The sequence below is a fragment of the Varroa jacobsoni genome, unplaced genomic scaffold, assembly GCF_002532875.2.
Source record: "Varroa jacobsoni isolate VJ856 unplaced genomic scaffold, vjacob_1.0 contig01941, whole genome shotgun sequence".
In the NCBI taxonomy this organism is placed as follows: Eukaryota; Metazoa; Arthropoda; class Arachnida; order Mesostigmata; family Varroidae; genus Varroa; species Varroa jacobsoni.
In genome coordinates this window covers 4,522-67,090 of record NW_019214723.1, presented here as the reverse complement: position 1 = coordinate 67,090, position 62,569 = coordinate 4,522, and the positions used below count along the sequence as shown (strand labels likewise).

Sequence of the window (62,569 nt, the reverse complement as noted above, 5' to 3'; positions counted from 1 at the left end):
TTGTTCATATGTTTACAATTTTAACGCCAATTCAAAGCTTTCGCCGAGTCGAATCAGTATGTTATGCACACTCTTGCGATTAAAATGGCTCAATGTAATGGAAAACCCGTTGAGGGTCCATCTTCCTCATATGATGGCGCGGTAAAATAGTATTTTCAAAAAAAAAAAAAAAAAATGAGCTACTTCTGAACGCTTCTCTGAATGAATTTCTGATGCATATGAACCGAAAAAAAAATATGTAACAGCAGACACGATGAACATTTTCGTCGAGCATTTTTGTTTTTCAAATGATTCTGAGATATTTTTGGGGAAATAGCCAAAAAGTATCCAAAACATTAGATCAATTACCACCTAAATGAGTTAATTAAACCTAATTAAACTACCACCAATCCTGCACACCAATCTATTATAGATCTTTATATGCGATAGATCTTTTCTGTTACATTGCGAGACCATCGTCATAACGATCGGATATTTGGGCAAAGTGGCTCGAAAACGAACAAAAAACCGAGCGGGTTCGGAAGTGCAGTGAAAACTTAGTATATGTTTTGTGTCGATATTGGGGTTTTTCTAACGCCAATAGGTAGATTTCAACGGACCGAATAAAAATATAGTGCATAGATGGGCATATTTGAACACAAATACAGTTTTTCAGCGATTTTCTGAGCGAATTTCTAATTAATATCAATTAAAAGGTTAAATCGGTTATTATACAGCTGATTTTCGTGCAAAAAATCTCTAATTATTTTTCAAGCAACATATTAAGAGATACAAGTATATATTATCAAAAAAAAAACAAAAGCTTTGAGCGTTGATAACATCTAAGGGACAGACGCCAATGGAGACTATTAAATATTTGATTTCTCAATTAATACCGGGAAACATTTATTCACAAAAAAAAAAAACTAAAAAAGACAAAAAAAAGCTTACGTCAATGACTTCCAGACTTAGGGTCAATACATGTAGAAAAATATATAAATGCATCTTCATTTAGTTATGTTATTCATTTAGTTATTAGTTTATATCTTCATTCAGTTTAATATAACTACATTTACGAAAAAACGAAAGCACAAAAAACAAGCACAAACAGTTATAAAAAAAAAAATGTTAGACATTAGTGTTATGTAGGAAATAAAGTGAATCTTTATTCGATATAGTATGCCTGAATAATTCTAATAAATAAAATTATTTATATAAATTTAAGCCTTAGGTATGTCCCAGGCATAGAATCAATTGGTCAGTCGAATCTGTCAATCGGCCGAAGGCCACTCGATTTGCGTACGTCCTCCAAAGGTCGGTCAAGAACCGATCCTATTTATATGCGTCTCGGCCAATTGCCCAACACTAAAAAAATTTCGTGTCCTGTTGTAAGAACGAACCAAAAGCCAACAGATCATAAACAAAAAAATCTAGAGTCGGAGATCCTTTGGAGAATATATTAAAACAGGTTGAAGTAAGAATTGCAAAAGGTAGCGAACTGGGTGAGATAGAGTACCTGCAACGAGCAAGCTTAGTTTTTGCTAGGTTTGATGAACAAACCAGATTGCTTAGCCAACGGTAAAACAGGTGCAGAGGCAAAACCCCGAGGCATTCTTCTAGTAGCAACTATTAGAATCTTCTGTATATAGTTTTTTTATGAATAGCTGTTAGCTTATCCATTCCCTATTTTTCCAATAGCATGTGTATATATATATATAATTTGTTCCACTTCTGCCCTGGATTATCATGTATTATATTTATTTTTATTACCGTAAAAAAAAATGTTTTTATTATGACTCAGAGTTGTTCATGAGAGCAAATGTTTATGCTAACCCCTGTTGATTATTTTTCTTTTCATCACCACTTATTAAAGAATCTTTTATGTGACATGAGTATAATGTGCAGGCTAAAAAAGGAAAAGTCTTGCCTCTTCAAGACTTTTGTTCCACTTTTTTTTAACGAAAGCGATTTTTTAATTGCTTAGGTAACTATAATTAGCGACATGCTAGCGCCAGGCCCTATGGCACAATAACGTCTAAATAGTTTTTGCCTTCCAGAAAATGAGCATAGGTTAAAGCTGCAAGACAACGACCATTACCTTAGGGGATAAGCTGTCATTTTTTTAAAGCTACATGTGAACAAATTCAAAAGCATACGCTCCAAATTGTTGACCAGGTAGTTAGCCAGGTTTTTTTAACGAATTTAGTAATGCTTTTACGCACAGGAAACCCCTGGGTAAACGTATTACATGTGGGAAAAACATGTGGCTCGACTATCATAGGTTAGCTTATTCTTTTCAAGACTGCTCTCCTTCTTTTGTATCCCGCTTCAAACCAGATTTCGTAGCTACCATAGCATGAATGGTTGTGAGGCATTAGGTATTTCTTTATACACCCGGTTTTAATCCACAATCGCAAGCAAGCTACTGCTTAACGCTTGGGTCTATCCTAAACACAATCCCATTAATCTTATTATATTCACGTTTTGAAATATAAAACTATTAAATACAATGTTTTTTTTTATTCACGTTAGGCTGATAAGCGTTATTTGTCGTCTAGGTAAAACAGACTATATCGAGCTATAAACGGGACGGCTACTAACATCAGCTTATGAAAACAGGGATGCCTCACCATTACATGATTCTGCATCAACACTATTTTTTTTTATAAGAAATAGCAAAATAACACAGATAGTGAAATCAAGAAAAAACGCTGGTTTACGCTGTATAAGTAAATTCTTATTTATAAGAATTTACCTATACAGTTTTATAACATACGAACATATAATAGTACATATGATGCTGTAGCGTACTAATATCCTAGAGCTTTTCTTCACGGTGATATAGTTGACCTAGGTAATTATCTGCGGAATGGGCAAAGAATTGGGTTACAATGGGTCCCGTTCTCTTAAACAGCACACAAAAACGACATTTCTGCATGAGATGTTTTAGTAGAGCCTGAATCTGCATCGAAACAATTGTAATAATGCTAATCAATTTACGTAATATATTACTTTGCGGTTACTTTTCCGATAATCGCACGTTAGTAGATTAATATATTATATAAGCTTATAAATGTTGGCAGCTTTACGCAGTAAATACTATATATATATATATATATATATATACGTGAAAAAAAAACACGAGAAACTATGCGGAGCGTCTCTAAGGACATGTGCTTCCCTCTATGTGTCACAAAAGGATGGCTCTGCAAGGCTTTAAACATGTGCTTCTACCTTAATCCACGGGGGGCGCTACCAGTTTCTCCCAGAGGAAAGATATTCCGATATACTGCTCATCTATGCGGGTAAGTAACGCAGCCAATTCATTATACGAAAAAACAAGACTGACCATAGAGCCGATATGACGGCGTTCGTAATCCGTATTCAGTCAGAGCATTCATTTCTTTACACGATAGGTACGAAATATTGTAGCTCTTCGGTAAAAGCAGAACGGATTGATTTTGCCACAGGGCTAAATTATTGCACTATCGGTTCGTTGTGGTCAGCTGTAATATAACATATTATTTGCAAAATAAAAAACTACGTAGACACTTAAATAGTCGGGTATCACACAAGCCATATAACCTCGTTATGCAGACCCACATATTTTTAATGAACCTAACCATAACTGTATAATATTCAAGTTCATACGTTCGACTCCACTAAATTAACACTTCGGTTCGAGCTACGCTAACCATAGGACGCCTGTATTAAGGCTTCAAAACAAAAGTGCTAAAATAAATAATTAATATAATAAGCTTTCTTTTCTTTTAGACATTTCTTTTAGAATACAATTCTTATATATTTTATTTTATATGCTTATTTCAATTTTTGCAAACGTAAGGAATATGTAGAGGTATTGCATGCGCCTTGTTTCGTCTCGGCGATTCCTATCGAGCATAAGCCATAGTAAAACTATTATGGAATGAACACCTCAAACAATGGCTGTGACACGAAACTTCTGTTCACTGTGACAAAACATAATTAATTCATTCATATCCTCTCATAGAGAAACTACTACAGAAATAATGGATTCATGATCTCACCCCATCGAGCATGAAGTGACGAGATAAAAAGGGGTTCATAGTAAAATATTTACTTTTAACGGTCTGAAATATATGTATATATAAAAGGCTTAGCTTAGAATAGAAACATTTTAAAAGGTGTGCTGAACTACTAAAGCAGAGTGTTGGAATGTTGACATTCTTTTCCGGAATCAGGATCGAGCACAATTTATACTTGACATTCCCACCAACAACACCTGATATACTTAACAGTATATACTTTAGGCGAGGCAATAAGCTGCCCTCAGCCAATCGTGTTTGCTTCTTAGTGCTTTTGTCTGTATTATGTTGGAGCACCATTAGTAGGCACACATGATAAACTTCATCAAATATCAAAGAAATGTATCACAGAAGGCTTACTGCCATATCTGTCCGTAGTGCATAACCTGTATAGTGGGGAAGTAAGCTGGACAAATACAAAATTACAATCTTCAAAAAATTTTCAGCCAAACGGATGACTAAGGTTGATCTAGGTGGTGCTTGCCTTCATTCTTACCCATTGAATGTGTTGTTAGCAAGCTTTGCAAGAAACGAATATGCGCTATCGTTCCTCCTAGTTTAACTGTACATGGCCCTTTTAAGAACACTGAAACATGGCACAACGTAGCTCGAAATTTGTAACCAGTACCAAGTACTACGGGGCTAACGCTTGATTTTCTTACAATAAACCCATGGGGGCCGAAGTAATACACCAATAGTTTTAAGGGAGATATAGCAAGTATTACAAGAAAACATCCTAAGAAAATGTTTCATTGTGCCAGAAGTATTGGTTACAAAGTGATGAGTAGATGCTGGTTATAAATGAAGGAGACCGTCTTTTACCTCTGATTATTATGATAATTCAATTTATTTAAGACAGTAAGTCTTTCATTGAAAAGCATTGCTTTTTTTGCTTATTGCGTCGCTTCTTTAATTTTCCATTTGCTCACAATCTCGTGTTGTACCGTTGGCAAGCTCTGCGCTTGCTCTATAATATCGCTACCACCGTTCCGTTTAAATCAGAATGTTATCTTGCGTTCCGGTGTCAAAGGTAAGCATATCAGGCGAAAAAAAAAACTTTTTCCAGTGTTAAAAACTGTCCAATTAACCCAGCAGGTTTGTTTCGCGTACACTAAACAATCTATAGCGAGGATCTATTGGCTTATCTAACCACTACATTCGATGAGAAGCGACTCAAGGCAATGCTTGTCGAGCTCAAAAGGCCCAGTGAAGTACGTTTTTTAGGCCGAAAAAGCTATGCTCGAACAGAGCAAGCCATTTTCAAGCGGCACTTTCTGCTACAACGTCCTTGTACTATACCTCACTAACACATCCAGCTGTTTCGGCAAATCTTTAGCCTCGGTACAAGGCGAATCACGGTTGTCGAGGGTACGATCTTGTGAACAAACATATCCACCTGTAAAGTCCAAACCCCAAACCAAATTTTGTGACAGAACGATGACGACAACTATGCACGATTCATAAACACTTGTTCCTAAACAAACGAAAAACTGTGAAGTGGAAATCACCATATTCTACGGACAACGTAATTTCTGTATAGCAGTGATAAAGCGATAAAGATACATTTTGAAGTCATCAAACATCATTTTTTAGTTTAAAAATAAAAGTATTGCAATAGCGTGCTATCTAGACGTGCCTGTGCAATTGTTTTGTATGCTATTTCACTAGGTACCTTTGAGATGCCGAACTGGCTTAACGAAGCATTGAACCATCAATATCGGTTATCTTTTTGGAAATAATGCTGTTACTCTGGAACTTGTTACGCTCCTAGCTCGACCGTCGGCCAAGATCATAATAGAGTCTCAAGATGGTCATAATTTACTAGTGACACACGCTTTGCACCGACAAAAAAGACAACGCATGTTAAATACGATCAGGAGCAAAATCCTGTCGTCAAGAACGCGATTGTCGCAGCTATTTCTGAAAAGGGTCAACGCGAAGTTCGCAAATTAGACTCTTCATATAGCTTTACCAGTTGCAATCTAGATTAACTGCATCTGGCGATCTCGGCGGTCTAAGGTCAAACAAGGGATCAGAAGTAAATGAGTCGAAATATAGACTTATTCTATCACCCCAACTCTTCTGTCTATAATCATTCCATATGCAACGTTGACCTCAGTGCACCCACTCGTTTCATGAGTGTACCCCTGTGCTTGTAGATTTAGTTACAAAATAGCCTTCTAAAAACACGCGCTGTTAATTTGATTCCGTAAATATTAGAGGTGCATTATTATGAATAGCATTTGCTTCTAGTGCTAATTTCTAGTGCTAATTTTAAGAGACAGCCAAGTCAATACGTAATCATACCCAATGGTATAAAGATACGTGCGTCGTAGTTATAACATTCAACATAAGAGTCAATGTTTTGCTAATCTGATTGGCGTTCGCAGGTTACCAAATAAGAGCAAAGTCCGAGTTTTTGCGTTAAAGCTAAGAAGTTCAAATTTTCTTTTGTTAGATTTATCGCTATTTTGGTCGCAACTAACTAAAATAGTTATATTAAATCGAAGTTCGAAGCAACTATAGTAACTTTCTGAAACGACACGATGTTTTTCACGTATCTTCAGCTTTGTCCATTCTGTCAAAGTTCAGAATTTACAAAGCCAGAATAATGAAAAAATATTGAAATAAGTTTAAAGATGCAACCGTATCGGATGGTATGCCGCTGAATTAACCTAAAAACTTTAAATGAAGCTAAACAGGCTGAACCCATGTAGTGTTCAACCTCTCTACTTGAAGTATTGAAGTAATACAATATTTACTGATGGTCGAAGAGGATGCGTCTGAAGTCTTTCACCCATTTTATAGCCCTACTGTTTTACAACAAGAAAATAGCAAGGAGAGTATTTGTTAGTTTTACTTTTCGCTTCAATGGTTCAGTCTTATTCATGATATACGCATTTAGGAGTACGTATTTCAAACGTGCTTAAAATATCGGCAATCTACTATCTTCCACCATTACCTGCCATCTTCCAACTATGAGGTCCGTTTTCTATTTTTCAAATTATTGAATAATTTACCTTTGTTCGTTTTAGCGGCGCCTGGAGACAAGTTGGAGGGGCCAAAGTGGACTATCGTGTGGTGGAAATCCTAATGAAAAATTTGGCCTCCTGAACGAATGGTATCCTTTTTTGTACATGAGGGTCCACGTACGGGGGTCTTGATATCAATCGAAACCCCTTGATAAACTGAATCTGTACACATTCTTATACCTAAATTTATATTCTCACACTAAAAGACGCTGATGGCTAACACATTTCACCTCGATTTGAGATGACATTTGTTGTCGCCGCTGCTGTAATACCGCTGAGTACCAACATAGTGAAGACAACTAGGGGATTTGTCGTTCAATTCAAATCAATCCGTGTACAACTAACCACTGTTATAGCAACAATTAATTAACTAAACCAATCTAACACATATCATTTAAATACTTTATGTCTGTTTGCTCGACTAAAGTGATCATTATTGTTAATGCAGGAGATGTGATGGTGCACTGTGCAGTTTACGCACGATTAGCACTTGACGTCTATTTTATGTCGGCTGGGCCTGAAGTTCAGCCGCGCCGGTTAGACCTAATTTCGTCGAAGTTGCTAGTCTCTGAAGATTCACTTCGAATCAACTTAGTGCTGATAGAAGAGAGCGGCTAATACCATCGGATTCCCAGGCCGAAATCATCCTAGTCAGGTTTCCCGGCTCTCCCCGGACGATCTAGCTTTCTGCGCATAACTCTTCTTATGTTTTTTGAACTTGACGAAGCATCGTGTGACATTTTGCTTAGCCGTAATTTTGTGGCCCATTCTTTTTCCTTCGAAACCTCTATTGCCAAAATTTCGCTAGCCTCTAACGTTCTTATGATTGAATGTTGAAGGTTGTGAACTTCCTTATACTATTTCCTAGAAAATGATGCACAATAGTGTACACTATTAATATGCCAAATTTGAGCAGAAGTGGACTATAATTCATGCTTCTGACCTAATAGTATAACCTTCTAACATGGAAGCCTACGTCGAGGGTGTCGTCTTTGGCACGCACCGAGAATTTAGGAATATGATGAGAACGGCCGTTGTCGTAAAGGCCGTGTCACAGCGTCGTGAGAAATCGTACAGAGGTCCTATACAAGTGTACGCAAATGTACAAATCATATAGAATTCACTAAACCAGGCAATTCTAGTTTCGTTGCTTAAAGAAAAAAAAAGAGCGAAAATTGTTAAGGTCGCATAAAACGGCAATTAAAGAACAGTGTTTGTATTTATTTTTATTATTGCAAACATCTATACTATTTAAGATTATGTGAATCTTAAACTTATTTTTGGAAATGGCATTTATGTGCATATTAAGACACTTTTTACTGACTTGCATCTTCTTGGAGTTTTTGAACACTTTCTAAACGCTTCCCAAATCGGAGCACTGCATCTGTTTCCTTTAACCTCAATGGAAGAAACACATATTTGCACGTATTTTTAGACCAGTTCTTTATCAACTTTCTCTTCTTTGTTTCCTTGCAAAGAAGAAAGAAAAGATGCCTTATTTCCTTATAAATGATGAATTGTCGACGAAGTTATGATCTTAGTACATAAAGGGGCCGATGAGCAGTTGCGAGGACGTAGGTAACAGATCACGTCACCTTTGCCCTCATTTTAGTCGCCGTATTTGCAGTTTAGTGTTAAAACGGCGTGCTCCTCTATGCATGCCTTGTAAATCCATGAATGCCCGGCTGATTCTGTTGTGGCCGGCCTCTCGAGGGTTCAGTCTAATGTGGTTTGCTCATCTGTCTTGGATGGGAGGTTCACTGTATCATGCGACACTGTGATAATTTTAAATAGCGCATACAGGACGATGAAAGGCGTGAGCACAGTAGCACAGGAAAGACGACCCACCCTGGTTTTCTCGGTAATAGCTAGAGGCTGTTTTCTGTCTGTCGTGGTGTGTTGGTTTGTGTGCCCACCGTATGTGTGTATGCATATGCTATGTGTGGGTAGACGGGTGAGCCTGTTTCAACAACGATGGTTCGCTACCTTCTCCCACCATCCACAGAATGTTATGAGGGAAAGGAAGGAACGGGCGGCAGCAGCAACCAGAGCTTTCCCTTCGACTCAAATCAGTAGCGACGAGTGAGAGAGACTACGACGTAGGGGTTGAAGCTTCCCGCAAGCACTTTTTCCCTCTCCATTCCCCCTCTCCACTTTCAGTAACGTGTTCGTTTCGTTTTTCCTCACGTCGAACGGAAGGATAGATACCACGAGGTAGCCATTTTGTCCCTTTGACGAAGTGGAAAGAGAAGTCACCGACAGGGATTTGGCCTCGCCTTGGACGAGTCCATAAGGCGACGGCGGGCGGTTAGGCTGGAACAAACTGGCAACTCAATGAAATCAGCAAATTTTAAGCGATCATCCTGTTGCTCAACAACGTTAAGGGCTGCTGTGATATTTCCACAATTACAATGCGTGACGAATAGCAACACTCGCCTGAGTAATTAGCGGCAAAAGCAGAAGGATAGGAAACATGCGGTGATAGTCTCAGCAGTTTTGATAGTTTTTGTGATACCTCAGGCTTTGACGCATGACGAAACATACTCAAAATAATTAATTGGCTCACCTTCGATTTTTAGGAGAGTGCCAACTGTGGTTTAAGGAGTGTAAAAAAAAAAAAAGGTTTTGAGTTAACGTCTCATTCATCGATATTTAGTGTTCCGTTTGGAGTGCTTCCCGTTTTTGTTTCGGCTGCTAGCTCTTAAATTGCCGATTTTGGCGCGCCGGATCCCGAACCGCCGCGCGTGGTGCCATGCTGTGGTCTGAGGCGTGCGCGGCCTGCCTTCTGCGTCAAACCTTGGCATGCAGTTTACGTTGCCGATGAACACACGCTTCTGTTATGGTCAGTTGTGATGCTGGCTCCGCCGTCGGGGTCGTCTAAGGATGTCGCCTCATGCAGACGACGGAACATTACAGTTCTGTTCTCCTGTACGCAAGCCCATTTCGTTAAGTCACATCGGCAGTCAAATTCTATCGTCAAACTTTAAGTACCTCAAAACAGTGGACGGCTTTATAAAACTCATTCATGTGGTAAGTTATCCTTTTTTTTAACCTGCAAACGTACTTGGTAGCACTTTTTTCTAGAAAATAGATTGCTTCCTTTATGCAAATAAAATTATTTTTTTTACTCATCTTTTTTGACACATTGCTATTCATCTATCAAGACCTTCTATCCTGCAATATACTTTTTGGACATCTTAACCCTACGCTTTGTGTAACCTATCTTGCCTTTAATTCAGTCCGTTACAAAATAAGTATTTAGACGCCTGCTTGGCTTTACTATTTTGAAGGAAGAGCATACAAGTTGTAATGCCATCTGGCGGAAACCATCACATCTTTTTTAGCATCTAGAGTCTATAATATGTCAGTTAGTCGTCGATTTCTCGAAGATAGAAACGTTGCTTACCCTTATTTCAGTAGAGTAAGCAATGGTTCCAATAGGCCAATAGAATACAATGTAAACGTTTTATATGGTTATTTATTTACGTACTTATCTGCATCTCGTTTTACGAGGGGTGTGTCCTCACTTCGTTGTTCCCACGTGTTTCTTTTAACAGAAACTGGGACCTGTCCTACCGTGATAAGAGTCTATGAATCATGTAAATAGTTAGTTCTGTACTACTTTATAGGAAAGGAAGTTAAGCAACCCTTATAGTTAAACAGATCTTACACCACCTCTAAATAGAGATATTCTTTCGCTATGCCCGCCTTAGTCACGACTTATTCTTGCTGCATTGCTCTGTGTATTTCTGCGATGAACATGACTCGAGCGAATGCAAAAATGGGAAACCAGGGAACATCACTGACAGCGGGTGTACGTTTCGTCTGTACTTTTTCTATATATTCGATATACAGGTGCTGTGTCTATATTGCGGGGTAAGCATGTTAAATACCTGTCATCCAACAGCGGTGAATAACCAGCAGCTGCCTGGGCATCTTTCGTGTACCTCGCGTCAAATCAACTTTATCCTAACGCACCTATCGGCGTTTGTACTGCACTCCGTCATCCTACTTTCCTACCTCCTATCGCCACTCAGTAGCGTACTTCTTCCAAGTACAATTCTGGTAAGTAAATTAAGATTGGAGTCCTGCATGTACAATGGTTTCTGATAATCATTGCAGCATGCCAAAGCCAAACACGGAGACCAAAAACACTAAACTCCCTACGAGCCTTTTTCAATGCGTTGGCAAAATACACAGTCAGCTACTGTTCGTCTCTAAACGTAGGCTAAGGTGAATCCCGATTGCAGTGGAACTACAATAGACCTCATCGCTTAATATGTACATAAGAGATGGTAAAGTATGAAGAAAAGTATTCATAAGCGTTATGTATAACCAAGACAATTCTATTGTATTTAAAGGATTGGGGCTTGGATCAGTGAGCTTTGTGAGCGTCAGTCGTTTCTTCTGTTAGGAGCAGCGGAAACAGAGAGCCATAGGCGCAACATTCACGGAACTTGACTCTTGAAAACAACCGTTACCTAGAAAAGAGCCATGCCAGCATGTTTGCCACAGAATCTTATAACCAGTAGTTCATTTTCGAAAAGTCTGTTAAACATGTCTATGTCTTTGGCCTATATGGCTCCAAAATATACGGTTACATGGATCAGAATTGGGGTTCTTTTTGCAGAAAAATTCATGGTTTTGATTAGAGGAGATGATACCACATAATCCTTAAGTACCAAACTAGCTAAATCAGAGATTACGTTTTTTTGTCACAGAGCCCCATCGAGTTCTGCGGGGCTATGCGAAGCAGGGTTCTAAATATCCCAAATAATTATTTGAATTTCCCTGTTAAATAAGCAATCGATGGTATCCAGTTTCATATGTACCTGAATGGCGGTATCCTGTATAGTCCAACATATCCTGTATAGGCCAATGTCGCCGCGAGGCGTGTTATATGAGTCAAGGTTCACAGACTTAATTTACAGAAGATTAACAGAGATTAATTTACAGAAGTGTGTCTCTATGCTGTACTTTTGATACCATTAATGTGGTTACTGTTACTACGATCTACATCTAGTTTCGGTCAATTTGAAGGGGCTAAACTAAGTAAGAAGTGCTACTAGATTTTTATAAGCGAATCTGGCGGACTTTGACATCGGGAAGCTCTTAAACTAGTTGAGCTAGAATGATGAGTTAATATGTATTATAGGTGCTCTTTTTTTAATTTTCATACATTTGTCTCGGCGTTTTGACGTTCAGCTTCTGGATACCTGTATATTATATTTCCAATTATAAGTAAGCCGATAATAGGATGTGCTTGCCTACTAGTTATTTTTGCAGGGTATGAAAAGATCCGTAATCACACGGATGCAAATTGGGCGAATAAGTAGGTTAAAGCCAATCTCAGATATTTCTCTGCCCACTCCAGGAAAAAATTAAGAAATGGTGATGAAGTGGAAGCAATGGTCACCAAGTGACCGGATTGCGTGTTTTTAATTGCAGTATTAACGGTTCATGAAGCTCCTAATGACCTCGAGATAGCGGGTTGCGTTCTTTGTTTCATTTTCGGCGAGTATCTTATCGTAACAATCCCTGATGTCTATTGCAAGTACCTCCATTCGTCTGAACCTAATAGTATCCAACAGTAGTTCACACTGCCATCGAACTCGATTTCTTTCAAGGACGCTACAGCTCTCTCGTTTGGTATCTCTCCGGCTAGCGGCAGAGATCGCTTGGTTTTTGGTGTCCGTATGCTCCAGGCAGATTTTTCGTTTCGTCCAAGAGATCCCTTAAAGCTCAAGCTCTGCAATCTCCTTGATTGCGGCAATGCGTTTTTCGCATTGGATCTTGACATTTAGTTGCAGACCTCGCTAACATTACGCATTCCAATCCCCGCTCTTGCCCCATTCATATGCTACATTTTCGCTTAAAACGCCCTTGTCTAATTTCACCACATTTCCGCGGGACTGTGGCCTTCGAGGAATAAAAAAAAAAAACTAAAAGATGTTTTTCCACCACTGGCTTCTCCTGAAATGAACTCAGTCGACCTTTACCCACAAGTCTACAGTAGACTGGAATATTTACCAGGTAAATTACGTCTGCTCGCAACGCTTAGTTCAAAAGTTATTCAATTATCTCAATTTGGTCACTAATAAATTTGCTACCTTTAAATTGTGTACTACAGGCGAGATACAGCAAGAAATATGACAGAGCATAGCCCTTTGAATGGACAGGGGGGTACTCGGTTACTCACTAAGTCCTCGCAAATGCTATGAAACCGAGAGCTTTATGTACGCAAAACGAGGACGTGGTTTACGGAAGTTGGGTATTTTTTGTCTCGGTTGCAATACGTGCGTAGGCTAGAATGACAAGCGAGACTCGTAGGTCATTGCGGTAACCTTCCTATTTTGGGAAGGAAAAGGTGTTCTCGTATATTTAACACTGCGAATGAAACAAGATCGTTTCTATTGCGGCGGCTATTCTCTGCTTGAATTGCATATGCTTGCCTGCGTCACTTGACGCGTTTCACGGAGTTTTCCACTTTCGTAGTACTTGCTTCTCCTCTGTGGCGTCTGGGTAAAGACGGAACCAGCGAAGCTTCAGCCGACAGCCCAAGAAATACTTCTTGATATCTCAGATCGACTTTCTATTTGCCCCTTTTCTTTTCAGTTCTAGGAATTTATTTACAACATATCAGAGACCAACAAGCTATTTGAGATCGCTGCGCTCTCGATCGGTTCCAAATCGCTATACTCGGCATATGTAGAAAGGTCACGACGCATAAGCTATAAGTAATGTCAAACAGTCAGTTGTTTATGTCGTGCTGGTTAGTCCCCATTGGCATTGGATGTTTGCTCCGTTCGACATCGTTCTCCTAGGCCGGTCGTGATCAAATATGCACTCCATGGCTATAAGCTTGCAATAAATAAAGAGTAAAAAACAGACTAGAGAGGAATGCATAATCCCCAGCGAGTTTACATGAATCGTATCGTATCGTATACAGTAGCCAATAATTCCACCCACAGCTGCGAGCCGATCAAACTGCGCCAATGTTTACACGACCTAAAAGAAGCTGAAAAACCTCGTACTAGGGTACGCAATACCAACATCAGACGTAGAAATCGACCCTTCGAAAGGAGACGGGCAGAATTCCGTAAAGTTTTTGTAAAGTAAACACGTAGTCGTATTACACAATCAGTTCAATCAAAGGGATGAAGGCGGTCAACGTAAGATTTTTCCGTTAGTTATATAGTCTTGGACTGCATTTTCGCATGAAGCAAGCACAAGAGGTGATTACCGCGTGAACAAAAAAAAACATCCAAAGATATGCACTTTTCAATTGGGATCCATCGTTTGTGGCTTAAAGTGCGACATAGTCAAAATATAGCCATCAAAGCAAGACTCTGTCCGCATTGGATACTCAACTTGAGTGACTAGTGCATTAATTTATCATTAATTTGGATTCGTTTTTAGTACGCTACAGTATTTACATTCTTACAACTTATTATAACTAACATTAACTTTGCTATGTTTCTATTTTCCATACAAGGGTCCTCTTTCCACCAGAGGTATGCTAAGTTACCTTCTCAGAATAATTTTTCTGTTTTCGATGGTTGCCTTTGCAACTCTGCGATACAAGATTGGAAGTATCGCTAAATAAGTTACAAAGCCCCAGTTACCAAACGTGGTATGATATTACTTTTCGGACACATTGGCGATGTTATGTTACCTAAAGTCAATTAGTCCAGCAGCCATATCAATGTCAGAGCCGCATTTACGATTCTGCAATTTTAGCTGGTGGTATAGAAGAAACATCAGTCAGTCATGTTTCTGAAACTAAATGCAGATAAATACCGAGATAAACGTTATAGGTTCAATCAAATAAATGCACGCATTGTGGCTATCACATAGCAAAATGTATATTTCAGTATCGAGGTACTTTAGGTTCGAGGCAGTTCCTGGTCCGACAGATTTTTCGGCGAAATGATAAGTACGCCGATTGCCCGTGCAGTGCGGTAACGAAACTAAAGTAAATTTTAATAATAGACATCTGCGTTTCGAATCTAAATGATTGCGCCGCAAGCGACTCTTATCGGTGAACCGCGAAGTTTTGAAAAGGATGTTTTAAGGATACAGCCAGATTAGTATTATATATTGTGATAATTCACAAGGAAGCTATTAATAAAGGTAATGTCTACCTTAAGATAAATATCCACTGTACTTATTATTATTATTATTATGACAGAATTGTCCGGCTTTGTACATTCTGGATTTTCTCAAACGGTTATAAACTTGTACGGCTTAGAGTCAAGAACAGTTTTAAATCTTCATATCGCGTTTTGTAAAAGGCATATTCAAGTCAGATTAAAAAAATTGTCGCAAATACTGAAAGCTTAAGCATAGGCCAGATCTCGTCTGCGTTAGGCTATTATTCAACGGAGGCTGCTAGCGTGGTCTCGATCATAACAATTAACAGCTGATTGTCGAAGTCGGCTCAGATCAGACAACAGCAAATGAAATTACCTATGTCCAGTGGACACTACTAGGATAGCCAATCGTTTCGTATTTTCGACAACTCAAAAATTTCATAGGCGGATTCGTGACGATATCTTAGAGAAGGCCGCTCAGACACTCAACGATAAAGCTTCCTTGAATCACGGTGGAAGACTAACTACCCTAGCTAGTGTTCTTCGAATCCTACTCTAAGAAATGTCACAGCTTAGATGATCTAAGAGAAATGATGCTTTAGTCTGGAAGAATAAAACGATTTAGGAAACGTTTAGATCGCCTAAACAACGATCTGTGTAGATTGATTGTAGAAATCTAGTAAAAATTTTTATCACGAATTGCTTTACACCGTAAAGACGAACACACGCCAATGCTGCAGCCACTTTTGAAACCTAACGCGTTATTCCGCGCAGGGCAAACGCTTACATGTGAGTTAACACAAGATAATTGATAAGAAATCTCGTAGAAACTATTTTAAATAAAAGAAATTCCTTGGAATCCTGGTAAATTCTATTCCCTTTTAGGACATGATGATGCTCTATGTATTCAATGGAAATAGCACAAAAACCTAACGTGGCGGTTCTTCATCAGAGATACTTCCCACGACGAGTCCCTGTCATCGTTGCTACATACCACGTCAGTATGATCGTTCCACTTGAGGTCTGTTCTTTCACAGAGATAAATACGTAACGAACATTCAGCGGCAGCTAGACCTTTTTGGGCCTCACAGCTTGTGCATAGACATCGTTTGTGTCTACTCACCGTCAGCTTGGCTTGTTTCACAGAATACGATATGTCCTTGATGCCAGAAGGGTCCGCTGAAATGAACATCTTCGTCCATTAGTACCATAGGTAATTAATAGCGACTATTTTGTAAAACATGCCACATTCGTTCGAATTTTTGTTTTCACGCCATATCAACTCTTTCACTGTGTATGCTCACTGTCCTAAGGTATGTTTTTTAACGTTTAAAACAAATTGCTTTTAAAATATGAAAGCTATAGCCTTGTTTTAGATATCAACTTATAGAGCGGCTTTTGGTTTCTGTGGAGCGGAAAATATCAATGAAAGCATTAGCCGTTCACGGCAATCTGGTGACGATTGGTGACTCAGTGACACAAATTTGTTTATAGCTACGCGAAGCATACATGTAAAATATCACACTCTCTTTTTACTTATAAAACATGTACAATACAGAATATTATTATTTGCTATTATTAATTTCTAAATGCACACTGCACTGCAAAACACGACCCGTTTTAATAAATATAGTATGGAAACAATACCATAGTGTTCTTCTTTGCCTACTGACTCGACACCTTCATATATATAGTTCAGCGGGGTCGACAATAAAAAAACGTCGCGCTTTTTGCCCTTATATAGGTTATTGAATTCGAAATTAATACAGTTAGTATAAACTTCTTCGATAGAGAGGTATATGAAGAGAGCAGGGTAACGTTCTTAAAGTCACTTAAAAATGTCATTTATAATACGCGCGCCCGTACATGGAACGGAGTGAAAATGTCGACGGGCCTGTTGCCAGAGTGGACACCTATCATTTTCCGAAATGGATTTTCTAATTCATAATTGAAGCGAGAAGAATTACTGATGAACATGTTAAGTCGTGCCCTGTCGAAGAAACAGATAGCAAGAGAAATTGCAGTGAGTAGAAAACACAATGCTCTGTAAGTTAACGAAAGGAAAACAAACGTTTTTTCTTTGTTTTATATATGTGTACCCAGAGAAACATTAAATTTTGCAATGCCCCGAACGAAAACCATAAGCAAGACACCGAGAAAAGCCAAGTCCAACCGGATATAGAGGCAGGAAAAGCTTTTCTGATTGCTCGGTTATTTTCGCGACTATCCTATTGTTACGCTTGTTGCTTTCAAAACTTGACAACTTATTACCAACACAGCAATGCGGGATATATGAAAAAGATTGCCATTGACAAGATGAAAGTCAATGGTTGTATAAAAATATATATGAAACCTAGCAAATAGATTCTGTCTAGAATCCGTCGTAAAGGTTCACAGAAGAACCGAATGAAGTTAGGACTTCTCGTACAAACTATAGTCATGTTCATAATAAAAAAAACTTTTACCATTAGTGGACATGAAAATCTTAATTGAGCTGTTGTGGTCTAGGTTCGAACCCGGGCACAGACAGACGTCGTTTCGAGTTGGGAGCCAGCCGTCTGATAGAATGCCTAACGGTGTTGCCGGACGTAAAATTCGAAGCATGGACGTATTATAACTGTAATGTGTTACTTTAGAAAAGTATGCAGCTTTTACCATGTCCAGTTTAGGACTGAAAAGGTTGGAATTCCATGATTTCTGGGGAAGCTCATTTCATTTAATTGAGTCACCTGACAAACCGTTCCCAAGTTACTTTTTGTTCTTTGTACAGCGTTGTACAGACCGGGGGTGTTAAAAGACCATGATACCGGTGCTCAATTTTCTATGTCGTTGTTGTTGAGCTAAATAACTTTCTAAGAAACGTATATGAAATACATCTTCAATTTGTCAAAAAGCAGTATCTTTTCTTTTTCTTTATAAGAAAAACCACGATCCTTCGTATGTTTGAAACAACACTTATTTTATACAAAATTCGTATATTTACACCGCATCGCGGCCTCTAAGCTGGCAATCCCTGGCCTCTTCTTAGTCCCAGGAATAGCAGCAGAAGCCATTATTTACTTCCTGGACTTTATGAAAGAGGGAATATCACACCAGCTATCCTTCCTAAAGTCTAACTAATTAGCTGCATGGACTGGGTCACAAGTTTCTCCGGCGTATGGCTTGTTGATGTCCACTGGGCTCATTGCCCCCTTCATGATAACTTAGTGGGTAACACGTTTGCCTGCTAATCCGTTTTGATCTCGGTTCGAACCCATCGTCTTGTGAAATGCCTAGTGGCGATACCGGATTCGAAACATAGAGAAACTGAACGAGCTTATATACTAACTTCATATAACTAAACTGTTTAGGTTAACAATTTAAGTTTGAATATTTAATTGACTGACTTGCCTGCAATGAACACAGGAGCTGATAGCGGGTTGCATCTCATTTACGTGTGGATTGAGCTCTTCGATCCTACTGATGTCAGCAATGGCCTTGCTCGATCTTCCCGCTGGCGTCAATACAGGGATCGGCACTGCACTGAGCCTCAGTGAACGTACAGACAACGCATCTCTACAACAATTACTCAGCACTCAAAGTATTGAGAACACACTCTCCACCTCGGTTAGTACCAGTCAAACCAGCATCTGGCTATAGACGATATATCATAGCTAAATAATACAATCAATATTGCGTTCATCATTTATATAGTATCTGGTTTGCGTTTTTACGTTGTAAAAATAGTTCATTTAGCCAATGCCAAACCCCCTAGCTGCGGGTTCCTTGTGCGCGTCAAATGCAAACTTCAATATCGGCATACAATCTACATAAGCGGAACATTAATGATCACTCTCTGGCTTATTTCGAAAAGTGGGCATACACTTGACTTAATTATTTCTTTTTACTTTATACTATGGGTCAACATATACTTTAGTTAGCAGTATCCACCAACGTAAAACACGGCACATAGCTACAAGCGACTTGTTTTTTCGCTACATTTACGGCTAAGAGTCAGATATTTGTTTGTTTATTTATTTATAGTAGCGATTTAACTTCACAAATTCTTGAAATTACCAATTTCAATAATACGTTCCATTATCTATCGCTCAAGATACTCCATGATAAATTGCGTCAAACGCTATGCACGTGGGTTAGAGAGAAGTCTGGGGGATACCGACAGTGGATGCAAGGTTTCTGCATAAACGTCGTTTAAACAGTAAATTGGTTTCGGTTGCTCCGAGGCTTTGTTAAATGATTATCACACATATGCTTGTCAAAATTTATTTTTAGCAAAAATGCTCAGAAATGTGTCAAACCGGAACCTTTTCCTCTTTACTTGATCACATATATTGTGTCGAGTACGTCAATCGTGGGTCCGAGCTACTAAACCCTGGCTCTCTCAACCAGACCTAGGGTCAAAATTAGGTCTAGAATTATTCTAAGTAGAGCTTTACTTTGGGCTCCGATAAAATACTTCTATGATAACGCTTCGGACGTTCAACAACAAATTAGCGAGAGTGACCAAATTGTAAAGCAGCTACGGCATATATAAATGTGCATACGTCCATGTCCTCTGATACAGAAGACGCTAGTCAATCATCATATTCAACGTGCTTATCACGTTATTTTAAATATATTGTGGTGACGAGTTGCAACTTACTTTTATGTTTACGCGTATGAGGCACACAGGGCTTAAGCATTCTTAATATTCTATATACAAACATTATCAAAAATTTATCAAAGTCATTTTTATAAACACTGCACTTAAGCATATCTTGCAAGAACTAAGTTAATAATTCGATAGTAATTTTACCAAAATATTGAATAGCATCCATTTTTTGAAGTGTGGATAAGTTCTAGATAATCGCCACGGTTAGAAATTGCAGTTTGTCACCTCATTTTTTAATGTTCATTATGGAGTCTGAGAATGCACGGATGATTTAGTTGATAAATTTTTATGAAACCTAGAAACACAACTTAGTTTTAAGCTTAACAACTCTTTTTGCAACAATTTTGGCTTCGTTTTTGCGGTTTATGTAAAACAAAGTTACCTAATTGATCATCTAACTACTGAATGAATTTTTTCAAAACTGCTTTTTCTTTACCTATATACATCCAGCTTAAGAACATACCAGTCAAGCATGTACATACAGCAGGTACATGCTTCGACTAGGATCATGTTTGACTGACACTAACACGTTGTGAACATATCCGATTGTCAACAAAGGACAGACTGTCCTATCGCTTGCCTAGTTGCCGCCCTTGTTTGTATAAGCATAAAACCTATATTTCGGCCTACCTTCGTACGTGATCGATAATCGAATAAAATTAACCCGTTTATGAATCTATTCTTCTTTGACACTGTTCTGCCAACAATGACAGTATACCGGGCGGATATTTGTACACTTTATTCTGCATAGAACTATGCTAGGCGTACTTTTCCTGTGAAACATGGTCCTATACAATTTAGCTGTTTAGGAAGATCGACAGTGCAACGCACCCTTTCAATGTTATTTTTATTCTATCCTTTATCCACAATTTAGAATAATTGTAGTCCTGAAGGAAAAAGTCACCTATGTAGTCAAGACTGGATTAGGTCTTAGGCATTTTTACTAGTCAGCTAAACTTCCCAACAACTTTACCTAAATGTCACAAACCTTTAAGTTCATTTGAATGCTGTTCAAAGGAAAGGAAAGGAATAATTACCGCACATAAAACGCACATTTCATCTATACATTGCCTATCGGTTATTATTATCATCTTATCATAAATCTTCCAATAAATCATTACGGGTGCTATTTTCTTTTATTCATGATTCGACAAATTTTACAAAATGGCCTATATTCGGACGCACGTTAGGGCTCGCTTGGCTCAAACATTTTGTATATGAGATAATAATAATAATAATGTGATCAATAGAGTTTTTGCAAAACATTGGGGTTCGTTTCCCTTACGCGTGGACCGAACCATATTACTGCATTTACAGAAATCGTTACGGTTGATACATACAGAGATTTTTACGTGTAATGCTTCAACTCAAAAAAGTCAGTCGTGAATCGAGAAAAAAAAACAAGAATAGTGTTTTGTTCCCGGGATTGAAGTATACAATCTATACACATTTATAAAAACTTTAAATTTGTGCCTCTTATTAGCAAACGTGCTCGTACATAATGATAGCCAACATTTAAGACTTTCATAATTAGAATTATCTTCCGTATATCTTTTTTGAGTAAAAATTAGATTTCATACGGTAGGGGCCTTAATGAATTCCACTTGACATTCTCGGAACTAGTTTAGTACTGTTGTTTTCTTTTCTTTTTTTTTTTACTTAACTAGGTAATGATGTCTGACTTCATTTAGATATCCATAAGCACTTTCTTAAATAGGTAAAACATTTCTCTCATCGTCTACGTACAGCTTTCATAACCCACTTAGTTGCAGCAAATTGTAAACCCTAACGAAACAAGCGTCAAATTGTAGTGGCCCTATTCGTAGTTACTAGCCACAGATAATAACATAATAAGCCACCAAATGAGCTTTTCACTTTCATTCACCAGTATATTATTTATCCATTGTTAAGAGGTGTGGTCGAAAATTCGACGATAATAACTTGTCTTCCAGATGATACCATAGTTTTTTTTTTTTTTACTTGACAGGCATTGGGTATTACGACGTCGCTATTATGCATGGCATGCATTCTCCGTAACTACATATCACTGCGGCGAAACATCAACTACGACCTGTTGCTCAAGCCAACGGCCTGAAACTGCTAGTCAGTCTCTTTCGCATTTTCATACCTATTCATATTTTACCAAACGAACTACTTCTACTTTGGACTGCAAATGACACAAATAGAGAAGACTGTAAACACGAAAAGACCAACTCTAGTTGAAGCATTACAAAAAGGACACTAGGCCCAAAAAGGATGAATGAGAGCGGCACGGAAAAAATGCAAGGACAAGAGGCAAAGGAAGACGGGAAGCAGAAAGTCAGAAGTTAGATGACGTGAAATGACGTTCTCCGATTTAGTTAAGATACCGGCCAAACAACTCACTAGAGTCAATCAACTATATATATATATATATAAAGAGGAAATAGGTGCGCAGGAGCACTGCAGAAAATTGACGACTAGGTGGTAGGTGGTTCAAAGAAGACGGTTGGTGGCACAGGCCAGATGACACCTATATGGTTTGTTGGTATGTTGACCTTGACATTGTTTGCTTGTGACATAAAAGACATGAGTTTGACACAAATACAAAAAAGAAATGGCAGTTCTGACCATATATATATATGGCTTTGATGTGAAATCTGCTCATGAACCATATATTGTATAAATACTTAAAAAAGCATCATTTGCGCCTTTGCGCCTACCTATGCGAAGTGTGAACGGGGGCGCAGTAAAGTATTATTGACAGGCCACGGGTGTGGAAATAGAGCAAGAAGAATAACTGCAGACAAATACCGTACGATATAACACATGTAAAGGAAATTAAGATTAGAGAATTAAGGCAGAAAAGGCCATGTAATAAAATAAATAAGAAAAATCCAAGGACGTTTCAAAGGACGATCTTTGGTGTTCTTTTTCTTTTTCAGTGTAGTGGTAACAGCCACACGAAGGGCAGTAGGCACAGGGCATTTACTCGTGTGGCCTGCTATAAGATTAAGCAAAAGAGAGGCTCTAGGGAGACGGTGTAAATCGCTTTTGCTTTTTATCGTGGCGAGTAACGCAGTGATGCCAATACGAACTAACGGTCACCCAGCTAAGCGATCGAAAACGAGTGAATGGGAAATACGCAGCAACGCAGAACCGACAGTTAGGATTGGGGGCAGTCATCCGTCTAGACCTCACCATAGCATGTTGTGACATTTTCTTTCAAGGCTTTGAGGCTTTTGCTTTTACATCTCAACGCGCAAGCCTTCGCTTTTAAAGGAGAGGCTAAACAAAGCAGCCTAAAATGTGGTAAAAAAAAAAGCTACATCGAATAAGCTAGAGGAATAGAGAAGTAACACCAAAACGAAAGGATCTCCTGTGAGCGATGCTGACTACCAGCATAAAAGATTGTGGTTATAACTAGTCACAGTAGATAAATTATAAATGTCGCCGGCATTAACCATTGTTTGATAATCGAAGGGTTTTTGCTGATCGATTCAAGCTAGCAGGCAAAGTATACATAAAGTTCAAATATAACTGGCGAGGAACAAGGATAGGAAGCAGGGAGGAGGAGCTCAATGACGAAAACACTCAACAATCAATGATCGCCCGTTTATTGAGTGGATCGAATGGCTCCTCTCATCTGCGAGTTTATTTGAGAATTGGGTCTGACGATGTTCATCCGAGTCAAGTCTTTGTAGCAGCAGTATTGCAAATACTAGCAGTCTTTTAGTACCCTTCCGATTGCGACAGAAAATGCCCAGCGCTGCACAAAGCTATAGAGCCTAAATACGTTTTCTAGGAGCATTGTTGACTGTACGCTAACCAACACAGGGTTGCACTCAAGATATAGACTATATCGGCAACTAAACTGTGGACTATTAACAAAACACCAGAGAATTACATTTCGTTATACAGCATCAGTATTATATAAGGCGATACAAAGCGTGAGGTCAATTCTTGGCGAAGCAATGACGCTGAGTAAACGAAATGTTTTTCTTATCGGGACCATGGAGCGCCGAACACCGAAGTACGTTTTTAATGTAAGTTAGTGAAACATATGATCTTACACATACCACCTCGAGAAACTGCGATATACTGCCGTGATCGATGAAGTGTACTCATGTGTATGGGCGAGTAAAAAGGGTCTATTCTGTTCTCTGATGCATATTTGAAGTCAGTTGATTTAAAAAAAACTAGAGTAAGCTGCAAAAAGTGTACGACGGGAAAGCGATTTATATTATCACGAAGCCTTTAAAACAGGATCAAGCAGATTGTACGTTTATCAAAGAAAATGTCAAATTTGTGAAGTCCCAGTGCCTGGATAGCCACTGAACATAAAGCAGGAATATCAGATAACTGTATTTTGTAATAGTACAAAAGCAGATATTTATAACTAACTTATATTTATTTGAAACATAATTTTGTATAAATAAAAAACGATTGATCGTAGAATATATGGAGAGGTCAACGGAGATCAAGTAAACCGGACTGCAATTGTTCACCCCCGGCCACAAATCTGACTATCGCCTTCGCTTACCGATGCGTTTAATCCACGATTACATTTTCTAGATATAGCGTTTTTAGAGCAGTTGTATGAGCGACATTATTCCAGCAATAGCAGAAGTCTCTGCATAGTGTGGGCAATGAAGATACACTGCGAAAATACCGATTCTAAGACATCATAAATCTCAAGCACCGAATTCCAATAAATAATACGATATATATATTGGAGAATATAGACAAAGTACTACGCAACGTCGTCGATCGACATTAATCACAGCGAGTTAGGTTTTCTAAACCTTTCATAGGCAACCTGTTGGGGATAGGCCATTTCAGTACTGCAAGTGAGTGGCCGCACCGCAGCCTGTTGACGTGTATTCATTTTAGCCTAGGTGGCACAAATGACCTTACCAGAAGTCAGTGTCAGTATGGCACAATAACTTTAGTACAAATCTTGACTATGAAATGCTTTATCGTGATGCATCTAAAATACGCGTCCATATAACGTGACGACGCGCTAGATAAATACGTTGGTTGACGCCAGCCGTTACATTTCACGCTCAAACAAGCTCTATCTCTAATCGGCAGTGCTGCCAATGTGATGCTAATTCTATAGGTCATAATTCCAGTACCGACTCATGGAACACTTCAATGGACTCTGTTCCCTTCTAGATGGCTGCACCTGATGCTTTGACGTTAAATAAAGTACTTATTTTTTTTTATATTGTGTTAAAAAATCAGCAACCGATGGCTGACGGCGACCCAAAACACCTGTCAGTAAACATGAGTCAGGTACGATTCATTGCATCTGCATCTAGTTATAATACCAAGTTAAAGATTAGATGAGAAACAAAACATGAATTTTCAATATATGCAATGTGTACCTTGTATGCTATCAAAGCTGTTACCAAGGATCTGTTCATACCATGCCAACACGTATCCTTTCAGATTTACTTAGGGGTAGTAAAATTAGCAAATGTTTAAGGTACGCTAATTTTTGGACTCAAGAATTCATCGAAATTGTGCTTGAAGGGAACTCATCTGCCAAAATAATCCGCTGAAGTAAATCAGTCTCAAAATAATCACACTTCAGACTCGAGTTAGTGCTTCATCTGCATGATACTAAATAAATACGTAAGTAAAATAGAAATTTGACCGTTGGTAAGGAACTATTCAGATGAAAGATGCTTCCGATCTTCTTTCAGAGCGACACAGACTGGTTCGTACATAGGACCTAGAACTATGGTGAACGTAACAAATATGTAAAGTTTTGTTTGTAGCGTTTCAGAACAAACTGCACGTAGTTGATATTGATTCCTAATTATATGTATTGTCAATAAGGCCAATGTTGACGTTTTTAGGCTTAATGGTAAGCATTATCGCAATGATTGAAATGTGTGAAAAGAAAGTATTGTATCATATACTCGTAAAAACGAATAAGCTGGAGATTAGAAATTTTAGAGACCTGGCATTCATGATTAAAGAAATGCTAAACCTTTTCTTGATCCTAACTAGAATACTGAGCTTTGTTGCCAGCTCGTTGCACATACATCGAGCACCAATAGTTATATGGGAAGCTGGGTCAGAGGCTGATAAAATTCGTTTCCACTGATGATGGCAGAGTGACTAGTAGTCACTTTCAGGCATCCGTACAAACCAGATAGTGGTATGTTGGGTTTTGGTATATTGGGGTAAGCAGGTTGATACTATGTTAATAGACAGCACCCTTGAATGGTTCAAGGAATGTGGTGCTAATGTTATTCCCTCTACTGGAACCGTCGCACCGTTTCGTTATGGTTAGCTTTTAACGGCACTATTTTTAATGGCCAATTTTAAGGGTTACTTTTAAATAGAACAAGTATCGGCCACTTTGCCGAACATTTGCCGCAGATGCAAGTGCTATACATAATTTCCACAGCAGAAGAATAGACGAAAGTCCTTTACCTGGGCGCATTATGATATGTCTGGAAAAACAACGACCTATTCGAAAAGCTGGTACAAACAAACAACTAACATCTGGCTGCTTAATACAAAAAAGCATCATCCGATAGAATGAGAGAAGTTTCATACGAAACTTCTCTTTAATGAACAGGTAAATGTTTATAGACTTAAGTTCGGATACAGATGCGTACCATACATACATATATATTTCAAATACATACATGATTATTCTTAATGGAAGGGTAGTCAGAGAGTCCTTTAATAAGCAAGAACATTTAATAATGTTTTAAAAAAAATGTATGTTTCAAAAAATTCTCTTCACACGTTTTTTGGTAACATGTCAGGAAAAACTGTAATGTAAATATTTGAAAATTGAAGAGCCTATTACTGGGCTTGTCGCGGAATCGCGGGTCTCATCGAGAAATATAACGTTCAAAGATACTCAGTAATATCTACAGCGTCGGCTAAATGTTTATAACAACGCACTGATTTTTCGAAAAGTATTCGAACGTACTTCGAAAAGATAAAGAAAAAACGCCAAGTGTATCAAGCTTTATTTGTAGCTCTTCAGTGAATATCTACTTTAGACGCTTGAGAAGCTATATAAGGGTGGATCATTTTTGAAACTTGTTCAACAGGCGCATTCTGTAATCTGTCGAACGCTTCGTTTTTCAGTAAAGTGATGTTGCGCAACGTTTATGAATCGGCGTTTCATTTGTTTTCTCTTTATCTAAAAAGCCCTTCACGTACTTTCTGACAGCAGAAGTAGCGTAGTATTGACGCCATAAGAATGTTTCTGCAATATTTCTGATCGAACATCGCAAGAAACAGCGGTAAACATGTTTGGTTTAATCGCCGTTGACAAACACAGTGGTGCTTATCAGATAGACAGTAAGTTTTTGTCCCTTTAAAGTCAGCAAGGAAAGGTTCCTTATTCAACGCCCATACAATGTCTACTTAGATTTTTGATTTAGACGAGACAGTCGATTGATACAATTGCTACTACCCCTGCTTTCCCCATCGTACACCGGTATTTCACACCTATTTACGATAGTTCTTACGTTATAGCTAAATAGGAATAGGCAAACATATTTCCAGGGCGACTGATCGTTCTTATTGGAGTTATCTATTCTACAACAAACTCGTTTCCATTTTTCATTGGACAGTTAGCAGCCAGTAAACTTTTTCTGATGGAAGGAAATACACCACTAAGGAAAAACGTCTGGGCATCGCTGCGCCGCGTTTTACCAACGATATATACGATACGACAGAGGTGATTAAACGAAAGCAAGAAATACGTTAACATAGAAGTAAATATTTTAAGATACGACGATCGAGGCAAGAAAAGCCTCTTAGATAGATCGCGCTGTAATATGGTTGTATGATATTGTTAGTAAAGGTCTCGTACAACGAATCCGTTGAGCTAATTGGGTATTTATGTATTTAGCATATTCTTGACGCCCAAGACGTGGTTGTGCATCTTTAACGGATAACTAGGTAAGCTATCATGTGGGCGAGACGTTCTTTCTCATTGAATTATGGCGTCAACGCTCCAACTTGATGCTATTCGAACTACCCTCGAATTACGAATGTTTATTCTTATTCAAAATTTTCTCATAACTGAACTTCACTTTATTTCCACCTTCTGGATATCCTTTTAGAAATGACTATAAGGCCTCGGCAGCTTGATCGACGAAGCTCAAAGGATACGTAATGATTTTGCCGAGCTATCAATACAGACATGTTTGGATCTGCTTAGCATGCTCTATCTGTTGCATAGAACGTATTCCTTCTAGAACTAGAAAGAAATCGTGTACGGTAATTTAGTATCGATGCCGTTTGTTTTTCTCTCTTATCAGAGCCGTTACGCAGAAAGCTATGTAAGACTGCTATGTGATTTTCTGTTTATACTAGTCCTTTCAAGCCAACATGGTGTGAATCTATTAGCTTTGAATGAGGTTTATCACAACTAAATTAGATTTCAACAAGCACAATCGAATGCCTGTCTAGCAATAACACAAATTGTGTAAGAATGTTAGCCGTTGTAACGTATTGGTTCAATATCTATATCATCATTAGATATATTCACACATAGAATATTCAGCTAACGGCGGCAAGGAAACGCTTTTGTCGATGTATGAGTGTAGGAACAGATTTAGGTTCCTCTAAAATAGCTTTTGTTGCCTGCATTGGCCAGGTTCCTCACTTTTTGAGATGGCCTAGAAGTATTACTGCTTCGGTTTGCCGTTAAGAATTACGTCGGGTTCAAAAGCATTACTACTTCCATTGTTACTAACACGATGCGACCGGTAGCAGCGGTGAACACGACTGCTAGAGTGGTCGTGATTGTTAACAAATCCTGACATTTTCCGCGCCGATCGGCTGCTTGCTTTTGTCTACATGGTAGGTATGAAGAGTAGAATGCCTCGTAGGTCCGCAGAAACGTGCGCAACAGCTATGGGACAAAGCAGTGAACAGTGGCCGAAACGGCGGCAAAACCAAAGAAGTTTGGAAGCGTTAAGAAAAGAAAGAGACGTAGAAGGGGTCGTCGGAATGCGCTGATAATTGCCTTGAGAATAGGGAGGTAGGCACGCGGAACTTCCGACCCACAAGCCATCTGTTACCAGTGTCCTTGCCGTAGGCCACAGGTGCAGCGCGCATAGGGCAAGCGTGCTTAAAGGTAAAAACACGGATATACTTGCGCTATTGCTACCCGCTCACACAGCCCGGCAGAGGAGGGCGTACCGACACAAGGCTTTGAGGCAGCTAAAAACAAATTAAAAAAGACCACGCCGGGGCTGCTTAGAGAGCGTTTGTGAAGCAAATATTCTCGGACGAATATTTTGTCAAGGCATATCTTCTCGTCTTAGATGTTAATATTCTAGTCGACAACGACGTTGGGTGGCCACATCTTCTGTTCACTCCACAAGGTCAGTGGTTCTCATTCTGTAGTTACCGTTTGTTTTTTCCTTACAGTTGTGGCTCATTTAATAGATGTGGTTGGATAAATTTCGAACTAATTTTAGAAACCCCTATATGCAACGAAATAGGGATAAAGTATAAAAATAGGGATTGAAAGGGCTGAAACGAAAGCAGCGATTAAGCTTTACACACCCAACCTCTAAACGCAGAAGGAAATGGTACTAGTACCCAGCAGCTGTCCCAATATCGAAGAACTAGTTTCTACCGCTCCTTTTGTGACATCGTTAGCTGAGTGACAGGAGCAGAGGAAAATATAGTTTCAGAACGAATTTCAAGTTCATTAGGAGTCCAAAGACCGGCAAAGGAAAATTGACTAACAGAGGCAAACAGTCCTGTCTTAAAAATATGTTATATAAATCGATACTAGAGCAGCAACGTAAAGTGTCATCGTTTGTTTCTCCTGTTCCCAAAGCCATTTCGCTCCTATTTTTGCAGGCGACAACGTCATCGTGTGATAAAACGGACCAACGATGGACCGGGTCTGACATAACCCCAAAAGCATTCTCCTTCTCTGGTCCATTTCTTCCGCCCAAAGCCGTGCTCCGTACGCGTTTAAAAATCAATCGTAGACAGAAAGAACTTCGCACAAAGCTCTTCATAGTTATTTCGTCGAACATCATCTCCACCCCTGAGGTTGTTAAGCATAGCGGCGCAACGATTATGTAACGTGATGTAAAATTATACCCTAATGTCAAGAATTTTTAAATACTTCATAATTTGCAGGGCTCAGCAAATCTCTTCAGGGCCCATTAGTTTATGTTAATCACTCCAAATAAGATAACTTTAGAAATGTACGTTCTTCATAAATGGTAACATCGAGTTAATAATTCATAATAAATTGTTAGTATTATGTAGCGCTGATTAGACCACGTTTCATCTGTCTTTTAACACCCTCGTATATTAACGATATTCGACGATTCACCCTGAAGTAATTTCGGTAGGTAGAATTTTTTTTGCACCTAGCGAATTTCGAAAGTGAGCTAATAGGGTGAGGTGCAGAAGTGAATGTACGATTGATATGCCCCTTTATCAATCATAATTATGTTGTCTTCTACCAGCGACTTGCTAGCGCACGAGACAGCGGAGCGGCTACCTGCCGGGAAAGACCGCAAGCGCTGAATGTGCTAACTCTTCGCTCGGCTGGCATTTAATATACAGGTCTAACAACAGCTTTCGACTTACTGAATGCGGAGATAATGAAGATGCCTTCACGACGGAGACCATCACAGACGCGGAGCCTATCTACTGCATGAGGCAATGCAAAGGAAAAGAGTTTTTGTCTCAACGACGCAGGAAGGGTGTTGTGCGATTGAGCTATACAGCGGATGCGAGTGAACTTTGTTCTACGTTGAATATTATAGAGGTGAACCGATATATAGAGAACGGTAGTAATAGAGCAGAAAAACTAACATAAAACGATGGTTAGTTATGGAACACCCTAAAAATTCAAGCGAGCATACTCATAACAAGTAAACGCACCAGCCATGATCACCAAAGGTTAGAAATAGCTCCAAAGGAAGCTCCAAAAGTAACACACAGAATTGGTTGGAAGCCAAGTCAGGACAGCTTAATACAAAGGCAGAGACAATGTACGGGGCAGCGGCAAGTCTAAGAAAACTCTATATGAATATGGAGGACAATCTGCGGGAATGAAGACTGTAAAAAGGTTTCAAGCATAGTTGGCACGAACGCATAGTTGGCCTACTGACTGGAGTAGAGAGCGTTCGCCGAATGTGACTTGGTCCAACAGTACCCGTTGCCAACTTAATGTTATTGTTTTTATACTCATCGAAGAAGATTAATTTGTGCGAAAAAAAAATATTATTTGAAGAAAATTATAGCTTGCATTGTCCGGCAACTGATTTGACACGCGTGTTACTGCTTTCTGCGGGGGGAGGGGGGGGGGGTGATTCGGTTTCAGGAACTACAGGAACCTCGTTCTGACGTAACACAAGTCGATATTAGAAGCCATATGGAAGGCTACTCCCTAGAGCATTGCTTTATTGTGTACATAGTTAAATTCTGGCTATCGAAATCTTGAAGGGTGACGAGCCCTCGAAGGCGCAAAACGCTTTAATTAAGCTGTTTCGAGCTAGCTTTTACAATTTGTAAATTGTTCATGCCTATGCGGTGAAATAAAATTAGGACAAGCTTAGATTAGATTTGTGAACATTACCCTAGCTCGTATACATATCATCATTCGTTAAAACTTAACAAAAATTAGATAATGGCTTTAATCTCTGGAGTTGTGTACACTATGGGGTTACGGATTACTACAGTATGTAGCGTTATTGGGCGAGAGTGGTAAATCTCAATATGACAACATCGATGCGTTCGCTACCACCGTTGAAAAAACGATCAAGAAGTATGGATGGGAATATTTTGACATTCGCATGTAAACGGTTGAGGCCTGCTCTGAAAAAACGTTTCCATGTAAATGGAATAATCACGTCCTTCAGGGAGGTTTCTTTCAGCGCATGCAACCTATTTGATCTATTTGATTCATTACGTGCAGTTTACAAGCGAGCAGAAATTTTGGGAAAAATCCCAGCACCTTATTCATAGTCTTCCAGTCAGTCATGTAAGTCGTCTATCTTCACTGTTCTGTCCACTATGGAGATGAGCGAACGAAACTCGGCGATTGAAAACAACTCAGAGGCTAAGTACTACGTACACTTAGACAAGTTTATTCACGGATGTTGCTAGAAGCATGTACATACATTAGGGCAATGCGTTTAAGATTGAATAATCACCAAGCGCAAGTAGAACATGTAGCGTCATTCATTTTTTACCCTATCTTGAGAGCAACTACTTGTCCTGGCTCTACAAGATTACCGCTCAACAAGGGTAGCCAGTGTTTATTTTGTGGATCCCCCTTTTCGCTATGTAGACTCTACCGTCTATCTCTTCGGGCCCCGATTGGTATCCCAGTTAGCACATAGAGATTTTAGTACTGCTAGAAAAATCTCATTGATATCCAATATGCAATTGAAGCAAAAACTATCGTTTTATGTACGTCAACGTAATAAGCAGACCGCACTTGAAGCAAGTCGTAGTTCATTCAAGGACTGAATTAAACAGGCACTCGATGACCCTTTCGTGAGCCTTCCACCAGTCGCCATATACCATGCGCATTACATATATGATCAATATTTAAATATATTGTCCTATTCAATACTCCTCGTTGAGGCCTGTTTGCACTAAAGCAGACTGTTGTATGTATCTGTTTAGCATATAATGTCGAATAAATTTGTTCCAAATTAATTGCGAAAAATATCCTCAACTTGCATGAAATAAATGAAAAGTTCAAGAATTACGTTTGACCCTTTAGACGTGCTAAATGTTAGGGTAAACTTAAATTGAAATATTTCAACAGTCTTTTCATCATTTTCTAGAGTTACTTAATTATTTCTACAGTTATGACTCTAAATTGGTTGGTAGCAACTACACTTCGTACATTATGATGATTTCGGTGACCAGATAGCAACAAACTAACTAACGATTACAACGACCGGCTAATTCACTAAGAGGAACGGGGCAACTGCTCTGCAGTTTCGGGATAACCGATCATGGAACATCTCATTTCTTATGACGGCTGAAACCTTTTATCACTGACAGCTTTGTAGTGATGTATACTGAACCTTTATTTGAGCAAGGTCAAATAATTACTGAATAAAATGTAATCAAATTATTGATACAAGGTCATAGAATACCTGCAGCAAGGGAACATAGTGACCAGGACAATGGAGTAAGTTAGCTAACTGTAAAGATTGCAGAAGGACCCGTAAAGTTATTCTAAAGCGATCATTGCAGATAGCCGTAAGGTAATCCTTTGAACGCTACGTTAGTTGATGAAAAAGAGGTCTAGCTTGACGAAAGACAAACTTGGTAAATTAGGTTTCTCCAAGCTAGTCCTTAGACGAAAACGAGCTTTAAGATCACGTTTGACCAAGCCGGCAGACACCAGCTTTCGTAACAAAGACGATGGTCTTGCGAGAAGAGTATAAGTCAAAAAACTTCACTAAATTTGAATTGAGATTGCATCTGATATAGTTGGTAGGTTTGCATCTGATTCAGTAACGAAGGGTAATGCGTGAAAAGTATAAATGCGTATCCGTATCTGGACAACTTCTAATCTCCAAACGCAACAGGATCTCAGGTGTCTTGAGCCATTTCATGTCAGATTCTTGCTTCAAATTAGAAAGTACTAGGTTTTAGTGTTATATTCTATATATCGAGACTGACCTTTGATTGTGTCCCACAAAAAGCTCAAAAAAATCATGCTTTTAAAATGGATCTGTATGCGCGATCTAGGAATACTGAACTGCAAAATTTTATGGCATATAATTTACCTCAAGTCAGCCAAATATCATACCACGGAACACGATTGTTAGCATTAGGTTCCACAGGAAGTAGAGCTCATATCTTGGTAAACCTAAAAAAAGTTTTACATTATAAGCTTACCGTGGAGAAAATGAATACATACGTGAACTTGTATAACAGTGATATTTACAAGTCCAAACCAAAACTGCAGCGCATATCTGAAGTAAGCATAAAACATGCTACAGGTGTCCTTCAGTTGGCCTGCGATTGTCCTCCAATTTTCTTATCCGAGCCTTTTTGCATTGTGAGTTTAAACAGTAAGATCGGTATGGACAACATTTTATACAATATTGCTAATTCCAATATTTAAGGTAAAGAAACTAAAATGACAAGGGTAAAAACTGTATGTTTAGGAGTACAAATTAACTGCAAAAAGTATATGATATGTCCGCGTCCTAATCTATTTACTAGCACCTTTTCGATGCAGCCATAAAAATCCGAAAAAAAAAATTTATGGTAACAGAACCGAATTTTGACATTTACTTCAGGAAGTTTGAAGTCTACGAAAAAAGTGTAAGAATATAATTTGCCAGGCAGGCTCAATGCACCGTTTAACGGTGTAGGTGTTTTCTTTTACGAAATATTATTATTTTTTAAGTTTTGCTGCAAATTTTCTGTATGAGAAAAGTTCGAAACCCATTACATTCGATTTTCTTATTAATTAGGCATATATACTCTAATTTTTTAAGGTTAATATCTTTTATTTTTTAAAGGTTTTACGGCATTTTTAGTCAGTGTTTAACTATAATTTTCAAACGTATTGGTCATCGAAACTTGACTATATCCGCATTCCTTGTTATCAATCAAATCACAATGGCAATATGGCATGTCAATGTGTTTTGGAACCATGCTTTAGATTACGTACAATTAAATATAGTAATATTGGTAAAAACTATTCTCCGCACAAGGACAAACATTATCGTTCTTACTGCTAAACGTTCGTATCTCCTGTTGAACTTCATTCAGTCTTCTGCTTTATCGGCTGAAGAAAGGGTATCCGTGTTTCGACCACTATAACTGATCCATATAGATCGCTTGCCCCCTCTATCTTATTTCTTCTGTGTTCCGGCAGTAATTCGTCCAGCACATATGAACGTACCCCATTTTCGCGCCCTTCCCTCTTCCCAGCTTTATGGCGTCAAAGTCAAATATACACTGACAGACAGATACCAATAAAGCGATACGGAAATGAAAATCGTTTGTAGACACCCCTGAGCCGCCGCAATGGCAGTCTAGTGTTGAATAGGCGCTTCTGATAGCGCCCGAGGCAATCTATTCCATATAGAAGCCATAGTGACGGGAAGTTCAACGACAAAAGCAGCGTCTAAAAACAGAGCATTAGCTCTCTTATCACCGTTCTCGGTCTTTCAGGCTTCCATCTGGGAGTGGCGAAAGGCAAATTTGGTGCTGTGAGCTAGAAGGATAGAACAAACTTTATCTTTTTGCACACTGTTTAGAAAACTGTTTCGCAAAGCTGTCCGACCTAGTCAGATTTTTTTGACAAGCAAAAACAGAAACACCGGTATGGTCTGCTATTACTGCTCTAAAATTCAATTTCGATGACAAAATAAATTGCTTTAGCAACCAATGGTAGGCAGTTCGAAAACAAGCACACTTTAATAGCGACATTGACAACACAGTTCAGATCTAATACAAAAGATCTATACCTAGATTAAAAGATTAACTGGTTCGCTTATGTAAAGATTCTTCGCGAATCCTAAAAAACTTAACTATTTCTGATAATTGTTCATATTTCAGCCACAGCTACGTACGACAGCTTTCATTAATTGAGCAAACGATCGGGGCCCTGTGCCATTCACAGGTACAAATCATGTTTTCATCTTATTGACGTCTACTCTACTTCTAACATCTACAAATTTAATCGAATAACAATAATAATATCGTTTTCTAAACGTATTGATGACTGAAACCTTTAAGAAGGTTCTTCAGTTCCTTACATAACACATCTGCGTCGACATACCCATTATACGGTGGCGGGAGGCAAACTCATGCAGATATCGGGAACACTGTTGCCCACGGCTTGAAGAAACCGTACTGGCTCACGGTTTTACGTGTAAGAGTTTTCCTGTATGTTGAATCACGTGATAGTGTCATAATTAATCAAGTACATGCATGGTTATTGTAATTTTTCAACGGGAACACCTTTCATTTAACGCGTTTTTCAGAGATCCCACTGGCACCTCTAGAAAACTGGTCGAGTCGCTGTCCCCATGCAGTACCTAGGTTACCGTTTGGAACGGCCTCATATCAACATTAGCTCAAATTTGGATCTAGCAAAGGGCAGACTAATTCAGAGCACAATAGAACCAAAGGCGTTGACCAAACAAGGCATGCTTTTGAACATCTGATATTTTTAATTTATATTTGTGGCCTAAAAAAGCGATTACTAACCTACTGCAAGGCCCAGGGTCAGTGCAGGTGAAATTCAAGCGACACTTTCTTTGAGCACTTTTTATGAATAGCTAGATCTGCTTAAAACATTTTCCAAGGATAATTTAAATAAATAATCCCCTGTATTCAGTTGACACTGCGTATAACGTTTCTACCTTTTACGAGATCAATTCCCTATTTTAAACATTGATCTTCTGTAAATGCATAAGACCTCAACGTGTGTCTAAAGGACTTGAAAGTAGTCTGATACCGGTGACGTTTATAGCAGCTAATTGCGCCTTTATCCGGCGTAATTCCATAGTGTAAATTTCACATAAGTCACCCAATTGACGAACCAGCTCTCGCCGATCGGTTTGATTGCGAGACTTGAAGGAGCTTGAAGTCGTCCCTACGTACCACTAGCACTATACCTTCTTTTAGGATTAGGCTCAATTCTGAAGGATTATATATATTAGATACTGTCTGACTCGAAACGCACGTATCCGTTTCATATATTTGTATCTGACTCGTGCTTTTGTGTATAACCCACGCCTATTAGACCAGTCTTACTTGTGACGGACGGCGTTTGCAATCCGCTCTACCGTTTGACTAGTGAATCTTTTTCGTAAACAAATCATCATTTCGCTAAATATTTTTGGTAAAACATTCAGCCTCAGATCTAGAAAGTCAATGTGAATTAAGCTGACAGATACGATTCTCTTGCAAGGCCCGTTTTACTACATGGAACATGCTTACACAGGCTTATGTTCAGCGCTGAGAAAGGATAAGCGCACGCGCAGATTCTACTGGTAATCGTTGTCTTTTTTTTTTGTGTTCTTCTTCCTAAGGCGATTCTTTATGTATACGTTAGTAAAGATTTACCATAGAAATGCATTCATTGCTAAATTCAAAATAAGGACACTTAAAACACAAGTGCCTTTACAACACCCGCGCCATAGAAGCCACGTAAGTTGAAAAAAATAAATAATTTCAATGCATCCTTTAAATGAATGTGTTGATTAAACGATTTTTCTTTTTCTGAAAAGCCAAAGAAAATGCCATAGACATGTATGCACCTAATAATATGTGAAACATGAAAAGTTCACTGCAAGTTTAAACGAGAAATGACAGCACACGAGTTTTTTTCTATTACTGTTCTTATTCTAAATATATATATATATATATACATACACTACTGCTGTAGGCATTCTTCCTATTTTTTTGCAATAATCCGGCGTTGCTTCGATGATCCTCGTATCGCTCTACGAGGACAGGAGTAAAATATAGCACGGAATGAACGCGGAACTTGACCATATTAGGTCAAAGTGAGCATGTGTAGACACGTAAAATTTGTAAACCTTGATCGCTTTCCAAGACGTCAAATGTGCGTCAAGTATAATAAGCCCCTTCCACACGTCGCCCGAACTAGCGTATACAATGGGCACAATCAAAATATTATGCCATCCCATTGCAGAACTAGGAGGCACTGTCAACCAAAACAACTATACATCACCAGGCCAAATCATACTATTTTCCTTTCTGTCCTGCTAGTAAACATATATTGTTGCAATGCCAAAACAGTAGGTGTCATTTAAAATTATGCAAAATATTACAATGGTAAAACTCAACGAATGGGCATAATCCGCAAAGAAACGAATCGACTAAAAATACGTTTTTCGGTCTTGTGAGTCGAAACCCAAGTGCAATATCGTTGTATCTATTATTTTTCGCCAAGTTGAACAGTTGGGTTCTGAGCGCTTTACGCTTTTTAGGCAATTCTGACAATGCTTATTTGGGTTTCTAAATCGAAATATCTATGTAGACAAAACAACTGGGCGCCAATTTTATTTTTATATGTGTATATAGGTGCGTCCGAATAGACAGCGTCGCTGCATAGAAGCTAAATCCCAGATTATAGAGCAACAGAAATGAGAAAAGATAATGCCTACAACAGGCCGAGAAAAAAGAAAATACCGGTTATTTATAGGAAGATTTAGGCAAATATAAGTACCGATACGAGACGTGCTTGTTGTATTCGAACTAATGTAATAATTATAAAGTCTACAACAGCTCAGACGGCCGTAAGGTTTTTGTGGCATGGTCCTTACTCATCTCAGGGGTACGAATTTTCTTTGACGAATTTCCTAGTAACAAACAAACGGAACACAGCAATTTTGACAAGGTTTCATTAGTGAAATCCATAGACTTTCATGATCGAATTGGTTCTGATCATCATTCGTCTAATCCGTCTGTGCGGAAAGTTCCTATTTATTGTAGGCATATTTTGTCGCAAATGGTAGCAATATAGGATAGGCGAAATGCCTGAATTTCAATTTATACATTCTCTTTTAATTTTATCAATGAGGGTTAGCAAACTGTTTATCGATAGACACAACAGCATATGCGGCTTGCGATATCGGAAAGCTATAATTTGAAACAAGTTTCGTTTCTCGTAGAAGCGTACTATCAAAATGGAATGTTGATGACAGCAACATCTCTCGTTGGCAAAAATAAAGCTAAAACGGTTTATTAGTAATTTTAAAAGGCTCGCTTACTCGCAGCCAAAATGGGCCTGAAAAGATTTCTAACCGGAGGAACTAATTATAGCAATAACTTGACCTACTGATGAGCCTATCAACGCATTTCTCTCTACAAGGTACAGTTGACTCAAGACATCATAGGCATCATTTGTTTGCTTATGATTCTTTGGGCCGCAAAGCGCGTTCTAGCATACTTCGATCACATCATTTCTCAGAACCCATGTATAAGCATCATGCAATGACCGCACTCACTATGTGGTCCGAATTGTGGAGCTGAATAGCCATCAGGCCTTTTTCCTCGAACAAGCCGGTGGAACAGTACCGACGATCAATGGCGAGCTATCTGGCGTTAGGCAACCAATTTTTTTATGGACCAAAACAACAAAACAAGGCGAGTTATCTTGGTGTATTAGCACTATGTAGAAAACAATTAATCCGTGTAGGAAAGTGTCTTAAGGCCGACTGATCTCGTCATGCGGCGGTTACATGGAGATGGTGTTCCATCCTCTGGTCTGACTACTTTTATTTTTTCCTGCAGCGTGTAACAGGACGTACAGAGATCGATTCCTATTTTCCATTTGGGGAGTATTAGAATACATCTTGTGAACTTGCTAAAAATGACTGTTTCTTTGTTCAAAAGAAGATAACAGTGTAAACATTGAATTTAAGTTTTATTTGGTGAATTCAAAAGAGCTTATTGGAATACCGTCTGTTTACGTACATACATACATTTTGATATGCTTGTTACCATCGATTATGACATAAGTGATCATGATCAAATCTGGATAAGGTATTATACCTAATATTATATGTTGACAATTGATATGAAACAAAATTGTTTTTACGTGTTAATTTTAATCGGTACACTTGCGAAATAATACAAGTTAAATTTTACATATTATACAAAATATAGTATGACATAATTTTAGAAGAAGGCTGGCTATAAAAACAAGTTCGATCTTTGGGTGCCACGTGAATCGAAGCCACAAAACTTATTTGCTCATTTGAACTTCTATTAGGAACACAGCAAGATCGAGTCAACTGATCACAGGTGAGAGAAAAAAAGAAAAACGAAAAAAAAAAAAGTATTTTGCAATTTGTAGCAAAGAATTTACGCTAAAGAAGACTAAGTCATGTATTAAAAAGGCATTGTGAGGTACCGTGGTGTGACGAAATGATGAGACGCGTTTTTCCTATCAAGCCGTTTCAAAAAGTCAACCGGAGGTAGTGAGTATAAGGTGCGTCATATCCGCCCGTCCACATACATGCGCAGGGACAAGACATCGGGATGAATGATTGTTCTGGATATGTAAGTTGTAACAGTTTGAACGAAACAAGCCTGAAATGTAGTTTCTTTTGAACTTTTAAACAGCAATTCCTCGTATCTAATTATGTGTAATTGAAAAGATGTGCAGATCTATTTTAAACGCTTATCGATTTCTTTATAAACAATAACGTGTTGATAACGATTCTACCAATGGGTGTATGTAAGAGAAAAAGCTTGTTTTCAAGTATATAAAAATATACTCTTTATTGCATTGTATTGCAGTGCATAAAGGAAGGCTTTTAGGGAGAAAATGGGGTGATTTAGGAAGGATGGGCTTTACGTATGGTACGGCTTTACGATAGTAATGCTTTTGTGCGGGTTACAGTTCCGCTTGGTCTCGCCGTTCGACCCCAGCGTTCGCATGCGAGTTGAATTATACGTAGCATTAACTTATAGATGGACGCTCTAAACCGGTTTTCTGAGCTTTACGTTGAGGCAATAACGAGAAGCTCTCGAAAAAGCTGGAGAATTAGAATCCCAGTACTGTGTCATAAAATGAGGGCCATTGTCCCCAGCACCCTCCCACCTTTGGTGTCTCTGGCTTACAGGTAGAGACCATAGCCTTAAGATCCTTGGCCTTGACTTGAAGTTCAGTGAAATCGTTTGAATTCTTCGTTAGTAATTCAAGAATGCTTTACGCCAATGCAGCTACTTCGTTTGAGTTGTGCGGTCCTACGTTTAGCGTAAACTAAATCTCACGTTCCTTTAGGTTTGCTTCTACTGCGGTCCAGTCAGTCATAGATCTGGCGCCAACCATTTATAGATCAAAAATACAGGGAATTATATGCTGGGGTCGGGACCTTAATTAACGGAGGCCTGCCACAGTTCGAATGCCCTTTAATTATTTATTTGTAGACTCCACCTAGACTGCTACACAGTAATTAAACTAAGGTTCAATAGAAGTATGGTAGACACGGATTTGCAGAGACGATTAAAGCGATGTGAGCGCAGGACAACAATGACACCGCGGTTTTTCCCTTAGCCTTAATTTGAGTAACTAGCTATAATTATTCTGTATATTTCTTTGGCTGTGGATACTAAACCGTCATGGACAGAGTGAGATCCCTCAATGAGTTATTCAAAACAACGTGGTCGCCATTGGTGTCTACATGAAGGCAATAAGTTCCGTTTGCGATACATTTTGTATCAATTGTTATTACCGTTTTTGTAAGACTTTCTAGGAACTTATCAATACTAGTAACTAGATTCGTTTTGCCTTTCTTCACGAGCTGCAAAGAAGGTGTGTTATCAGCAAAAGAGACTGTCCCGTTATAAAATAAGCCGTTCTTAACGGAACGTAAGATAATGTTAATACAAAAAAAATAAAACAAAAATGCCTTAACAGAAGGCATTGGGAATGTTTGTCGATACTGTAACTTGAAAAAAAAATTCTCCACTTGAACCTACAGTGTTTTAGTTAGTTAGGTTGAACCTACACCGTCAGGACAGACTGTCATCTAGCTCGAGGAGCCAAAAAGTTGTTGGCAGAACACTAAATTGCAACAAATTTATAATCCTAAAAGCGTCATTGTGTAGCAGCACGCTACACATATCTCTCATATTGCTCGATACACATATCGGATCTCTAGCCATAAAAAATAATTCTGGGCCTTTACTCGTTCACGAAAAACCGGTCAATCCACTTGCTTGAAAAACGGTCGTCTCTTATTGAGGAGTTTCGAGAACAAGGCGCATCGCTTGGGACGACGATACGTCAACAGTCAACTAGAATTTATCAAAAGAAACAAACCGATGTGTTTCCCAATTTTTCGATGCGGAAATAATACCTATGAATGGAAAGTTGTACCTAAAATAAACCATGAGACAGCAACTATATATATAATTCACTTTGCAAAACCGACAATTGTTACGAGCCCAGTAACATCTGCTTTGTACATTTCACAGATTACTGTGTGTCTTAGGTTACGGGAACGCATATCAAATGATGACGTCAATGGTACGGCCAACCAATGAGTTCTTAATGTACTCTGTACGCGACTGAAGCATATGGAGTGCCGATCTGAGATGTAGGCTTAGTTCGTGCTTATTCGATTTGGAATGAAAATAAATTGAATAAATTTACTATAGCGCAGGTATCTATTGAGTTGAATAACGGTCAACTTTGGGCTAATATGCAGATACAACTTTTTTTTTCGTTCAGGGATGGCAGTGATGGTGGTATATCGACGCTAGCGACCGGTAATCCTTCACAAAGCTTGGTAAGCTTAACCCTAACAGGTAGCGTCGTTGTAATGACACTTCCATCCAGCCGCCTGCTTACTGTGAAGAAGTTGTGGTTGGATGATGATATATCGCTAAGGGTTTGCTTTGTCGGCTACATTCACGTGGAGAGGTTAGGGTTAGCTTAACGCTCAACTACAAAGGTGAGATGAGGTGGAAAGAACCTTCAAGTAGTGGCACAAATGGCGTTTCCGCTAAAGGTTTCTCCACCCAATCACGTCCGTCCTTCTACCCATTGGCAAGCTAGATGTCAGCGGCTCAGCTGATGGAAGGAGCTTCAGGTGGCCATCCGGTGTGCAGCCTTGCAGATGACTAAAGTGGTAGTCCCTTCAACCCTTCATCGTTTCGGTTGGCGCCCCGTTTAGAAAACCTAAGGGTATGACCCGAAGGGATGCTGAAATAGAATTCTGTTAAGTTCTTTTTATTCAGATCCTATGATCAAACTGAGGCCTAAGACCTTTCCTATAATACAACAGTGCAACCGATAACCGCATTGCACAGTACCGCTAGCGAACTCAAGCCCGACGGCAGGGTTTGGAAATCTATTTTAAAAGATTCGTTCCGTACAGTAAATTCGACAGCTTGTCGAAGACTAAACTGCGAAAAATTGTTAGTACGACAAAAATAACAAGTAGGTAGCGATGTGTATGCCTTCAAAGCAGACATATGCAGCGTAAACTTCTATAGTATTACTTGACCAAACCCTTTGCGTTCTCTGTACTTTTCTGTTGAATACCGTTCAGCTCAGAAATTGCTTTAGGCTTTACCCCTTGAGTAGAGTCGTATCAAATGAATACGTTCACTTCTGAACGTGCCTATGAGACAGTTCAACAGATCGATTCGTTACCACAAGGGTTCAGTGTAATTCAAGTTCCAGGAACAACTAAGACCACTAAAACGGAGTTACGGGACGGGACGGGACCTCCGACTAAATTCTGCAGACCGGTCTATTTTTGAACTCTACTTACCATGGTCTTAGTCAAAGCTGCCTCCACCATTTATTAACTTCTTATTTTTGTCTCAACGAGTATCATTTTTTCGTTGTCACTGTTATAAGCTATTTTAATTCACGAAGTCTCTTTGAACTGCGCAGAGCCAATGGCGACAAAGAGAATTATTTATTAGGTCCAGTAGGCCGATGCAACAGTCCTAATGTGCGTAACATGTAGAACAACCTTGTGTTATTCCTTTAACTTGTCAATAAATAAAACATTTGTGCTTCAGTTGAACTATATACTATTTCATTAAAACTCAAAATCGTGAAAATTGGCGATCATACGTACTATATTAGTTTGTATAGTAGTAAAACTTGTCACAAAGTTTATTGGACCATGTTTTGACACTTCTTTAATAACATGTATCGAGCTTTTGCCTTGCGTCTTTTATAGCTTGCCTTAGTCGTATTTTTGTTCTTTCAAATGTACCTTTTTTTAACTTAAAGCGGCCGACCCGAATCTTCGTCCCGTTCCAATGTCACCTATGCGCGTTAGCGATACAATTGGATGACGCGAGCCATAACAGACTGGGGAACCCCAGCTGGCAGATAATGATACTCGGCCTAATAGTCGTTGAAGGTACGCCTCGCTAAGTGGATAGCAATCGTTGACGGCCGAAAACGCCAGTGGTGCATATTTGATCAAAGCGCCGCCTAGTAACTAATGAAGGAGAACGAAAACACGTTTTGTCTAACGTGATTCCACTTCGGTTATTGAGGTGCTATTTTCGGTTCTTGCGATATGCTTAGATCAAACAATGCGTGTTCTTCTTTTTTTTTGTTCTAGCTGGCAGTTTTCGCATAAACCGAAAAGTACACAGGCTTTAAAATGGAACTAAGCAAATGCTTCTATGCCCGCTTTGTATAGTATGAGTTCGCTTTTGCTCTATTATTCTGTAGGATACCATTATCACCTTTCAGAAAACCTGATGCCGCTTAATTAGTCCCGTCTGGTTCCGTAATTTTCTGTCTGAAAATACAGTCTGAAATAACAAGGACGTTTTTCCGAACAGACCTCTTTTTGCCTATTGTAGATATTTATCTATAATTTAAAAAAATATAGCACACCATTCCACGCAATATTTCCTTAATCCATAATTTTTTAGTTTTTACCTTATACTTTTCTTCCAATATCGTTCCAAAATTGACCATCTAAATAATACTTATACACCGCGTAGCACAGTTGGAAACCTTTTAGAAGTCTTCTTCTTAGACTATCTAGATTTGAAATTTAAAATTGGATGTGAAAAATGTTAGATTTGGCACAACTACATATACAACTAATAAAAATAAACATAACTTTTGTTTGCAGTCGGCATTGGTTTAATGTCACATATTTAATTTTTTCCTTATATACTATCTCGATATGATATATACTCAGTTAGTTATATCTGCATATCTATATCGTCTTTTGCACACTCCTACAGCATATATATGTATGTATACACATATATATATGCACATTGTGTAACAGCAAGGACAAGAGTTTTTAGCTTGACCCGTATGAAGATAGGGTTTGACCAACACATCGTAGCCATCATTGATGTCAAAAATGAGTTTCATCCCACGTTTAATTTACATATTTCTACGTAATTTTAGCTTAAACTAGCAACCAGGATTGGTTATGATTCCGGCAGCCTGTTCCTTGTTCTGGGGTGCAGTGCGAAACAATCTATAATTTGTTCCTACCCAGAGTAAAATGCATTGCGTTTCATCGTTACGCTGTTGTTATTGAAAAGCAAACAATGAAAGACATTGATGCTCATAAGGTTGTTATTCTTTTATATAATGAACACTTGGCGCGTGTTGAGTACCGAGCGTACCATTGGCCTGTTTATTACTTCCCTTTACTACACAGAAGTAAACCTTTTTGATCATCCTCGAGCATCGTGTGGTTGCCTCAATTATCAATCAGCTTTTTACGCACATGAAGATTAATCTATATAACAAATCAAAAAAAAATATATATATGATATTATTATTAGTTAGATAATATAAAAGGATGCATTTTTAGGCTATTCAGTGTGAAAAGAATTCATTTTTCCACCCCGGTCGGGTCAAGATATTTGCCACAGGGAACAAATATTAGCGATATCTACAGCGATCAGACGTTTGAAATTTTTAAGTGAGGCATACCTATAAGTCAACAAAAGACTTTCCGCAGTTCTTGCCTCTTAAAATAGTGTTGCCCCCGAAAGGCCTTTTGCGATGTTAACTATATAAAAAGATTATTGGTTGTTATTATTAGATGCTTCGTGAAAAGACACACCCCAAAAGCAGTTCAATTTACTTCTTGATGAAAGCACTCAAAATGGGCCTATCTTTAGAACAAATACCTGTAATTTTCTCTTCTGGAAGGCATTGCAACTAATAGTTTTTATACAAAGCAAAGCTGCACCACCTTATGGTATAGAATCTCTGTTTAAAAAATGTAGTGCAGAAAATTACGAATCAATAGACGCTTTACTCAAAAAGAACTTCCTTGAAGAAGAATGATTGTGCATTTTCAGATTGGTGCAACTAATGTCGTTCCCAACGTAATTTGCTTACGTAATCCAGATTGCTACACATAAATAAAAGTGTACTTAAAATAACAATCAAATGAGGCAACACACACCACTAGGCGACAACAGTTTCAGGACCTCAAGGGCAACTCTAAAAAAAAAAAGAGTGTATACGTTTAGTGAGCAAGTGATGACTTCGCTTACTATAACTTCCTGAATATCGTCGATACGTTGCGCGGGAAGTCTACCTTGTAGGTGTACAAAAAGTGGCAAAAGCAAGCCTTCTCACAGTGTTCTTCACCAGGACAACACTAGGGCATACACCGTGAGACTGCTTCGGGACACATTAGGCAGCTGCAATGCTAATACTTGGTACATCCCCCATATTCATCTGATTTCGCGCTCACTGGCTATCATTTATCTTTGAATCTTCAACAAGCTCTTCGCGATTCAATCTTCACCATACTGATATAATGATTTTAGGGTCTTTAATTTTGATGAATGAAAAACTATACCATTGGCTTAGGGAAGGCGCTTGCTGACGTTTATCTAGAAGAGTAACCTTCTGCAGAGAATAAAAATTAGTCACTCGATAAGAGCCCTTATGCACACAGATGGCGCCATCGTACTGAGCAGCAGTCACCTCCATATCCATCAAATCTTAACCACCCTTTTGATCTACGTCTTCGACACAAAACCACAAGTTAGCACACGAAGCACAGAAGGTATGAAATTGCCGACAGGAAGGCAGCGCCGGCGGCTTTCTAGAAATTTTGCCAGCTGACCATTTATCCACGCCCATTAACCTACACTATCTCCCCCCCCCCCCTATTTTTTTAGAACAGAAGATTACTACAATCCAGTCGACAAGTGCATATGTAAAAATCGTAGTAGATCATGGTCATGATAACATAAAGACGAATCGTGAGCGTGGTGTATATATTAGCGAATGTTTATATATATATATATATACATACATATATTTCATCCGATTCGGCGTATATATATATATAAGATAGCTGTTCGTGCGTTTATATATCTGCATCTAGTTGTCCGGTCGACGAGCAGAATCGTCAACCTGTTCTTTGCGCATTGGTTCCGGACCGCAAATATGAAAAATCCTATAGCTACCTAGCAGAAGGTAAGGCGGCATCATTTCGAGGTTAGTATAGAACAACAAGCCATTCCATCTGATGGTAGCAGTTACTATTCGAAAATTAATACGATAAATGACAATAAGCACAGCGAGAGCACACAGAAAATAAAATTAGTTGAATGGATCTAGCGATAATATGTCTTCATTTTTGCGGATGTGTTTTGTGCTCTAATACCGATGGGGCAGCTGTTTCAGCTGGTGATGACAATTTTATAACACTCGATTTTGGATTAGGCTAAAATAATCAGCACTTTGATTAATACCGATAAGAAAAAAACGCAAGAGGAAGATATGTGGCACTATATATATATCAGGCGGTCACACACTTTGCTCATAGCCGAGTTGAATCGTCGTCCTGATCTTCAATGGCATCGGAATAATTCAAACTGACTATACAGAATTTCTTGTTGGACAAATTTTTCGCCCTACGACAAACATGTTCGGGTAGCCTCGATAACAAACTTGAATCATAGCTTCAGTTGGGTTTGGAAGGACTGGTCGAGATTTCCCGGACTAGTTGAACATACTATATAGTAGTTGAGCCTTGATCTTTTCCGTAACTGGTTTGTTTTCTGGTGTACAGCCTCGGCCTATCTCGGCGTAGGAATTAAGCCTTACTGCTGGGACAACATTACCGAAGCTAGCCGATTTTTCGGTTCTGGACGGTAGTTAGCAAGACACTAAATAATAAGCTTCCCAGCAGCTCTCACCGTTTTCCCTGTAGCGGTAAAAGGACGGCCCAAATGACTCGAACCGACCTGAATTTTCCTGTAGGAAAACGGTTGTATGCTTCATTTCGAAACTGTCTCCCATAGTCCATTCTCATTCACGTGAGTGGAACCATAGTGTGGACGCCTCTTTGGAGTAGTTCCGCGTGTTGGGTATTATCTAGTCGAGGACCATTTGCGATCTTTGTCTAAAGTTTCCTACGTTGGTTAAGGCACATTGCCAGTCGACTCATTAGCACTTCTGTATTGCCTGTTTTTGCACAACCGCCACTAAAGTCAAGCATACCGACTCAGTTTTGTCGTTTGCTAGCGGGAATGAACACTTCAGAGCCACCGGTTTCCAGCTCATATAGCCGCAGGCGTGTATTCATTATAGAATATCTACTAAAAACTACCACTTCATAATCAGGTGTCTCACAAATAAACGCACATACGGCTATATAATGCCATAGTGACAGGCAATACAGAGGTCGGTCCTGTCAGTCGACAGCAAAGTCAACTAAATTTGTTTTAACACATAACAAATAGGGAAATTCAAATTTAGGCTCTTAACCGGTCGTAAATTTTTGCTCCAGATAATGATCACATGCTAAGCCAGTTAGCAAACTATTAACCTGTTTTATGGTCAGGCACGCCCTTTTACTGAAAAAACACGTGACCTATCATTGGATAAATTACCAGTGTCGTAGTAGTCAGTAGAACGATCAAATACACTTTTTATCGCTGTGTCTTTCTTGGTGTTATCAATCTTCTACTGGAAGCACAAATCCGAGTGTGGGCACTGAGTCGACGTCTAGCTCTCCGAGATTGAGGATATTTTCTGGGCCGTGGTAAGGCTCTCATTCAGGCGAATGATTGCTGCGACCACAACAAATATTTCTTCGTTGCTGAGTAATTGAAGGTGGTCTAGTACCATGTTCCTAAAATAATTCTAATATGAATGAGGCCAATCAAGTATCTTAGTTTTACTGTCCTCAGAGGATCTGTTTGTCTTCGATTGCATATGACTAATCTAGGGTGTTCTTAAATAATTAGAGCAATGCCACGGTTAGAAATAAGGCACGCACAGAGGAACGTCGAGCAGGCAATTACAACGATCACAATGGTTGTACCCCATCACTGCTGCTATGTGTGGAACCCTGTACCGTTCCTTAAGCAAACTGGTATTCAGTCAATTAAGATGCTCATAACAAGGCAAAGTTTCGTTCAGCGCGATGATACTGGACATTAATTAAACCTATTGCGCCTGTCTTGATTAATTTCCTTTTTAGATGTAGATTTATGGCAGAGCCTATCATCATGTTAAATTTCCATTCCAAAAACTATCAATATAATGTTTGATTTCGATTTGATTTAAAGTGAGTTTAAATATAAAATAAATGATTTAAATAAATGTTAGGCTTGTAGGTATTGCTTAAAATAGCTGCTCTTCAGCACGAAATCAACGTAAACCCGATGTCGAGCCTATGTAGCCTCACATGCCTTCAGGTTTAATAGACAGACAAGCCATCACTGCACTATTACGAGGACAGTGACCATTATCCAGTATAACCTAGTCCGTATCTGTGGATGTGACAATGAGGGTTCTAGAATACACTAGCTGTACGACATGCGCGTGTATCTAGTAATTCCATAGCTAACAAGGTCAGTGCCCTAATACGCGTTAATGAAACTTATTGTTCACAGTTCTTTGCTAGGCAAAAACAAAACTTATATCTGTAGATATTAGAAAGCATTTTTGCAAAGTCAAAAATAGGATCACAGTTGAACAAGGGTAAATTTACAAGAATTTTATAACATAATCAAGCCTGTCTAAGTTAATTTATTCCCAATAAGAACACTTAGCAATCCAGCACTGTTTGACGCAAGTTTCTCCTTGGCAGGACAATCAAATTCCGCGTCACAAACTTTTTGTTTCCCTAACCTCAGGTTAATATCCTGTGACTGTACCTGCTTTCCTGCCAGGAGGTACCTCGTCTTTCCTAACTTGTTTTCTTCTTTCAAGATGTGATGGGGCTCGGCCGATTTTCGGCTTCGCATTACTTACACACTAGGGAAGAAACACCAACATAAATGGCAGAATGAATGCTACGTTAGACGGTGGACACCGTCCAAGCTTACTTCTACGTCTATCTTACTACAGTACCATGCAACCCGTTCTCAACTATGCTATGCTATTGTGCTACAACGTATCGGCTGAATAGAACAGAGAGTCACCCAGTGTGACTCTTGCGGTAGCAATATGTTACGTTCTTTTGATAGAAGTTTACTTTTAATATAGAGACTTCTTCTACGAACAATTTAGATTTGTCTACTTTGAATCAGGGCATGTTGGTTATACGCTCTAATATGTAAAAACATTATTCGATATACCAATAATTAGTAGAGAAAGCACATTAAGTTAAAATTGGAGATTACTTTCAGCAATATTTAGATGTGGTTGCTCAACTTGCGCACACGCTTTAGTGAGGGTTACCCCATCGAATCCTTTAACGGGCATTTAGGACCTATGGGTCGAATTCATGGGCAAGTGCTGACGAGGGTTTCGCAAAACACGTGTTATTTTTCGTTTAATTAAGATTTGACTTCTTTCTCGCGGTACGAACTGGAGAGTCTAGATAAATAATCTAGATCAGCTCAAGCCAAAGTGAAGGAAGGTGTCCAGGACGTTCCTAAGACGATAAGATAAGAAAATTTCAGGAATGAATAGGAGTGCATAGCGTCTCACGATCTCCCAACGTATCACATTTGCATTGAAAATATCCTTGCCATACCAGCTACCATCAATTTTTTGCTGTCCAAATACCTCACCACCTCGAAGCTGTACTCTATTCCTCTATTTTGTTCACGAATTGTTGTTATCTTTAAAATGGCCCAGTACATATCCCGTAATAGTTCTTGCTGTATCAAGATTAGGTTGAGGGTGCGCGTTTGCAAGAACACCAGATTAGCCGGGGTATTTTAAGGAACTGGTTTTATTGCTAGGCCGTGGTGTAGCCCGCTTGAAACAGTGTTTTGATATCTGATCGACTTCGGAACATTATGCAGAGTACGGCAGCCAGTGTTACATTAAAATTTTAGCTTCGCAGGCACATTAACGAAAATATCCAAGGATCAGGACTGAGGTTCTTTAAGGTTGCTGCGTATTGATCTGTGATAAATAAAGCGTATTTATGCTATAGCGATAATGTGTTGGAACCAATCCTGTTAGCTTATTGTAATTCTAAATTCACCTAGAAGAAGGGTCAGACGCCCAGTTCTAGTTTTTAGATGCATCTATTAGAGGGTGCGTTAGTTGCCACATCTTAGATACAAATATACATTTAGGTTCTATTTACGTGTCCTAGGTCATCTTGAATTTTCCACGCATTTCTACAAATTCTATTGCCAAATAAAATCCGTGGCTTATATAATAGCTTTTGTTGAGCTAGAACATGTTTTTACTCTCAAATAAACAGAAACGCTAATAATAAAAGAAAAAAACGGTGGCAAATTGTCTCGAAGCTATCCAGTATGAAAAATTAAAAATATATATTAAATTTTCGGACAAATCGTCTTTTTTTCACAACGAAATAGGATCTGTTAAATGGCATTTAAATTCACAAAGCAATAACACTTTATTATTAGTGTAGTTACTAAACGAAAACCATCATTAATTATATCGTTAAATGGTTGAAAAAGTGATATTGGTTAACTTTTGCCTAGGATCGTTCTCTCTCAACAATAAAAGGTCAAGTTTGTTTAGTTAATAACAGATCATTCAATAGAGTATGCAATGAATAAAATCCATTTGTTAAACCTGTTCGATGAATTGTTGAAGTTCCACACCATGAAATTTGAGATCTGATAAAAGATGAAAAAGCTATAGTTACGCATCTGCGCATTTATTTCCGAAAATAAATACTCAGATATAAGGGGTGGTCGTAAAAGTGAAGGCAACCTCCTTATATGTATAAACCTCTGAGACCTGTTTGCAACTACAAAGTATCTAAATTATTTTCGGGTAACAACGGCTGTAAAGGGACGATGACATCATAGTCAATCCCAGATACGACCAACGGCAGTAAACGCAAATTCACGCATCGAGTCGTCGTCCGTTCCCGACTCTTCTGAGGTGTGTTTATTCCTTGGTCTGTTGGTACCAGGTTTTCCTCACTGCTTATCACCCCACAACGGCGCTTGTCCCAACAGCTCGAGCATTATTGCTTAACGATATAACTATCTCTGTTATTATAACAAATTTCGGACACATACGGTGCCGAAAGAGAAGTACGCGCACATACGCAACTATTTTATCGGCAGGTAGTCATCAACGCAATGATGCAAGCCCATTTGCAATTCCGCCATTAAGGACATTGCGCGGGCAGAAAAACTACATCAACAGGAGCAGCACCATAAAGAGCAGCAGAAACAAAAACAGAAAAAATACAGTACCGAAGTAGCCAAAAAAAAAGCTGCCATTTAAACAATGCATAGATATGCATTTAAACTGTATCTTTGTCCCATTAATATCACCACTATTCCGGCTGCCGATACAAAGTCGGTAATTAATAGCATTGCTTTTGTTGTTAACGCGTTAGGTTAGTTGTGTAGAACGTTCATATGATTTTTAGTAAATAGCAACCTGCCCAAACTCTTGGGACCCGCGAGACGCACATCTAAAGAAGAATCGTTCGAATCTGATTTACATGGATCACCTACTCTGTTTACCGATATGTTAAATTGTTTACTGAAACAATTTAAGAAAAATTCCCTCCATAATGCGAGTAACAATACACTAGGCCCGTTCCATCAATAACATAAAGCGGTTGAGCCTTGTAGATCAGATTGGGAGTCTGACCACGTCGAATAGTAATTACCAAAGACTTCTGCGTGAGAGCACGCTACCCTAGGTCTATAAATCATGGTCATATATAGTTTACGAAGAATCCAATGAGGTATCGTATATGCGTTTAAGAGACTTGGCGGTAGAACTCCTCGCGAAGATGTTTGAAAGCCATAGGAGTCATCATTAATTCACTATATATAGCTCTCTCAGCATTGTTTAAGATAATTTTCCTGTAACATAAAGATTCTTTAAGAGCTCTACGATTGTAACACGGGTAGAGACGAAACAAGAAAACCTTATCAACGGAGATATTAGGGGAACACATGTATCGCTACATCGACACGTGGCTTAAACGCACACGGCACGCTGGGTAATCGAATGACAGCTGGAGTAACAATGTACAAATCAGAGGGCCAGAACATGTTGTGCTTTAAACACCAGGCTTTATAAAAATCGAAAGAAGAGAAAAAAGAAAGGCTGCTCGCCTAAACATCCTACCACGGTGGATATGAATGGCTCAAAGAACGTATCTCTCAAAAGCACTTTGCCCACAATCGGAGGTTTGGAAACAATCTTAAAATAACCCTCTCTCTAATTCATAAGTACACCATCCAGAAGGCACAGGCTTTAAGGACACTATAACCCCCATGCAGAAATAAAAGTACGCCGGTCATTCAATGCGTGCTTTACAGAGTTTCAGAGACTGAATTAGACGGTTAAACAATTTTGGGCAAAATCAGTTAATATGCGCGCTTAGCTAGTTCGTTCTTAGTTCGCATTAACTCAGGTTTTTTTGGGTGCACCAGGCAGCCTCACTCTGTATATATATATATAAATCTGTATATTTCGGTCTGTTAACCTTTTCTGCGTGCATTTAATTAGTTGTGACATGTATTTAAATCTACTAAAAAAGCTGGATGCCCTTAAAATAGCTAATTAGGAAGGGTTATCTTTTTGCAGGAGAATTGGGTCGCATCTCCGGCCGATAACCGTTCGTCTCTGATATTAGACATTCCTTTTCCGAAATATACATTTTTACTTTTGTGATATTTAGGACCTCGTTTTGCTTGTATTCTTTTCCTCAGCAATTAGTGTTTATATATATATATATAAACATGTACTAGATTAAGGCTAAGTGCCTAAAGTTTATTTTACGGTAGCACTATTTTTTTTGGCACTTGCTATTCAACTTGGATGTTCGAGATTTGCCCATTTGTTCAGTTTGAAGGTCATCGAATATTTATAAGTTTTATCTCACAGTTGTTTGGTACGCGAATGTTGTACGCGAGCTCTCTCGTAAATCCCTGCACATTACACATTGATTCATCTTGACCAGACTGGAGGATATGTATACAAATCAATGCAGCATGTCAAAAGAGGAAATTATTAACCAAATACTCAGAAAATAGACATAAGATGGATGAGAATGCCCGTAGTTACAGTTTATTTTAGTACTTTCTAGAACGTTTGCGTTAGCTTCTAGTTGAAATATCACATGTATCCTGAAAAAGATTGCTGAACAATGAATGCAATCTAACAACGAATATATATGTTTACGCTTTGGAATCATAGATGTCACAGTGAATCGAGGCTATCCAGCAGGTTTAAATACAATTGGCAGAATTCAGGATAATTTATGGTCGAAAATTATTAGACACATTGAATCGTTGACTATCGATGACTGTAAACTGATTGATCAGAATCAGAATGATAAATTTAACGGCAACGATATTCTGTGTTGAAAATCAATGCTTTGCGATTAAATTTGGCAATGCGATTAAAAGCTGACATGGTGGAGGAATCTATGGAAGGTTATTAAATGTATTGGGCAAGGACTTCAATAAAATGGCAGTGCGTTTCTGGTGCAGTCACTTCGAGAGTGGAAATTGGGAGGTTGAAGACCACCGGGATCGTGACTATGCCTCACGCCCCCAAACGAATGTTGCTATAATTTCAAAAGCTTCGAACAGAACAATATGGACAGTGCGCTTTTTGAGTCACTTATTACAAGATTATATCAATTAATAAAGAAGAAAAGCGAAAAGTAGGTTCTCCATAGATAATTTGCATAGTATTAGCAGCGAAAAACCTGTCTGAAGCACATTGTCGCAACAGACTTGACGTGGGTCAGTCGGTCAGTGTCATCCACGAAAGAGGGATCAGGCAAAATAATGGCTAATAATAGGACTAGATTCAGGCGCAAGCTGACGCTTATACTCACGATAAATTTCAGGGTCATCCCCACCCGAAAAAAACAGGTCGATGCTGTCAGATTTTTCGAATCCTTGTCAAGTGTGGACAGTGTGCGACGCTGTGACCGGCAGCACACAATATAATTGCCCGATCGGTACACGCATTATCGCCTCGCTTTTATCACGGGCTGAATCGAGCAAACAGCTCTAGAGCTGAGTCTTTGTAATTTCGGTTACCTCCATGCCTTACAAATGGCTTATTTTTTATTCCGTCAAACAAGCTATCACTAACGAAGGCCTACTATTGCAAATCAACGGTTAAGAAACCCTTACAGCGCTAGTTTCGACACACAAATAATAAAGGGAAGTATATAGAACATATGTCAAAATATCAGTGAATTACGTCGCTGTAAACAACGTGAATGAAAATGTATTTTGTATTCAGTAAACGCTGTTAAACTCTCCCGCTTTAAATATTAGGTCTATGGAAATTTTAACAATAACAGCTAATAACATCGAAAGCAATTACTCACTGATCCTGACTCGTCCTATCGAGGCCGAACAGATTTTACCCATAGGGCTTAAAACGTCTTCAACATCCCTGAAAAGGCGCTTATTTGTTCTTTATCTAATATTTCCCCGTGAAGTAAACTCTTTGATCGCGCACAACTCTCTGCTTTGGAAAGCACCTCTCTTGAAACAAAAAATTTGCGTCTATACAGTATTGTATAGTATATGACTACGTCTGTCATATTGTTCAAAGTCCTGCATCGGCGATGATCTATGAAAAAGCAAAAATATAGGGAGTTTTAATATGTGGATTTTGTAAATATTCGGCACCCAGCTGGTGCTAAAAGACGGGCGGAAGGCCTTTGTTATTAAAACAAGCGCCACTGGCAGTTCCGGACAAAACCAACAGCTGATACGTAAGATCCGTGACGCAGTTCGACCTGTTGCATGCATCGTATTGTCGCTTACGGGGATGGCTTATGCCACAGCATGGCACTGGGAAATCTGGACGTGAAAGGATGTTAACGGCAGCAGTTCTACGGAAATGGATAGAGTATCTTTCGAGATAATTTCAGTAAGGGCGAAAATCCTCTAACGAAACGTCAGCATTTGTAACATCGTTGCAGCCATGCGGTCTTCGTTACAAATACTGGTTCTGGTTTAGCTTTATGAACCCATCGAGTGTTCCATCAGGACCTTCAACCTAAAATTGTAGCTGTAGTGCATACCCGGTGTTTTCCGTCATAATCCGAGCTGACACAAAAACACTAGAATATATCTGGAACGAATACAATATTAGCACACGAACACGGTCCGCAAACTCCGAGAAAAAGGGTCGATACATCAACATCAGAGATACAAGTCGAATGGATATTCGAAACGGTCATGAAACCCTCGTCGAGGAGAACCTGCACGTAGCATTTACATCTTTTGCAGCAGCTATCATGGCAAGCACGACAATGGTGGCTAGCGTGCGTATCCGAGGGCAACTGATGACGGTTATCAGCAGGGACATAGATGTCACCATGACTCAAACGGAAATTTTAGCGCCCCGCACCTTGGCAGCCCGACGAGTTCTGAGTCGAGGTCAACTCGTGGAGGCAAATACATACCGAAGATTTTTTTCTCAACCGGCCAAGGCTGCCCGACTGTTCATGAAGCAAGGACACATCAAGCTAGGATTTATCCTGTGCAAAGTAGACAATGTGATTCCGGTTTTGTAATGCTTGAGCTATCTTAGTTTAGGGCGTCTGACCTGCTTTTGCGACAAACCTCGCCCTAATACACTACCTCGCTGCAAGTGCAGTAAGCTAGATCATTTGAACAAGAAGTGCAGGGGTTTGCATCCTGTTGCGTGTGTAAAACGGACGCGCATTTCGTGACGTCACATCAGCGCAGAGCTGTTGGCAGAACACTCATTGCACAATATGGAACTCCGAGAAGGCAACAAAGGTAAGGTGATGGTTAGGTAGACTGCACATCTTTACCTGCATTTTGTAAACACTTCCGGCTCAACGTTCAGCCGGAACTCACAAATATCCCGTCTGGACCTGATCTTCTGTATAGGTTCTTTGCCCCCAAGAATTCTGGACTGGAGAAACATGAATGCATAGACACAGAAAGGCTATTCGACCACCTCTACATCGTATACACCTTACGCTTCCAGACACATGAAAATACACACTCGTCAGTGAAGGATCCAAGATTTTCGCGCAGAAACTTCACTAAGACATCGTTCCTAGCTATCCGGAGTTATTCCCAGGCCACGAGACCTTTCAAAAGTACCCCTATATTCAGCTTCTATCAAAGTGGTCACTGAGAGTCGGGCGTCTATGGAAAAAAAATCGGCACCGTTTGCCAAACATTTAACACAGGAAAAAGACAGGCCTCAGAAAAAAACGTGGAGCACATTAGTACACTAAGAAGAAAACATAAGGATTCTCAAATAAGTAGCTTAGTAGGTAACGTGTCTTTTTGCTAATCTTCTTAGCATTCGAGGTGGGAGCCAAACAAATAAGGAATACTGGAAGTCTTAACTAAGTTACGGAAAGAAAGACTACATGTCCATCTGTCAGTATAATGCGGATATAGTACTCCTCAAAACTCACAAGCGTGTCAGTCTATTAAAATAATTCGCGGATTACTGGCATTCCTGGTAGAAACAAGTTATTATCATTAATTACCTTTTCACCTTGGAGGTATTTTTGCTTTACTTATGCCGTAAAGAACTTCCTAAGCGATACAGCTAGGATTTCGTTATTGGTGCGCGCCGCAACACTGCCGTGATAACTCGTTTTCAACATATGGTCTATGACAGGCCGCGCTCCGTTTTATAAACCCAAGCCCTGTTCGTCGTTTGATGATACCCGCTTGAGAATATTCTGTTTGACTCTGGCGGCTGCTCGGACCTAGCTACACCTCGGTGTATTCGATAGAACTTCGCAACAGACGTAAAGTAAGGCCACAATGATGCAGTCAGGTGATCTATAAAATCGTCATACAGGCAACACTTCCTGATGTTCCCCAGGGACACCTTAGACTAAAGAACAACCCGAATCGCTTCTCGGTGAATGCGTACAAATCTTCGTCACCTCTTTCAATGTGCGCATAATACTCAGCGTAACGCGGAGATCAAGGCCCAGACAACCTTCGTGTCCGTCCACGTTGCCAATAGCGGTAACGAACCAGTGCCGAGCTGAACGAAACATCCGAAACGGACGCTTACGCGATTAATAAATAGCCATCTCCTACTGTCTCTGAGGCCCTAATCCATTGCTAGCGCCTTAACAATATCGTGTATATACTGTTTCGGTTGTAACAGAGTTTCTAATTTTTCTCCTTTTCAAGAAGGAAAATATAACAAGAAAATAAAGACAACACCACAAATAGGCAGATCAACCTGTGCGAACGAATATAATTTGTCACGATGTTCATAGACAGCGTTCAGGAAGATCAAGAACATTAGGCCTGCCTCAGCCAAAAAAAAAAAGCTCTAGAATGTCATAATGAAACACCTGGAAAATCGCTAAAATGAGCAAACAAGTGTCTATCACCCAGCATTTTAAGACAACAACAATATATGCTTTGAATTAATACAATTCGGAACGAAGAAAACAGTATGCGAATGGTGTTTGAAACAATGTGAGCAGGATTCATAGCTTTTGGGGAAGATTGTTCGAAGCGATCAAGCCACGTTTAAATTAAATGGCACAATTAATAGACATAATTGCATTTACTGAACAACTGAAAATATACATAACGTAAATTCACTAGGCGTTGCAGTGTGATATGGCATTTTAAGCAAATTATTAAACCATTTTTTTTTTTTTTTAGTGTCTGTACCAATTACTTGAATCTACTGCAGGTTTTTGTTTCATCATACAGTTGCGAGGGTTTTAGTAGAAAAGACGAATTTTGTTTCCTACAAGACGGAGCACCTGCAAAATACCATTTTACTTAGGAGCATAAGAATTCTCCTGACGCATGAGGTGGGCGAAGAGGTTCCATAGAGTACCCAGAGCGCTGACTTGATCTGATGCCAATAGACTTTTTTTTATGGGGATCATCACTTGTTGTGGGAAGTAAATATCTGAGCCATACAACTGATAAAACTGGAAAATTTAAGATCGTAACTTAATGAAAATGCATCAGACGAAATATTCCTTAAAGTTTGCGCGCCATTATCAGCGGTGTATTGACCAGAACCGTTATACCTGCTCTGTAGATCCTTTCACTATCTGAATATGATTCATGTTCAAATAAAAGCTGAAGTTATAGAACCTGGTTCAATTTTTCTCCTTTTCCTATATATATATATATATATATATAAAATACTGGATTCTAGATTTATGATTTTGATAATATGTATATCAGAGAAAAATGTATTTTAAGAAGTAGAAGAACAAGAATCATGGAGATGTTCATCGAGTCCACTTAAAATAAGATTTACATATTCGATAGGAGGGTTTGCATAACAAATGAGTCTACTCAACGTTGAGACAGCCATCGACTAGCTGAACTGAAAGAGATCAACTTTGAGTCATCAGGAAACGAAGTGGCATCGAGTCCAATATTCTAACCCACTAGCGAAAAAGCTTCATTGTTAGCCAGACGTTGCCACGCACCCTTCTTCTTTTTCTCAGAAGCACTTTTATAATGGGAACAGACAGGAGATAGATGGTTGCATTGAATCCATAATATACGCCTGGTCCTGTTACCCTATTACCATGAAAAACAAATATCTAAAAGCTGCAGTATTGTTTATGTATATAGAAAATTACGTCCGATTCAATACAATGCCGACTCTGACTTCCTCAATGAACTCCAATTTTCGACCCGCTTTAGCTTTCGTAAAAATAATAATAATAATAAAAAAATTGTTAGATTACACACGGTCCGAACGCTGTTACGCAACAGACTTTTCTCATCAAATGCTTCATTCGTATAATGCATCGTGTTGTATTTTTGTCACACTTATCATAATCAATGACGACTTGGGTATATACGCTAACGGTAAACCAAAAATAAAAGGTCTCAATCTTATAGTGTGACGACGAGAAATATTGAGAAGTAAATAGAAATCCGCATTATCAGGCTGCATGGAGCGGCTCGTAATGGAGTACGGCCAACTTCCAAGAGAACGTAGATTGGCCACTTTATAGAGAATCTACGACAGAACATGAAGATGACTGTTGTGGCTCAATATCGATCTCGTTTAAAAACGATGGCCGTTTCGAGGGCGTTCTACAGAACGCTCGTCTGAAGAAAATTGAGGTGGTATTCGCCAGTGAGGTGACTGGCTCAGTTCCTTACTGGGTGACACAAAAAACAAAATACAGTGAATCTTGCTTTCTCTTTCCACCGAACAGGATTCTCGTTGTATCATTTTACCTTATCGATGTACAAGACAAATCTTTTATATACATTTAGCTAAAACAAGAACCTAAATTATGACCGAAGGCGTTTCCCTCTGTGTTCGCAACGCTTCATTCGCTTTATCGTTTGGTTAGTTCCGCTGAATTATGATCGCTCTGCTACCTCTGTTTATTTTTTCTTAATCATATCTGCTGACGCGTAATTTTTTTATAACCGTTTAATAGGAGAATTTTTCTTGGAATAAGGACAAGGGAAAAGGATTAGAAATTTTTATTTCGACTCCGTGTTGTAGAATCCTTTTTGCCAGTGAAAGCAAAACACTAAAACGGACATGACGAAATTATAGCCGGGTTAAAACACAATAGTCCTTTGTATAAAGACATGTGTCAAGATTATGTGTTTGCATCTCTTCCTGTGAAATGGTCAGTCATGCCAAATATAATAAAAATCATATAAAATCAATCGAGTATCCTTGGTTAACTTTATTATTACAAAAGTACGCGTTGTGACATATAAAGCACATCGCTGAGACAACGTCTTGTGCGAGTTGAATGAAAATACGTTAGCTTTCAGTGTCAATCTTATGAAATGAAAATCATAGGTATATTTCAAATAAGCTCTCAAAAATACCTTCTGCTAACATAAAGTAGCTAAATTGACTTACTTTTTGGGGTCAACTTATCGGCACAATAAAGTTACGTAAAATAAAACTTTTGGAATAATCATGCGACAGTGCTATTAAGACTACCGATTCAGCAAAGCCGCAGTTATTAGCGAAGCCAAAAAAATTAATATTATATATAAGAATAAAATATTTTTAAGCAAAATCTTTACCATTTAAAGCTCGAAGTCTTTTGGACGTAATGGACCGCATAGATATATGTGCATACATCTAGGAAACTATAAACGTAATTTCAGTTTACGATACGTAAAAATCCAGGATAAGCAACCTAATATTTCCAAACTACAATATGACGTAATCTAAGGCGAATGAAGTAAGAAGACGAAAGCGTACTGTAGGCAAAATTAGGTTTGCAATTAGGGAACAATGTAGGTATATAGCATGTGCCCCATTGGTTAACCTGCTTTTTTTCTAAAGGAAAAAGCTTATGAGCGTACTTTAAGTTTGAGTTTCATACTCAGGCTCGGCATTTTCCTTAAATATTGTTGCTGAGATCATCGTGAGCACGAGACCAAGCGTAACACGTTTGCGTCGCAATATTGAGAGCAAGAGACAAATGAAGTTCTTAAATGTTACGTTTTTGCATAGAAGTGACCTGAACAACGAGCAGTACGAACTCCGAAACCTAAGGATAGACACGCTATCTTCTTAGCTTTACGTAAATATAACTGTAGGCCTTACCGAGATAGTGATGTTCTGCACAAACGGCAGTGTTAAAAGCTGTTTTCTGGTTATAGACAGTTTTAAAGAAGACGAAGAATACTTTGCCGAGTGATTTTGTAATACTAATCGCTATACGAGAGTATGCAACCGGATAAAAACGAACGAATCTCCATTGGAAAGAAATGACTCAATGCTTAACGGTATAATAAAGCAAGCTTACGTATTTGGTAGCGATAGAACTTTCTATTAGTGGCGTGACCGGTTAGACAGAGCGAAGAAACACACATTGAATTGGTAAGGACGCGTGGTGCTGATTCGCTAGGGTAATATACTAGGTTGTTGCACTGCGGTACCTTGTACGCTTTCCTTCGGTAGCACAGCAGTTATGTGGACACGCATCAGCTGTCTTTATAACAACGCCCTTGAATTCGATTTGAAATGAAAATACGCCTCTAGAAGCCACACTGTGCTACACTGTATAGCTTAATGATTACTAAAGTCGAAATGGCAGTATCAGGCTGGAGTGTCCTCTGAGAAGAACCAAACAAGAACGTGGCGCGCAAGATAATTCATCTTACTTCCTGTTTTCTAATACCGTAATACGTCTACTTCGTTTATATCTGGTTTCTATAGGATGAATTATTCCATATTATTTAAGCTGGTTATGGGTTTAGCAAATGGGTGTCCAGCTTCATGGAACTATCAACTGCCCAACATTCAGCTCCTTTGATAACACTCGCAATTGTACAGTCTGGCAACCCACATAAAACACTACACAATCGCTACAGCGCTCAACAAGTACTACCGTATGATATCTTATCTATGAAATATCAGACAGATAAATCCGTCGGGTATAATGGAATTAGCTTGACCCATTCTGCTTTTATTGTTTGCGCTCAACTTGTACTTTTATTTCTTTGTCAAACAATTACTCGTTTATAACATCTCTTTTTTTTTTCATTTTTACAAACAATCAATCGTAAACGGCGAAGATGAGATAAACGTGCTAGGATATCTAAAATCGACCTATCTTATTCTAAAAGTTAGATAAATAATCAATAACAAACTTATATGTTATTCCTAATTATTAGTTTTGACTTTATTTATAAATGGGCTTGTTATTTTTACCGGTTAGTTGAGCACGAGATTCTTCGTCATCGTCACCATGTGAGACTATAAACCTTCCCTGCCTATTACTATGCTAGATAAAGCACTTCCTCAGTCATTAGTATATTTTGGCCTCAATCATTAGGCTATTTAAGAAAATTACAAATATTCTAAATCGAGGAGGGTTTAGGCAAGCACCTCAAACAATACTATGAATCTAC

The 62,569-nt window shown here is 38.9% G+C and overlaps 1 protein-coding gene and 2 long non-coding RNA genes across 3 annotated transcripts; 2 read left to right on the top strand and 1 right to left on the bottom strand.

Moving 5' to 3' along the window:
- Positions 1-4,884: 4,884 nt before the first annotated feature.
- On the bottom strand, positions 4,885-16,755 carry LOC147751879 (uncharacterized). Its single transcript, XR_015315671.1, has 2 exons — positions 16,292-16,755; positions 4,885-5,439 (listed from the first exon to the last, which is right to left on the bottom strand). It is a non-coding gene; the product is annotated as an uncharacterized LOC147751879 (long non-coding RNA).
- On the top strand, positions 9,272-25,396 carry LOC111272281 (uncharacterized). Its single transcript, XM_022853637.2, has 4 exons — positions 9,272-10,105; positions 10,931-11,140; positions 18,574-18,774; positions 21,807-25,396. The coding sequence occupies exons 1-4, from the start codon at positions 9,959-9,961 to the stop codon at positions 21,912-21,914; spliced, it is 666 nt and encodes a 221-aa protein (XP_022709372.1). The 5' UTR covers positions 9,272-9,958; the 3' UTR covers positions 21,915-25,396.
- A 3,151-nt stretch (positions 25,397-28,547) lies between these two features.
- Positions 28,548-30,091, top strand: LOC147751878 (uncharacterized). The gene is made up of 2 exons (XR_015315672.1): positions 28,548-29,175; positions 29,663-30,091. It is a non-coding gene; the product is annotated as an uncharacterized LOC147751878 (long non-coding RNA).
- The last annotated feature ends 32,478 nt before the right edge of the window (positions 30,092-62,569 follow it).

Excerpts from the sequence above, each read along its gene's own strand:
- LOC111272281 (XM_022853637.2), top strand. The coding sequence starts at position 9,959 with ATGTCGCCTCATGCAGACGACGGAACATTACAGTTCTGTTCTCCTGTA. Across the intron at positions 10,106-10,930 it reads TTATAAAACTCATTCATGTG|GTGCTGTGTCTATATTGCGG; the intron begins GTAAGTTATCCT and ends TTCGATATACAG. Across the intron at positions 18,775-21,806 it reads AGAACACACTCTCCACCTCG|GCATTGGGTATTACGACGTC; the intron begins GTTAGTACCAGT and ends TTTACTTGACAG.